Source organism: Pinus tabuliformis, chromosome 4_1 (genome assembly GCF_031772625.1).
Source record: "Pinus tabuliformis cultivar Carrire ecotype Pingquan chromosome 4_1, CPIR1, whole genome shotgun sequence".
NCBI classification, from domain to species: Eukaryota; Viridiplantae; Streptophyta; class Pinopsida; order Pinales; family Pinaceae; genus Pinus; species Pinus tabuliformis.
In genome coordinates, this window is record NC_142303.1 from 697894946 (window position 1) to 697967034 (window position 72089).

Below are 72089 nucleotides of genomic sequence, written 5' to 3' on the forward strand. Positions count from 1 at the left end.
AGTTGCGGGCTTCGGTCTACCCCAACATGAATGTGGTGATAATTGACAGAGAGGAGAATCAGGGAATGATGTATCCCATTGTAAGCAACAATGCACTCATGAGGTGGTGCATAACAATTTTTTTTTGTTTTAATCTAACTTGTTATATATTTTATCATTGTTCTGGAAAGTAGGTCACGCCTCGTTCTGTGAGGGGATGTGTGCATTCTAGGAGAGGCCTGAAACCCAGGAAAGATAACGGTTAAAGCACGTTGGAACCACCCAACGGTTGGAAATCAATAAAAAATCTCAACATTGAAGCAATAGTGGCATATCGAGAGGGGATGGATGTTGGAAAACAAGGAAGCGAGACAAAGGAAGATATGGATAAGTGGAGGACACTTGTTCCGAATCCTGGTAAGACTCGTGGAAGAATCACACAATTCAAGCAAGCGTTGTACTTGTATTGGTTAATGAAGAATTTATCAGGGCAGGCGATGGAGCAGATCTTTGTGGGTATGGTGGTGACACTATAGGGAATGCTAAGCTATATGAAGGACATGGAGAAAAGCTCTTCCCGCTGCATAAATAGAATATTAGGCTAGACAAAATCAACTACATATCACTTTTATACTGGATTTGTATGATTTGACAGGAGCATCCGCCAAGGAGCATCCAGCACCCGTTGCATCTGCCTCAGAGGATCAGAAGGACTAGACTCTTACACATGCATAATTAAGTCTTATGCGGTTATATTTTAATTTCTATGTTGCAAATATCAGTTTTTATAGTTATATAGTGTATGCGCATGAGATAGTGTCATATCTAGCTTGGCTGGAAAGATTAAGACAATATTGTTTTTGGATGGCTTACAATGTCGACCGGTGGCCAACAAACTTGGTCTCCCTTCATGGCAAGTTCAAGCCACCTGGTTAATATGTGTGGTGTAAACTTTCTTATTTTATAATACAAAATGGAATGGACCTGCCAAGCTTAAAGAAAAAACATTAAATAAATAAAATAATTACTTACCTTTTTTAAGGGCAAAAAAAGACTAAATCCAATCTCAATAAATGTTGAGCAACTTCATCTTCAATTTCAAAATAAAATTTTCATTTTTTTTTTAATGTCAATTCAATATTATATTATCATATCTCTCCTAAACAAAATGAAAACCTCCAATGTAATATATAATAAAATATTTGACTTATGAATTGAATTCAAAGCTTCATATGTAAAACAAAAAATGTTACCTCACTTAATTTAACTCATAAAACTATTATTTCTTTAAATTACTAGCCAATTAAAATAGACACTTCATATTTTCCTCAATAATGAAAGAAATAATAATGACCTCACCTCTTTTTGTTCAAACCTCATACTCAAAGTAATAGTAAAAATGATATCTTATATTTTCCTGTTGATTGTTGAGAGCTTTTCTTATTTAAAAATTAACCCAAAAGAGGAAACAATCATTTCCCCTTGAATTGGTAGGATTTAAATATGGGTAACAAAAGAATGAATAACAACAATCTACAGTGTCAGGATTTGAACACGAGTAGTGGAAGAATACAATAGAAATCTATGTTGGCGGGATTTGAAGCTGTTAGTGAAAGAATTAATATCAAACTACACTAAAAATACCAATAAAAATTAATTATATTATGTATGTGTGTGTCAAGATATGTTTCTTTGTTTTAAATTAAATAAAAAACACCCCCCAATTAATGATCATTAGGAACTATTCTGTTGTAGGAATCAAATTAAGTCAACCATTAAACATTTTCGAGAAGTGTAAATATTTGTTTTATTAGTCTGAATGGAACAGAGTGGGTGGATTCTAAAAAACAAACAAGAGAGGGCTATAAGTAAAAGGATGAGAAATTAATGGGAATGAAAAACCTAAGGCATTGACAAGATCCATGATTATGGTAGCATGAGGATTTGAAGGAGTGGACAATGCTAATTGCAACGACTTGATATTAAGGGTATACCCAAGTTAGGGATGACATCAATTTTGTGTGACAAAGGATTTTTTATCAAAACCCTTATCTATCGATCATCACTAAACTGATATAATTTATCACTATTTCATTAGAAAATGATATTTGATATTGTCTCTTGTACTAAATTCCATTTTATATATTTCTATTGCTAGTAAGTATTTGCTGCACAAAACCAATAATGATTGCTTCAAAGAACAAAGTGATGCTTGTCACCTATTTTTATCATGTCTCGAAGGTTCAACGTTGGTTTCAATTTTTTAGCATAACATACACTTTTCTGAGAAGATCAACTATTCCATTGAAAACTTGGTTTTTGTTTGTTCATACCAATTATAGTGTGATTTTTTTCAAAAAATCATTATTCTCACTTACACATTGTGGAATTTGGTTTGATGATTGTGCCTTTGATCTTCATACTTTTACATTGTGTAGCTGATTCCCAAATAAATTTCATTTGTTTACGCAAAAATAAGGATTACATATTTAATGTCACAATGTATATTAAAGAATGTATATTAAACTATTCTAAAAAGTTAGGGAGACTGAATGAATCACACTTTTCACTTCTAGTAAACAATCCATTACAAAGTGAAAGCATAGTCAAAATGGTCAAGGAATGTTATAATTTTCATCTACACTTAAAAGAATAATAATGGATTAATTTCTTAGAAATTATAATTCTCTATATTCTTTAGTTCATTTCTATCATTCAAGACTCTTCATAAATGAAATATCTTGATATAGTGATTTTGAAAGTGAAAGAAAGAAAGAAAGAAATAAATTATTTTAACATCCAAGAGGCTAAAGGTAGCCTATGGGACAGATTGCTTCATCATCTGCTTGATGTATTCAGCCCTTTTCTGTAAAGCTTGAAAATAGATGCTCCCAGCATCACAACAAATCCCTCACTAAATAGGTTATCCCAAGAGCTAGCTTCCAGCATATCTCCATAGCTTTCCATGTTGTCTTTGAAGGCCTCACATTATAAAATGATTTTTTTTCCTGTTTCCACTTTTCCAAAAGAACAAAAAATGCATACCCTTCCCTCACACACTTCCTTTGGCCTTTTCTAGTGCCCTGTTTCACAACCGAGTTGATGAGAATTATTCCCTAGCTAAGCAATAAGAATTTTAGCTCTCCAAGAGATATTGGACTCTATGTATGCTTTTGGTTGATAATTATGAGTGGGATTAAACACTTCAATATAGTCATTTTTCTTTCTTCCTAGCTCCTTATCCCAAGTATGTTTGTAAATCTTTTCCATAAAAAAAGCTTTTATCTCTTTGTTTTTATGGGACGCGCATTCAAGCAAATACCCCATTTACTAAACCATTTGTTATTTGCTGCATCCAAGTTTTTTTTCTCTTGCACAATCTATCATTAAAGACAACCTTAGGCCATCTACCCTCTTCCATTTGCTCAATTTTTTTTAAATACCTTAGGACTTACGGCATAGCAATTGCTTCAATAGGAGAAGTCCATGTTTCACTTAACAAGATATCATAAGGAACTACACTTTTAATCTTAAATTTGTTCATAATTAAACGCCTCTGAATTTTCTCAATTTGTCTCCAATGCATGTCAGAGGTACTACTAGCCCACAACTCACAACCATAGAGAATCACCGAAACCACTAGAAGTCCAAAAAGAGTTTGAGTGGTTTTCGAATCCCATAACTTTGCCTCTCTACACCTATTTTGAAAAGCATAAAACTCTTTCCAACACCTCAAAGTTCTTTTCTTTCTACAACCGTTCCAGCTTAGATTTTTGTTGAAGTCAATTCCAAGGTATTTGTAATCTACAACTTCTTCCAGAGTGTTTCCTTCAAAGTAGAAATTATGTTGGTTATGTTTTCTTTTCTTAGAGAATACCACTACTTTGGTTTTGCTGATATTGAATTGCATCCCCACACTTTATAAAAATCTCAAGGGATAGTAAGTGCTCTTGCAAACCAAGATCCAATTTAGTAATCAGAATAAGGTCATCTGCATACAAAAGAAGCCTTATAACAAACTTGCACAAATAAATACCATCACACCCTTGTGAATTTAACCACTCCTTAAGCTTGTTGATATATAAAATAAAAGGGTAGGAGACAGTAGCCAACCTTTCTTGAACCCGATATCACTTCTAAAATTTTTAGAAATGCCTGTTGAAGTTCTAATTTTGACTTTTACCTCTTCATACATCCTATGCACAATTTCTCTCAAATGTTTAGGAACCCCAAGTTCCTCCATTCTATGCAAAGTTTATCCCTAGGAACTGAGTAAAACACTTTTCTAAAATCAACATGGCAACAAAAGACTTCTTCCTTTTTATCCCAAATTTTTTCAATGATGTGCCTTAAAGTTATGGAATGATCAATTGAGGAATTTTTAGGTCTAAAACCTACTTGCCCTTTAGCACGCTTATCTCTTTCTTCTGCCCACTTGCTAATTTTGTTTTCTAGCATGCTTTTAAATAGCTTTGCAAAAAAAGGGTTTATCATGATGGTCCTATAATTAGAGGGATCATTGACGCCACCATTGTTGAAAATAGGTATTGCCAGACTAGTTGTCCAATATGTGGGGAGCCCTTATTGTATGATGTTGTTGAAGATTTTTGTAATGTGAGGTGCAAGAATCTTTGAGCCCCACTTTAGATATTGTGCTTGGAGTTCAGCTAAGTCTTTTTCTTTTACGACACCCAACTTCTTGAAACCCATATCTACCTCTTGTACCGTGAAGAGTTCAGTATCAGTGCTGACCAAGGGGGGAGGGTCAGCATTGGGAACATGCTCATAGAAATGTCATCCATAGTCAAACCATTTAGAAGTTGTAATATTATTTCCAATTTCTATCTTTTTCAATTGTAGCTCCTTCCAAAATAATTTGGGATTATTTTTCCCAAGGAAGATTAGTTCTTCCCTCCTTGAAACCATGAAATCGACCTTTTTCTTGCTTAATAACTAATTGTAATATTTGAGATTTATGTTATCCTTGTTTGACTCTTTCCACATTCTCCTTTCCTTTTTGCATTCCTTGTCAAACCAAGGATTAATCGAAAAGAAATTTATTTCAGATTTCTTAGTTATTGTTCTTTTGCACTTTGCAAGTGCGCATTGAATTAAATGTGTTAATTCATGACTATGAAGGCTATGAATTGTAATTTTCTTCTTCTTGAAGAGCCTCTCTAGCATCATTATGAAGGTATTACAATTTCTTGGGGTCAAAGGAATTCTGCCCTGTGGGAGATTTTGTTGGACATGCTGAATTTTTTACTTTAATTGTTTCCTTCCAGTCCAATGGAAACATAAATAAATTGGCTTGTGATCTGATTTCAAATCCCACAGTTGATCTCTAACCAAAAATTCTTCCATTTTCTCACACAAACCATGCTAGCAAATTACATAATCTGCCACACTTGCTCCAATGTAAGTATTACAAGTGAAATTATGAAATTGTGGCAAAAAAACTCCTCAATTATCACATAATTTCACTCAATCAATACGCAAATAAAATGAAACAAATCTCAAGGATTTTCACTCAGTCACTGTCGCCTTATGCTTCCCATATATTTCAATTAACATGTCGTATTCCATTAGAGGCTTCAAATATTCTATCAATTTCTTGTTTTGTGATGCTCCATACACTTCACATAATTAAAAATAAAAATGAGACTTAATCTAATGTGTCCAAAATTTTTGGAATTTTCAACATTGTTAATAATAGATAGAAAAAACTTCATAAATTCCTAGAATTTAATCCTCCTGCCATTTTAGCTTCTTAAGTAGAAATGTGGAAAAAAAATCTATGAAAAATGCTTCCTTCAACAAAGATATTACCAAGATTCCAATAACATTTCTTGCAGACATTGCTATGAAAATATAAATGGTAGAGCAATTCCTCTTTAAATTTAATATAATTTAATAAAATTATTGTAATATTCTTTAAGAATGAAACATAACTCACAGCAAATTTTGCTAACCACAATCGTTTGACATACATTATCCTCACTCTATATTGAGCCATTTCATCATCCGACCACATGAGGACCTCCATGTGCTATTAAAGACCTAGCACGTCCCACTCACAACAACATAAAACAAGCCGCAATAAAGTGATGCGACTGACTGAGATTTTAAGCATTGAATGCACTTAGCGAAAGAAGCATAATACAAAGGCATGGGATAGGAAGATCATATCTGATAAATTTTCATAGCAGCATGTAGGAACAAGTGGAGTATTTTCCCATGGACATCAATTCTAATAGGAATAGACTACTGAATTTTTCAGATAACACGAAGAAGGTCTAAAAATTCCAGAACTCGTATTGCAATAGTCACAGAGCTATGTGCCGACCAGGGTGTGGAGTCATTCATGAAGGAAAATAAACCACAAGACATCCCAACTAAGAGGGCCTTCATGTTTTCCATGGTTCCTATCGGATCAACGTGATAGTATGTAATATATAATCAACATTATATCCCTCCAATAATTATCTTGCAGTGCTTACTTCTACCTCATTAAGAGACATCGTTCTCACCCACTGTTGGCAAAAAGAACACACCCCCGCTATACCCCACCTCCCACGCATTCAAGGCAAAGGACACCACGCTCCCTGTCTTGAGCATGTGGGGTGTGGTTGTAATGAACTTGGTTGTACTGACCTCAGGCCTGGCACCTCTGAGACCTTCCCTCATCTCGATCGGGAGTTTTGAATTTATTTTTAATAATGACGTGGAATGTACATTTAAAATTCATAATTAATGCCATATTATTACTCCTCATTTATTTTTTTGAATTTTAATGAGAAGGATATATATTTCACTTCGAATATCATAATGAATGTATTATTCTCTATTTTATATCTAAAAATAAATTGAGTAAAACTATATATTGTTAGATTGTAATTTTTTGTAGAGAATGGTTTTGTTTATGTAAGGATATATCATATGACATTTCGGTATGGGACTTAGGGTTTGATCTTGGTTTCAATGATTTAGGATTAAGATAATGAAGTAATCTTAGGTTTTACAATTTAGACATAAACTAGTATTTAGGGTCTTAGGCTTAAGGTTATCCAAGAATAAGGTTAACTAGTATATCTATTGTTAGGTTAGAATAGTTTATGTTATTTACGGTAGAAAATGTTAGGCTATGGAAGGTTAGGTTAAGGCATGGGAGGATAGGGTTTTGTTAGGCTAGGATGTTTAAGGGTATCTTAGATCAATGTGTGTTAGACTAGGTTAGCATAGGGTAGGATATGTTAATGTAGACTTGGCTTATGTAGGGTGGGATGCACTTGATTAAGTTAGGCAGATTAAGATAGGCTAAGTTATCTTATGGTATTTTAGTGTTAGGTTAGCCTTTGTTAGAATACTTACATTAGTTTAAAAAAAAAACTATGTTGGGTTTAGCTTAGCAAGGAATGGGGAGATTACAGTACTCTACTGAGGATATGATAGGCTAAGCATATGTAGTATAGTGTAGCATATATTATTATAAGAGTAGGATATTGTATTGTAGGGTAGGCTATGTTATGTAAGGCTACAATAGTGTAAATTATGCAAGTGCAGGCTAGGTTTGACTAAGTCAACTTATGATGAGGTAGGCTAGGATAGTTAGGTGAGAATAATTAGTTTAGATTAAGCTAGATTAGGTGAGGTTACAATATGATAAGCTACATTAAAATAGGAAAGTGTGATAATCTTAGGTTTTAGACAATATACCTTCAAATTTGTGTGTTGGACTATTAACAACCCATTTTTGAACTATCTTTTATAACCATTTCTACAAGAAGATAGCAACACTGACAAACACACAAACATTCACTTACTCACACATGAGATCTCTCTCTACCTCTCTCTATCTCTCTCAATTACTCTCTCTCGTAGTCCCCCATTCAAAAAAACAACCCTCGAACTTGGTCTCTATAAAAAACCTCTTTTGACTACTCGAAAATTTAGCCCTTAGGCTCCATTCAATTAAAAAATTCTTCATTTACAATTAAAATTTGACCCTTTCCAAGAGTACATTGAGTATGTCGATATATAATATTTATTACTTATATGAGGTGGATCTATGATGTGGAATTTTTCATCTATATGACATTATGTCAAGAAATCTTTCGTCATACATCATGTAGTTAGCAACATTCTTTGATGACCTCACACAAGCATTAATGAACAATAAATTAAACTTAGGGTAACTAGCATGGCCGCCTGGCTAGGGATCATGATTCTAAATCCAAATGCATAGTCAAATGGTTTAGTGATATACCTGTTTATGTAACTTGAAAAATCAGCTAGACTAGCCCCATAGGATACCATTCTTTGACATGCATGGCATAGAATATATTGAATCATTGATTAAATAATTTAGGGAATTGTCCTCTAATTTGTTTGCATGTACCCACATCTCATGCTATTAGTTATCCCACACCTTAATCTATATATGGCCACCTCATGAAGTTAATTTCATAGAAACATTAATGAGATCATTAATATAAACATCCTGCCATTATCAATTCAAACAAATGCTACCACATTTCTTATGTACAATGGTCACAAGTAAATTCTAATCATAATTAAAAATAGCTCTAGGGCCCAGATAATATAACTACCTACTAAGCCTCTTCTTTTGGAGGTAATAAAATTCTCAAGCATGACTATTTAACCTAACAAGGGATTAGATATACCAATACTACATAAGGTCTACACATTGATCCTTTAACAACCTAAATTAGAATTTCATTTTTATGCCAAAATTGTCACTTGCGACCATATAACATTATCTCATAAATTCCGTGAGCACAGGTAAATCTACTCATCTATAACAGTCACATGTAATACCTTCAATCATTCTAATTGCTAGAAAATTTATACAAATTCTTTCATAAGCTAAATGAGATTAAGACAGAAAGGGAAGAAACATTGTACACACATTCCATGTATCTAGCACCAATTGAATCTCACTTGGAGCGAGGAGCACCACCACCTGGCCATGAATCACCTCTGACTCCCCTCGAGCCGAAGATCTTGCCAAGGATCAGCTGTCCTCAATTGACCAATGCACTGGATATTTAATACCCTCTTTCAAGATTTAGTTACCATTAGCAGTGTCTCGCTTTATGGATTTTTCGATTTGCCTAGGTCTTATTCAGAAAAGCTCATCTTTATCTCCCACGATGATTTTCCACATAAAATCTTGAATTTATCTCACGCAAAGCTTTTATGTCCGATGGATATTTATCTCCCATCCATCCGATGGATATCCAATCCATCCAAGCTTATCTAAAATCACATCTAGAAGCTTATCATGAAAGATTCATCTCTATACCTTTCCTCATGAGATTTGACAATCATCTCCTCTCTTGGTGCTCCACCCTCCAAGTGATTTATTTTATTAATTTATTTAATAATACATTTGCTTTTCAAATTACATATCATGTAGCTTTCCTCATCTTAGGTGTAGAAGAGTTTAACCCACAAAGGAGGGTATCAAACCTAGCTTTCCTCAGCTTAGGTCTACAACCTTCAACACACAAGGGAGGATATCATAACTAGATTTAACTTAGCTTAGGTTTACAATAATGTAGTACACAAGGGAGGTATGTTACGTACTCCCCCCTAAATTTTACACCGTCCTCGGTGTATCACTACATCATATCCTCGCTCACAGCTAGCTGGTTTCTAAATCAACACCTTTCATGGTTCTGCCATCTGATACAAATTTTTCGATGTACATTTGCCATGAGGAGTGCTACTAGCATCTCTCCTTCTATAACTACCTGTCACACATTTTTTTCAAATCATTTGTGAGAATTTATCGATGCAAAGTTTAACTATAATAAATATCATGATTTGTTACTATTAAAGCAACTGTTGCTTATCATTTATTTTATCTGAAGAATGCATGTCCTATTCTTGCATTCTTTCAACCCTTTGTGTTCTTCTCGAACATTTGCTTCTTGCAGTATCTCTACATACAATACATCAGTTAGCATATTTTCCACATTAATATGCCTGCAAGGTCATAGTAGATTATTTCATATCACAATATGTTTTCATATACATATATTCATTGTGATTGTATGTATGCCAAACTGTGATGAACCATAGTTACTTATATCAAACTTACTTTCCTTCTTCAGGGAATCTCCAGGTTTGTTTACCAGGCCAGACATCCATCTAATGACTACTGCATCGCTGCACACAAGGTATGTTATATGCACCAATACACATTTCATTTTTCAAACTTGTAGCATATGTAGTCATATGGTCCTATATGTATTGTTGTTCACTATTCAGCTGAGGTACAACCTATAATACCATCCTCATGGTATCACCTGCATGACATAAAATTTATCCGCATATTTTTCCGCCATGTTAGTATCCTACAAACATTCATTTATCATGGTTCATCTATGTAATTAAGAAAGTTTCATGTCATATGTAAATCAATTCCAGATGTCATATAATAATATAACAGTCATCATGCACACTATAACTCAATCATAACCATAACTTCTAGTTTTGGGATTAAATATGTCACCTGTACTAGGTTTTAACAACAACGAAATGTACTGTAAGGCAGACTATTGACTATGATACTTAGTCTGTCATAGATATTTAAACTCTTGTGATCACCAAAACAAATTTGTCTAGTTCTTAACAATTATTTCACAACTACACAATTTATGTCATAGGACTGACCATTTTCCTTTTTTATACCTCTAGATCTTGTTGGTCATGCATACTTTGGTGTAGGTATGACCTCATTCAATAACAATATGCATGGTGTAGGTGTGACCTCATTCAATAACAATATGCATGGTGTAGATCTTGTTGGTCATGCATACTTTGGTGTAGGTATGACCTCATTCAGTAACAATATTCATCACTTCACACCCTTTAAATTTTTATGCAAGGTGTGACCCAAGGGTATTTACACGTTAGTTCCTTAAATCATCCTTAAACCGAGAGATCAATTTTGAATTCATGGTTTATACAACAATCATTAGGCCACCCTCAATTTTTCTCATGCATCAATCCTGTCATGTTCAATTTCCAAGTATACCTTACTTGGTTACAAAGATGTTGATCATTATTAATGCATGATGTCGTATACAATATATTGTATTACATCTCTGAACCTACTTCACAATCTCATCCCATGAATTGATATGTTCTTTATGCCTATTTCATATATAGGTTAAGATATTAATTTACTTAACTAGAATCCCTGAGGTTCCAACCTATGCGTGATTATTTACTTATGAATAATGAATTGATAAGATTTTGTTTCGTCAAAAAATGTGTAATTACTAAAATAATTCATCTATTGACAAACCATACCAAAAGTAGTTTACATCATTACTTTGCATGTGAGCTGATCAACACAGCGACATTAAATTTGAAAAACAATGTTAAGGTATTTAGTCTTATAAAAGACTTGTCTTTCACATCCTCTATCCCTTCTTGGGATCTTTTAAGCATAACTTAATTTCCTTAAGTTATGTTCTTAACTAGAAACCATACAACTCATCATTTGATTTTGAATATGATTAGAATGAGGTGATGATATTACTAATTTACCTCAATGAATTTGTATTGTATTACCCTTTGTCCTTGCATATCATCCATGCCATCTTCGAACAAATATGAGTAAAATGTTTAACATATCATTAACGTAGGTGTAATGATTACATCTCCACTTTTCCTTTACACATAGGCATCTATTTTAGAGGTTTGTTTAATGATTTTGAAGATAAAAATAATTTACTATTTGACCTCAATTACACCACTTATGAAAGCATATCCATGCAGCTCATTTCATCTCCACAATGAGTTCTATGTATAAGGCATCCATGTATTTGTGTACTTAAATACTCATTTATTTTTGTACATGTATTATTTGTTAACAAGATTTGGTATGTATTAATATAATGGCCATGCTTATCATGGTTGCAATTTTTTAATTATTCTCTATGCATATATGCAATCATCACTTTCCAATCATGACATATAGTTATCGTGCCCTCAAAGGAATGCTCAACTATAGCTTAAGTTTTGAACTTTCACAATATATGATAAAATTTAAGCTCCTTATCTTAGAAAGGGTCTTAATAAAAGTAAATTATTAACCTTAATAACATTTTACTTCTTTACTTCGCAATGTTTTATGCATACCACAATAACTTCTCGTAACCATATACTAGATAGGCTCCCCTTTGGGCATCATTTGATCACTACTTACAGTTGAAACCTATTTGCTATTGCTAAAGAGTCTATATGATAGCAGTGAAATATCAACAATATTATATGTGAGACTCTGTAATTGTCTCAATTCTCATCCTTCCAACTCAGGGCAATCGTCACACATTCTAAACCAACAAATCAGTGATTCTATCCTTTATTACCATGAACATTAAAACATGGTCCTTCATTTTTTTTTTCCAATGAGGTTAGCATGTTTAAAAATTTAAGGACGTGCAATAGAATATTAAATAGCATATTTAATATGATCATACTTTACCTCAGAATTTTGTGAATAGTCACACTCCTTATGTGGGTTTCATCTTCTGAACTAATTGTAAGCAAGATTTTCAAAACTTAATTTCTGACCACTTATATACTAAAATAAACTATTCATCTCTTTAATATGGTGCGCACATATGCACAAAGTCACATAATCTTAGGACATAAGATATGTGTGATTGTGTTCATTTACAAATTACAATACATAAATAAAATGTAGACATAAGGATCCAATTCTTTTTGGAAAATACAATGTTCTCAAAAGAATTGGAAATCATTCAAAACCATTCTCATCATAAATTGTACCCCTGCAATTTGTAATATCAAATACCAAACTTTGTGTTCTTCTGGTCGAAAGAGCTCTCTTTTCTCTGGACATTGTCCTCTTGCTAGGAGTATGTAACAATTTTCTTCAAACAGGTTGTGAAAAAGCAATGCAAAATTTCGACATGGATATAACATTCCGAGCAGTGGGTAGTGACCATCTCGATACCAGTGTTGAGCATCAATTAGGGGTGAAGGAGGGGTGCAATATGTGCTTTGATGATGTGGATGTGAATGTGATGCACGTAAATATGTTTTGCCATCATAGATATTGTTTTTGATGTTTGACTCTATATGTTAAGGCCATGATGGCTCATTATGGTGTTGTGCCTAAATGCCCACATCGCATGTGTAATTCCAAACTCACAATAGATGATTGTGAGAAATTATTTTCATCTAAATGGCTTGACATTTTAATAAAAAAGCCTGAAGAGGAAAAAATTTACAAATTCAGAGAAAGTATATTGCCCATATACTGATTGCAGTTTTTTATGGCTTTATGAGAATTAAATAGGTTCCCACAAGTTCCCTCTCCCTTTTCTTCCTCATCACATTCTTCTCTAACAATAACAACAACAAAATGCCAGAATCGCTACCGATCGTTTTGTATTGAGTGTAAGGTTCCTTGGCACACAGACATGTCTTGTGAAGAACATGCCCCTCAGTTGGGTGTTGTAAATGAAGAGTTGAATTTGCTTATAGAGAACAACAAGTGGAAGTGTTGCCCAAACTGCAAACATACGATTGAAGGCACTGAAGGTTGCATGCACATAATTTGTAGATACACAATATAAGGGGCCCTGCACAGGCATGCCACAACTCTGAATTAAGATTTCTCCTTTCCCCTTTGCCGGATGGGCCAAATTGACAACAACCTCAAAGTTCCTTGTGAGGCTTCCACTACTACAGGCTCTGCTTCTCCATGCCCATCACAATGATGGCGTTCAAGAAGTGCTTCTATGATCTTTCTGTGACACTTCCATTTTTTGGTCTCGTTCATGAAAGAACTAGAAAACCCCCCATCAGGAAAAAGGGCATATCCATCATTCACTCTTTAATTTCTTTAATTTCATTCTACTTACTGGTGAAGTATCATATACTAGTGTAGCACTCACTACCTAAAGTACAATATTATGACCTAGACTTGTTACCTATCAAGTGCGCCCGTAGTTGACAACCATCCCGGTAAAGTCTTAGAATTATACGCACACAATCCACCCATGGCCACCAGCCAGATCATACATGACCGTCCATCGCCCTCCTTTCCCCACTCATATTTTTAAACCAAAATTTCCTCTCTGCCACCATAGCAAAACAACCACAACCTTTATATTATTATTTACTACTGCAATGCGACCCATAACATTCCTTTTTCTCCATCCGCAACTCCACCCATGGCGGTTGCCATTGAATCTTCCACCCCGTAACGTACATACAGTTTAATTGGACCTCAAATTATTGCATCGTTCCTAACATACAGAATTAAAATTACTAATAAATGAAAACAGTAATGGAGATGGTATTGCTTCTCAAACAAAATCCATTACAGTATCAATATTCTGCAATTGCAAAGTTGATAAAGACATACATTTGCACTGGGTGATAGCATGAACCTAGCCATTCTCGCCTTCTACACTTCCTGGATAACCATCATCAAAACAGAAACATCTGAGCCGCGGCTTTACCTTCCACGTCTATGTTTATTGTAGGATAATTTTATAACCCACTATGGTGTGTATGGCTTAGTTAGACAGCCTTACTACTGCTTTCCTTGATTGCTTTATGTAAATGGTTTCAGTTGGCTTTGTTTCCAATTTAGCACCTCTAACCTTTGATAAATATACAAAAAACAGCATTTCAAGAAAACAAGGAAAGAACAGCCTTATCCTTTATTTCAATTATAGAAATACATTATGACACGTTACCTCTTTTTGTAGTGTTTTAATGGATAGCCTCACTCTATTCATAAGCCAAAAAGGTGAGCTTTCAACTCTAGATTACTGGTTGTTTCCGAAATAGGAAGGTGAGACTATTTTTCTTTTACCAGCGTGTGAGTGAAATACATTATTATATCCATAACACAAGTCAGATTTTCGGATCGAATCCCTCCAAATCATTCGATGAGTTCGAACCGTCTACGATGTTTCCCATGATTCAGATGTGCTCGGACCTATCCTAAACACTACGTTTTAACAGTGCATGGGGAATAAAGTATCCCGATGATGAGGACAGCCAACGACTCTAGTGCCCAATCACAAGGAAGGAATACTGATCATCTATTTTATTTATCCTTAACTCTTAACTCTCATGCTAGCCAAGATACACACCACTCCATGAATTTCTAACTGTGAAACTTGGATGCAAACGACTTCATCTTCATCTAGATGTATTTGCATTAAGCCTTTATGAGAGCTTATGCCTCGACTCGATTAGTTCCCAGTATAATATAAGAAATATTAAAGCCGAATAGTTGTTCATGCAGCATCCCTACTGATAGTTCTTGGTGGTTTCTTATTTTCATAACCCTCATTTTCGCACGACTGAGAAAAGTGGAAGGATATTATACCAGGAAAGATACCAGCATAGAGTATTCTAGAAACCACTATATATTTGAAGCCTGCCCTTTGAGTACTAGCAGTGTTGAAATGAATGGGGTTGCGGTCATGGCTAATCTGTGAATAAGTCAACACAGCGTGTCCCATTCCTTTTACTCGGTTATTCAACAAGGCTGAGAGAAAAAAATGCTCGAGTAATTGATATTGTGGTGGTTACGGAAATGCAGAGAGGTGTATTATGAATTAACTTCAAAAGCATCTAGAAGAGCATGATTGATGTACTCTAATGATTTTCTATTTAGATAAATAGATGTGAATTTACAATAGCTTGAATTATCTCATAGCATTATCAATGTCATATAAAGGGATAGTAGCTTGTTCCTCTAGATTCTTAAGTGATCCTTTGACAATTATAAAAAAAAAAAAAAAACTTAATTTTGGGAAATCATTGAGCCAAATTTTACCACTGTAATTTTTACCATAGCAGTGCTTGATTCAATTATTCAGTTATTAGATTTCTGCGAAATGGGAATATCGACAAGGTTGAGAAGAAAAATGAATGATATAGTTTCCCTTAGGCTCCTTCATTTTCACAATTCATATGAAAACATTTTAATATTCAATTCATCCTTAAGGAAATCTAACTTCCTTTAAGAAGTCAATGTGGTACTCACATGTTTTACTTTACTCCACTTATGGTTGTGGGTTATTTTCTTTCCTTATAATTATAACCAACCACATTATGTAATTAGTTTCATGGAAGCTTAAACAAAGAAATTTAAGAGATCTCTCTCTTCATTAAAATATTGTTGTTTAGCTCATAATTTTCCCTTAGTTGTGAGAATCCTTGTAATATTTACATGAAATGGGATTTAGGATGGAGATGGATTGGTCCATAGGCCTTAGTGTTCAAACCTATGCTCTGATACCATTTGGAACGAACCTCTTTTGCCTACCTGGAAATTTCACCCTTAGGCTCCATTCAATTAGCAAATTCTTCATTTACAGTTATAATTCATGTCTTGCTAAGAGTACATTGAGTATGTCGATATATAATCTTTATTAATTATATGAGGTGGATCTATGATGTGGACTTTTTCATCTATAATACATTATGTCAGTCAATCTTTCGTCATACAACATGCAGTTAGCAACACAATTTGACGACCTCACACAAGCATTAATGAACAATAAATTAAACTTAACTTAACTAGCATGGCCGCATGGCTAGGGATCATGATCCTAAATCCACATGCATAGTCAAATGGTTTAGTGATATACCTATTTCTGTAACATGCAAAATCAGCTAGACTAGGCCCATAGGATACCATTCTTTGACATGCATGGCTTAGAACATACTGAATGTTTGATTATATCATTTAGGGCATTGTCCCCTAATTGGTTTGCATGCACCGCCATCTCATACTATTACTTATCCCAAACCTTAATCTATATATGGCCATCTCATGAAGTTAATTTCATGGAGACATTAATGAGATCATTAATATAAACGTCTTGCCATTATCAAATCAAACAAATGTTGCCACATTTCTTATGTACAATGGTCACAAGTAAATTCTAATCATAAGTAAAAATAGCTCCATGGCCCAGGTAATACAACTACCTACTAAGCCTCTTCTTTTGGAGGAAATAAGAGTCTCAAGCATGACTATTTACCTTAACAAGGGATTAGATATACCAATATTACATAAGTTCTACACATTGATCCTTTAACAACCTAACTTAGAATTTCATTTTTATGCCAAAATTTTCACTTGCAACCATATAACATTATCTCATAAATTCTATGACCACAGGTAAATCTACTCATATATAAGAGTCAGATGTAATTCCTTCAATCATTCTAATTGCTAGAATATCTATACAAATTCTTTCATAAGCCAAATGAGATTTAGACAGAAAGGGAAGAAATATTATACACACATTCCACGTATCTATCACCAACTGTATCTCACTTGGAGGGAGGAGCAGCACCACCCAGCCATGAATCACCTCTGACTCCCCCCGAGTCGAAGATCTTTCCATGGATCAACTGTCCTCAAATGACCAATGCATTGGATATTTAATACCCTCTTTCATGATTTAGTTAACATTAGCAGCGTCCCGCTTTATGGATTTTTCCATTTACCTAGGTCTTATGTGGAAATGCTCGTCTCTATCTCCTAAGATGCGTTTCCACATAAAAGCTTGCATTTATCTCGTGCAAAGCATTTATATCTGATGGATCTTTATCTCCCATCCATCTGATGGATATCCAATCCATCCAGGCTTATCTAGAATCACATCTAGAAGCTTATCATGAAAGATTCATCTCTATCCCATTCCTCATGATATTTGGCAGTCGTCTCATCTCTCTTGGTGCTTCGCCCTCCAAGTGATTTATTTTATTAATTTATTTAATAATACATTTTCTTTTCACATTACATATCACCTAGCTTTCCTCAGCATAGTTGTAGAATAGTTTAACCCACAAAGGAGGGTATCAAACCTAGCTTTCCTCAACTTAGGTCTACAACCTTTACACACAAGGGAGGATATCATACCTAGCCTTAACTTAGCTTAGGTTTACAATAATGTAGTACACGAGGGAGGGGTGTTACAATCTCTCCCTTCTTCACTTTGTGACTAATGACTATCTTCATCCTCCTACTTCCACACCTATTTTTCTTGTCTCTATCACTTTTCAACTCTTATTCAATATCTCCCCTCACACACTAACTCATTCTTCCCTAACTCCCAACCCTTGTCTCTATTTATTTCCCTCTTTATCTTTCTTGGCCCCTTTATCCCTATATCTCTCGCCCTCCCATTACCTACCCACCATAATGAAATTTAATTTCCAATGTGTCAAGCAAATAGTTGTAGAAATGCACACAAATTTTTAGAGATACAAATGTGCATTTGATATTAGTGGTAGGAATCTTCATACATTTTTGCGCTAAAAATGTCCATTCATTTTAGTGCCAAAAACATGGAAACATATTTTCAGATTTAAATTTCTCCAGGTGAGAATATTATCTACGTGATGATTTGGATTCATTATATAGACTTATAGGTTGAAAAACACATTTGTATGGGCTACAAATACTTGAAGAAATTTTGTGAAAAGGTGTGTGTGTGTATATATATATATATATATATATATATATATATATATATATATATATATATATATATATATATATATATATAATATTTTCTATAAAAATAATTTCTCTTATTATTTTTTAATACATTTTTCTTGCCAAATATATCAAGATATAAAGACAAACCCCTTGTCTAATTTTGTTATAAATTTTCAAGCATTAATTGTTTGAGAAAAAAATTATAAGGTACACTAAAGGACATTGAGGCCAACAACCTTTAAACAAAAAATGGTTGTTTGATAATGCTAAGACCCATTTATGTTTCTCTAATGAAAGGCCTCATTATTGGAATGATATAATGACATTCATAATTTAAAATTTAAATATAAAAATAAGAACATAGTTTTTGAAAAGGACGTGCCCATAAGAACACTCTACTCTCTAAAACTCTATATGCTTTTTGTAAAAAAAATCCATTATTTAGTTTCCTACAGAGTTTACTAAAGAAAAATTATGTAGTTTAATTTTCATGAAAATCAAACTACCAATGATAGGAAAACCAAATATTCACATAAATAAACGCAATTTCTATATAAAAATTATATTACAAATATGTAGTATAATTTTCTTGAAAATTAAAGTACCAATGATAGGAAATCTAAATATTCACATACATAAACACAATTTCTATATAAATATATATTACCATCCTCAAATGCTTCGTGTCAATACCTCTTATCATCACTACAAGTTACTAGTTTTCTATTTCCTTATCACATACCAATTTTAAGTTACATTAATCCTCCTATTATCTCTAACTTTGGGATTAACATACAATTAAATTTGGGAAAAAATTGTTTTAGAATATATACCAAATCTTTAGACAAATAAACAAAAACAATTCATTCCATAAAAATGTTTTGTGTTAATATTTAGAAAGTGTTGAATGGCCCTCTATTTGAGCCACCCTAGAAGCCTTAGGATTGAAACTCTATTTTATGGAAACTATGAAGATCTTAACTGGAAGATATTGAGTGTTTATAGTAATTATTTTGAAAGCCATAGATTATGTTTAACCAATCTAGTTTAAATATTATATTTATTTGTATGACCTCCCATTATGGTGAACACATGCACTAACCATGATGGACTCTATTTTAGATCGAAATCTTGACCCATTTTTTCTTCACTTAGTTCTATTTGATAAATGGGATGCGAGCAAATTTATAGTCATTCATGTTGAAGAATTTACTTTTGAAATCAACAATATCTAGCAGATATTTTCATATTAAAGGTTTCAACCATCTTAAATTGAGATTAAAATAAATAAATCTATCCTTGTTAAAAATAATATTGGCAAGTCTCAAGCATACCCAAAATTAAATTGAGGTTAAAATAAATAGACCTATCCTTGTTAAAACTAATATTAGAAGCCTCAAACATACCCAAAATGTCTAGACGTTAATTCTTTAGAATTTTCAAATTTTGTATAATATATATATATATATATATATATATATATATAGCAAAACAAAAAATGATTCATAAAGAATGGTGTTGTCTATAGATGTCACAAATTTGGGTGGATGACATTTATCTTGACGTAATCCAGTAATTTTTTTCAAAAAATCTGGAGTGTTTGATTGATTCGTCTTTTTTACGTTGGAAATAGATTCAACACCATCATAAACCCTTGGGGTACCCATAATCCTCATGTTTGATAGCTCTAACCAATATTTAAAAAATTCCTCATAATTGTGGCAGAATCCCCATTATTTTCCAACTAATTCGTGAGTTTTCTAGGTTAAGCTATAAATAAAAATGACCTATCACATTAATAGTTTATCATCAATGTTAGATAAAATTGTACCATAAATGTGAGGTGTGTTTATTTGTGGATGAACATATTATAAAATTTTGTGTAAGAATATGATTGAGGGTTCAAATCTTCATATATAAAGCTTGAAACAAATAAAAAAATTACAATACAAATTCTAAAAATGATTAAATATTATAAAATTTTGTGAAAAAATAATAATATATAATATAAATATTATTGTAAATAAACATAAAAAAAAAAATATATGTATTTAAAATTAACAAACTCAACGACTTTTAACACAATATATTTGAAATCTTCACAAAATGATGGTGACTACAGTAATTGTGACTCAAAAGAATCCATTAACTAAAGCATTTGTGGACCAAAGGGTTTAAAGATTGAAAGAGTCTAATGACTGTGACTGGAAGATATTATAAACTTAATCGTTGATAAAATATGAAGGCATCTAGTGATTGTGACTCAAATCCATTAATTGAAGCATTGATGGACAATTCTTCCAATTATTTTAAAATTTAAAATATAAAGAAAAAAAGGAGGAGAGAGATGGTAACCGAAAATCATAGACAATAGAGAATATATATTAGACGGTCAATATCAACCATTCATCCTACACTAAATATAATAAATTTTTCAAATCAAAATAACAAAAACATTGAAGCCTCACAAGATTGGTGCCCAAAAACTAATAGATAAATAGAATTTTTTAGATAATATATGCCAAAAATGATGTTAATGGAACTTAAAAACAAAATAAAAGCTTTTAAGGATGCTAACTAAGCATATCGTAAATCATTTAACTTTCAATAAAATAAATCACCATTATAATATTTAAAAACAAAATAGCAAAAACATGGAAACCTCACAAAGTTAGTGTCCCAAACAAAATGGAAAAATATAATAAAATTAAGATTACATAATATAATGGAATATAAAATTAAAATATAAATAGCAACCGTTGATAAATATAAAGGAAAAAAGAGCATACTGATCGGTATTGATATACGGTAAGACAGTTTCACGAAAAGCATTATAAACTGACCGTTGAGAAAAAACAAGAATATCAAGAGCATGGAGTAACTGAAGCATCGATGGACGATGGAGAAAAGCGCTTAATGATTCTGACATAAAAGCGATATAATGATTGAAAAAACAAAAGCATCTGGTGATTGTGGGGATTGTGACTGAAATCCATTAACCCATTAATGGACCGTTCTTGTAATTATTTTTAAATTTAATAGACCGTTCTTGCAATTATTTTTAAATTTAATATGAAAATAGAAAACTTCTTGGATTTATTTTAAATTTAAAAGGAAAGTAGAAAAAGCACCATGGAGATTACTTAAAAGCAAATACAGAATGAATCGTTGAGAATATATAACTCTTTCGAGCCCTGTGGAGTTTAAATGACGTCTATGTGTGATAGAGGAGGACGCTCCACTGCATCGGTGGCAAGCAGATCCTCCAGTAGAGAAAGCAACTTTAATAGAAATTTAACGAGCAGTCATTGGTTGTAAAAACTCCAGGAAGTCCAACCTGCTATAGGATTCCCACAAAATGAAACATCAAACATCAAACATTGATATACGGTAAGAGAGTTTCACGAAAAGCATTATAAACTGACCGTTGAAAAAAAACAAGAATATCAAGAGCTGGAGTAACTGAAGCATCGATGGACGATGGAGAAAAGCGGTTAATGATTCTGACATAGAAGTGATATAATGATTGAAAAAACAAAAGCATCTGGTGATTGTGACTGAAATCCGTTAACCCATTAGTGTCTTAATGGACCGTTCTTGCAGTTATTTTTAAATTTAATATAAAAATAGAAAATTTCTTCGATTTATTTTAAATTTAAATTTAATATAAAAATAGAAAATTTCTTGGATTTATTTTAAATTTAAAAGCAAATACAAAATGAACCGTTGAGAATATATAACTCTTTCGAGCCCTGTGGAGTTTAAATGACGTCTATGTGTGATAGAGGAGGACGCTCCACTGCATCGGTGGCAAGCAGATCCTCCAGTAGAGAAAGCAACTTTAATAGAAATTTAACGAGCAGTCATTGGTTGTATAGGATTCCCACAAAATGAAACATCAAACATTGCCCCGCTTCTTCCTCGCTTCCTCATGTTGTGTTTCGTTGGAACGCTTCCTATTTGTGTGTCTCTCTGTTTTGGGCGTCTAGGTCTGAGGTCGTATTTGTCTCTTTGTGTTTTGTATCTATAATTTGATATACGAGGATGGTGGTTTGAAGGAGAATTGGATTTGGGAGCAACAGAGAAAGCTGGATTGGAGGAGAATTGGATTTGGGAGCAACAGAGAAGGCTGCTCTGTACTTACAAGTAAGATAACCTCGACCGAATATCATTATTATGGCCGAAATCTCTTTTACAAGTAAGATAACCTCGACCGAATATCATTATTATGGCCGAAATCTCTTTCTCAATGAACTCCTAGCGTTTTCTTAAAATTATATTGATGGGCTTGGTTTGCAACCATTTACTTTCGTTTTTAATTAGTCTGGAAGAGTCCAATATATATGAAAGGTTTGAATTATAGATTTGAATTCCAGCAAATATAATTCATATTAAATTTTAACGTCTTGCAGAAGCGAAGGAGCCGCTTGTACCATCTTTTGGTGAATAATTAATGAAAGTTCTTTCATCCATTTTCTTATCTGTTGTAGAATACTGTGATTAAATTTCCATTTAGCAAAATATATCATGACTTGGATCCCATTGCGTGAGTCATCTGCCATCGCTCAGACCCTTGCCTTCGCCGAGGGAGCAATGAACATCAAGGGAAGGGCAGACGGAGGCAGTTAGGCTGCTTAAGGCTTTATATTTTTTATGGTTTCATATAATGGTTTCATGGATATCAATGGTTCCTGTATAATGGTTTCCTATATAATGGATATCTGTCTTTTTCTCTCTGTATGAATTAATTTCAGAGTTTCTTATTAAATTTTCTCTGAAGGGTTTAGATTTGAATTTCTTCTGTTCTCCTTGGGGCTTAGCTTTCCTCCATTCTGAAATAAAGCGTAAGGGTTTTTACTTTAAATTATGGACATGAATGTTCCTCATAATGGTATGTATTGCAAGCTTCCCTTAATTTATGTGCCTTTTTCTTTCTCTTTGTGCATTTCTTTCAGAGATCATGATTCAACTATTCTATAATTTTTCTTTGCCTTGCAGGGCTTGGAGTCGACTTTCCTCTGTTTGCCTTGCACAATTTGGGTTCGCTTTCCTGTTTATATAGTGCTTTAAATCCAAACTATTCTATCATTTCAGCCATGTCTTTGCCTTGCAGGGTTTGGAGTTGACTTTCCTCTGTTTTCCTTGGATGATTTGGGTTCGCTTTGCTGCTTTATTCGAATTTTGCTTTAAATTCAGATCCTGACAGCGATAGCACTCAAACGTTTGCTTTAAATCCAAACTATTCTATCATTTCAGCCATGTCTTTGCCTTGCAGGGTTTGGAGTTGACTTTCCTCTGTTTTCCTTGGATGATTTGGGTTCGCTTTGCTGCTTTATTCGAATTTTGCTTTAAATTCAGATCCTGACAGCGATAGCACTCAAACGAAACGCGAATACACGAGAGTTATCAAAGGTTCTGCATGCCCCGATGGCTTCTCTGCACTTACAAGTAAAATATCATCGTTCCAGCTCTCTTTCATCTTTGAAAATTTGGCTGCAACTCTCGTTAATTGTGTTTTTCAGTCTCCAAGGTCCACATTATTCGAATAACCTGCTTACTTTGTTAGAGGGTTTGAAATATGGTTTTCATATTAGTTTAGCTATTTACCTTTTTCTGTGTGCTATTCTATACTCCGCCCTAGTTTCTTTTTTTCCCGCCATAGAATGTTTTGAGTCATGGAAATGGATGTTACATATATAATTTGTATATATTAGAGATTTTTATTGATTTAGAAATCAAATTTGTGCATGTGTTTTTTCTTATATTGTTATTGCTAGGCTAGGTTAGGCTAGGCTAGGTTAGGTTATGCTAGGTTAGGTCAAGCTAGGCCAGGCCAAGCTATGCTAGGCTAGCCTACGGTAAGTCACGTTAGGACAGGCTAGCCCAAGGTAGGCTAGGTTAGTCTAGGCTAGGCTAGGCTAGTTTAGGCTAGGTTAGGTTAGGATAACTTAAGCAAGGCTTGATTAGGCTAGGCTAGGCTAGGCTAAACTAGAGTAGGCGAAGCAGGTCGAGGGTAGTTTAGGCTAGGTTAGGGGAGGTTTGGTTAGGCTAGGCTACTTTAGGCTAGGCTACGTTAGGCTACGCTAGGCTAGGTAAGGTAGGCTAGGCTAGGCTAGGTTATGTTAGGATATTTTAGGATAAGTTAGGTTATGTAGGCTAAGTAGATCTAGTAGGCTAGGCAAGCTAGGTAGGTTCACTAGGCTAGGTAGGCTCGCTAAGCTAGGTAGGCATGGTAAGGTTAAGTTAGGTAGGCTCAGCTAGGCTAGGGTAGGAGAGGCCTGGGTATGCTAGGCTTGGCTAGGCTATGTTAGCTTAGGTTAAGCTAGACTAGCCTAAGCTAGGTTAGGTTAGGTTAGGTAGGTTAGGCTATGTTAGGTAAGGTTGGGGTAAGTTAGGTTAGGTTAGGCTAGTCTATTTAAGCTTAGGGAGGCTAGGTTAGGCTAGGTTAGGGGAGGTCAAGTTAGGCTAGGTTAGGCTAGGCTCTGTTAGGTAAGGTAGGCTAGGCTAGGCTAGGTTATGTTAGGTTATGTTAGGATATGTTAGGTTAGGTAGGCTAGGTAGATCTAGTAGGATAGGCAGGGTAGGTAGGTTCACTAGGCTAGGTAGGCTTGCTAGGCTAGGTAGTCGTGGTAAGGTTAAGTTGGGCAGGCTCATCTAGGCTAGGGTAGGATAGGCTAGGCTATGCTAGGTTTCGCTAGGCTAGGTTAGCATATGTTAAGCTAGACTAGCCTAAGCTAGGTTAGGTTAGGTTAGGTTAGGCTAAGTTTGCCTAGGCTAGGTTAGGCTAGGCTATGTTAGGTAAGGTTGGGGTAAGTTAGGTTAGGTTAGGCTAGTCTATTTAAGCTTAGGCTAGGCTACACTAAGCAAGGCTACCCAAGACTAGGCTACCCTATGTTAGGCTAAGCAATGCTAGGCTACCTTAGTCTAGGCTAGGCAAGCCTAAGCTAAGCGAGGCTAGGCTCGGCTAGTCTAGGCTAGGCTAGGCTAGGTTAGGTTAGGTTACACTAGGCTAGGTTAGGGTATGCTAGGCTAGGTTAGGCTGGGCTACGCTAGGTTCTTCTTGGAAAGGTTAGGTTGGGCTATGTTAGGTTTGGCTCGGTAAGGGTAGATTAGTTTAGGTTCAGATAAGTTAGGATGATTTAGGGTTGGCTAGGCTACCATAGACTAGGTTCGACTAGGCTAGGCTAGCATAGGCTAGAATAGGCTAGGCTTGCTTACACTAGATTAGGCTAGGCCAGGTTAAGCTAGGTTAGGCGAGGGTAGGTTAGGTAGGGTAGTCTAGGTAAAGTTGACTAGTGTAGTCTAGGCTAGGTAGGTTAGGTAGGGTAGTCTAGGTAAAGTTGACTAGTGTAGTCTAGGCTAGGTAGGTTAGGTAGGTTAGGTAAACTAGGTAGGCCAGGTAGGCTACATTAGATTAGGTTAGGCTAGGCTATGCTAGGTTAGCCTAGGTTAGAGGAGGTTAGTATAGGCTAGGCTATGCTAAGTTAGGCTAGGTTAGGGAAGGTTAAGCTAAGATAGGGTAGGCTAGTCTAGGTTATGCTAAGTTAGGCTAGGCTAGTCTAGGTTAGCTTAAGTTGTGTTAGGATAAGTTAGCTTATTTAGGCTAGTTAGGTCCCATAGGCTAGCTCAGCTTGGTTAAGTTAGGTTAGGTAGGCTCGGAAAGCTAGGTATACTAGCTTAGGTTACGTTAGGATAATTTAGGTTAAGTAGCGTAGGCAGGTTATGCGAGGCAAGGCTAGGCTAGGCTAGGATAAGTAAGGTTATGCTGGGTTAGTTTAGTCTAGGATAAACTAGGATAGATTAGGCTAATGTAGGTTGGGCTAAGCTACAGTAGGCTAAGCTAGGCTAGGCTAGGCAAGGTTAACCTAGCATAGGTTAGTTTAGGCTAGGATAGGTTAGGCTAGTCCGGTTTAGGCTAACCTAGGTTAGGCTAGGCTAGGGTAGACTACGGTATGTTATGGTATGCTAGGCTAGGTAGGCTAGGTATTTCTAGGTTATGAAAGCTTGGGAAATCTATGCTAGAGTACGTTGGACTATGCTAGTTTAGTGTGAGATAGACTAAGCTAGGTTAGGTTAGGATAGGTTAGGCTAAGCTAGCTTAGGGTAGCTTATGTTAGGTTAGGGTAGGCTAGGCTAGGCTACGCCAAGCCAATTTAGGCTATGGTAGGTTAGGTTAGGCTAGGTTAGACAAGGCTAGGCTAGGCTAGGCAAGGCTAAACTAACTTAGGCAAGGCTAGGCTAGGGTAGGATATGCTAGCCCAAGGTAGGCTAGGTCAACTTAGGCTAGGCTTAGGTAGGCTAGGTTAGGTTATGTTAGGCTCTATTAGGCTAGGGTTGATTAGGCTAGGGTTGATTAGGCTAGGGTAGATTAGGCTAGGTTAGGGTATGCTAGGGTAATATAGTTTAGGATAGGCTAGGTTAGGCTAAGTTAGGCTAGCATAGGCCAGCTTAAGCTAAGGTAGGCCAAGCTAGGTTAATTTAGGCATGGTTATGTTAGGCTAGGTAAGGCTAGGCTAGGTTAAGGTAGGCTAGGCAAGGTTAACCTAGGCTAGGCTAGGTTAGACCAGGTTAAGGGAGGTTAGACTAGGCTAGGAAAGGTTAGGCTAGGAAAGTAGGCTAGGAAAGGCTAGGTTAGGCTAGGCTAGTCTAGTCTAGGTAAGGCTAGGCTAGGCTGGGTTATGGTATTCTAGGATAAATTAGTTTAGGTAGGTTGTGTAGGTATGGTAGGTTCATTAGGCTAGGTAGGCTAGGTAAGGCTAGGCTAAGACTAGGTTAGGATAGGCTAGGTAAGGGTAGGTGAGGCTAAGCTAGGTTAGGCTAGGCTAGGCTAAGTTAGGTTAGGCTAGGTCTGATAGGTCTAGTAGGCTACTCTAGTCTAGGTAGGCTAGGTAAGGCGAGGCTAAGTCAAGGTTAGGTTAGCCTAGATTAGGTAAGGCTAGGGTAAGTTAGGGCAGCTTAGCCTACACTATTTTAGGTTAGGGTAGGTTAGGTCAGGCTAGGCTACCCTTGGATACGATAGGCAAGGCTAGGCTACCCTAGGCCATGCTAGGTCAGGCTACTCTAGTTTAATCTAGGTTAGGATAGTGTAGGTTAGGCTAGGATAGGATAGGCTATGCTAGGTTAGATTAGTCTAGAATTTGTTAGATTAGGCTCAGTTAGGCTATGGTAGGTTATGTTAGGCTAGGATAGGGTGGGCTTGCTTACGTTAAGTTAGGTAGACTATGTTATGGATTGTTATGTTAGTCTAGGTTAGTCTTGGTAAGGTTAACTTAGGTAGGCTAGGTTAGGCTGGATTAGGCTGGGTTACATTAGGTTATGCTAGGGTAGGCTAGGCTAGGTTAGGGGAGGTTAGGCTAAGCTAAGATAGCCTAGGTTGGGCTAGGTTAGGCTAGGTTAGGTTAGGTTAGGTTAGGTTAGGATAAGGCAGGTTAGTTAGACTAGGTAGGTCGAGTAGGTTAGGTTAAGTTAGGTAGGCTAGGTAAGCTAGGTAGACAAGGCTAGGTTACATTAGGATAGGTTATTTTAGGTAGCCTACGTAGGCTATGCTATGCAAGGCTAGGCAAAGATAGGCTAGGCTAGGTTAGGCTAGGCTAAACTAGGATAGATTAGGGTAACATAGGTTAGGTTAGGCTACGCGAGGTTAGGTTAGGTTAGGCAAGGTTAAGTTAGGCTAGGTTAGTTTGGGATAGTTTAGGTTAAGAAGGGCTATTTTAGGTAGCCTAGGTAAGTTAAGCTATGCAAGGTTAGGCTAAGATAGGCTAGCTTTGGTTAGGCTAGGGTATACTAGGATAGATTAGGGTAACATAGGTTAGGCTAGGCTAGGCTAGGTTTGTCTACGCGAGGTTAAGTTAAGCTAGTCTAGGCTAGGTTTGTCTACGCAAGGTTAAGTTACGCTAGGTTGGTTTTGGATAGTTTATGTTAGGCTCGGCTAGTTTAGGTTAGATTTGGCTAGGCTAGGCTAGGGTTCGCTACGATATGTTAGACTAGGATCAGTTAGACTAGGCTAGACTATAGTAAGCTTTCTTAAGTTATGCTACACTAAGATAGACTATGTTAGGTTAGGATAGGTGAGGCTAGGCTAGCTTAGGGTAGGTTATGTTAGGCTAGGCTAGGCTAAGCTAGGTCGGGCTTTGGTATGCTATGCCAAGCTAGGCTATGTTTGGCTACGTTAGGCTAGGTTAGGCTAGGTTAGGTTAGGTTAGGCTAGGATAGGTTAGGTTAGGTTAGGCTAGGCTAGGTTAGGCTAGGCTAGGTTAGGCTGGGTATGGTAGGCTAGGGTAGGGTAGTGTAGGTTAGGTTATGTTAAGATAAGTTAGGTTAGGTAGGCTAGGAAGGTTTGGTAGGTCTCTTAGGCTAGGTACACTTGCTCGAGTTAGGTTATGCTAGGTTAGGCTAGGGTAGGCTAGCTTAGGGTAGGATAGGCTAGGCTAGGATAGGCTAGGCTAGGGTAGGCTAGCTTAGGGTAGGATAGGCTAGGCTAGGATAGGCTAGGCTAGGTTAGGCTATTTTAGGTTAGGCTAGGCTAGGTAAGGTTAGGCTAATCTAGACTAGGTTATGTTATCTTAGGGTTGGCTAGACTAGGTTAGGCTAGGCTAGAATAGGTAAGGCTAGGCTATCTTAGGTGAGGCTAGGCTATCCTAGGTTAGGCTAGGCTATGCTCCTTTAGGGTAGTATAGGGTAGGCTACCCTAGGGTAGGCAATGTTAGGCTACCCTAGGATAGGCAATATTAGGCTACCCTAGGATAGGCTAGGCAATGTTAGCCTACCCTAGGATAGGCTAGCTTAGGCTAAGCGAGGCTAGGTTATTCTAGGCTAGGTTACAGTATGTTAGGCTAGGTTAGGCTAGGCAAGGCTATGTTCGACTAGGAAGGCTTAGGCTATGTTTAGGAAGGCTTAGGCTATGTTTGACTAGGAAGGCTATGTTTGACTAGGGTAGGCTAGATTAGGCTAGGTTAGGCTAGGGAAGGCTAGAGTAGGTTAGGTATGCTAGGCTAGGGCAGGCTAGGTATGGTAGACTAGGTTAGGTAGGCTAGTTAAACGAGGTAGGCTAGGTTACATTACGTTAGGCTAGCCTAGGCAAGGCTAGGCTAGGTTAGGGGAGGTTAGGCTAACCTAGGCTAGGCTAGGTTAGGGGACATTAGCTTGAGCTAGGCTAGGCTAGGTTGGGCTAGTTTAGGTTAGGTTAGGCTAGGTTAGGTTAGGTTGTGTTAGGATAATTTAGGTTAGGTAGGCTAGGTAGGTTCAGTAGGCTAGGTAGACTTGGTTACGTTAAGTTAGGTAGGCTAGGTAAGCTAGGTAGACAAGGTTAAGTTAGGTTAGGATAGGTTACGTTAGGTAGCCTAGGAAGGTTAAGCTAAGCAAGGCTAGGCTAAGATGGGCTAGGTCAAGTTCGGTTAGGCTAAACTAGGATAGATTAGGCTAATGTAGGTTAGGCTAGGTTAGGCTCAGTTAGGCTAGGCATGGTTATGTTAGGCTAGGTTAGTTTGGGATAGGTTAGGTGAGGTTGGGCTAGCATAGATTAAGCTAGGCTAGGCTAGGCTAGACTAGGAAACAATGAGCTCTGTTAAGCTATTCTACGGTATGCTAGGCTATCCTCGGTTTTTGTAAGATAGACAAGGTTAGGTTAAGATTGGTTAAGCTAGTCTAGTTTAGGGTATGTTATGTTAGGCTAGGGTAGGCTAGGCTAGGCTTTGGTATGGTAGGCCGGGCTAGGCTACATTAGGCTAGGTTAGGCTAGGTTAGGACATGTTAGACTAGGTTAGGCTATGTTAGGTTAGGTTAGGCTAGGTTAGGCTAGGATAGTTAGGTTAGGCTAGGATAGGTTAGCCTAGGATAGGATACGTTAGCTTAGGGTAGGGTAGGTTAGGTTAGGTTATGGTAGGCTAGGCTAGGTTAGGTTAGGGTAGGTTAGGATATGTTATGTTATGCTAAGATAGGTTATGCTAGTCTATGCTAGGCTAGTCTAGGCTAGGTTGGGTTAGGCAAGGCTAGGTTAGGCTTGGCTAGGATAGGCTAGGATACATTATGCTATTTTTGGTTACGCTAGGCTATGTTGGGCTAGGCAAGGCTAGGTTAGGTTAGGTTAGGCTAGAATAGGATATGCTAGGTTAGGCTAGGCTCGGGTAAGCTTGGCTAGATTAGGTTAGGTTAGGTTATGTTAGGCTAGGCAAGGTAAGGAAAGGCTAGGTTAGGCTAGGGTAGGCTAGCATATATTAGGCTAGGTTAGGCTAGGCTACGTTAGGTTAATCTTGGCTAGGGTAGGCTAGGCTACATTAGGTTAGTCTAGGCTAGGCTAGGCTACATTAGGTTAGCCTACGCTAGGGTGGCTAGGTAAGCCTAGGCTAGGTTACTCTAGGCTAGGCAAGGCTATGTTAGTCTTGGCTAGACTGTCTAGATTAGGCTACATTAAGGCTAGTTTAGGCTAGGTTAGGATAAGGTACGCTCGGTTAGGCTAGGGTAGGCTTAGGCTAAAAATATTCCATGTGTAGCTAAATTGATGCATTTGGTAGATTGATGTTGATTTACTTGCGATTCATTGAAATTGAAACTACTCTTGTGAGGTCAATATGAAATCATGGTAGATTGGTCTAAATTCTGCATTTTTTCTTGTGAAATCTTTATAGGTGAATTTAACCATTGTATTTAGTTGGCCTTGGTATCCAAAATTTTGTAGTAGTTATAATTGAACAGAGGGAATTATCCATTATATTGAGGTGGGCTTGGTATCCCCACTTTTGTAGTGGTTAAGATTCAAGGGAGGGAATTTTTATGATGGGTCAATCTATGCCTCATATCAAGAAAAGCATTAAGATAGATTTAGAAGTATTTGTCTCTATGTAACCACATTGTAACATGTGAGCCTTCAATCTCGATTGATATGTAATTGTATTCAATTATCTTAATGATGCTTAGATAGGAAACTAAACACAAATGGGCTAAAATATCCAAATTATCTGGATATGGGGATTCGAGACCTAAAAATGCCCAAAGAGAAGATAAAAATGCATAAAGAACCATTTTATTAAAATAAAGAAAAATGTCCCAGCTACATGGCCTAGACCAATCTACTATTTTACAAAGTGAGGCCCAAATTTATAGCCTTTTTAGTTACAACACATGGGTAACTCAGTGACATGGTCTTTGAGAAAATTCCCTCTTGAGGTAACTTTCCCTCTTGAGAAAATTTTGTTGGAGATGAGCCAATGAATATAAGGGTTTTATGTGGTTGACCCATAACCACAAGTTTCCGGATGACCCATAATCATGATGGATGATGATTCGAGGATAGAGATACCTTGTAATGATTATGAGCCAATCATGATACTTACAATGTGTGGCCTGGAAAATAGACCTCGATGGAAAGAGTTTTGTGTGGTTGATCCATAATTGGAGTTTTTGGATGACCCGTAACAATGATGGATGAAGATTTGAGGATAGAGATACCCTGTAATGCTTGTGGTCCAACTGTGATGTTGATAATATGCAGCCTAGAAAATGGACTTCAGTGACATGGTTTTTGTGTGGTTCGCCCCTAACCATGATGATCTAGTTCACTTTCTGGTCTTCCTGGTAGAAATATGGATGTGCAAAGGCTTCCTCCTATTTCTGAAGTTTTACAGTCGTGATTCCCACTGTTGTGATTTGATACTCCCACCATGACACTACCTTGGCATTAGAAGGGATACGTATCCAAAAGCACACTTCAAGATAGTCAACAACAATATCCCAATCACCATCGACATCCATAACTAATTAATGCATAAATAAAAAGGTAGAATACATATCTCCAACATGCCTGACATAGCTTGCAAATAGATAGTGTATAAATAAGTATGATGCCTAAAGGATGCCAAATGTTGTTGGCTAGCTAAAGGAGAATGATTTAGATGAATGTGAAATATTAATAACCTTTACTTTCGACATCCCAAAAGTACCATATACCTCTTGCATAGAATTTACATTTTTTACATTGCCATCATAAGCATCCAATGACTTATTGTCAAACTTCCAATCCTTAATTTGTTATTTGTTCTTTTCTATAGAAGTAAATTGTCGTAGCTACTACCACCCCCTCCAAAATTTTGTCCATGATTCGACTTTTGAGCCTCCATTTGATTGTAAGAAATTTCATTTCAACTTGTGTCAAGTTTTCTTCTTGAAGTACTAAGTGTCGCAACCACTTTCTCATGATAAAATTGTGACACCTTAACTGTGAATTAAGTCAAACATCTATTGGTCACTCCATGATGAAAACCAGTCCTTGTTAATAATAGCTACACAAATTTGAAAGAAATACTAAGCACTTTTCATAAAACAAGCTACATAATGGCCTAATGATATTGATTGCATACCTTGGTTTGTGAGATTGCACAATCCTATGTTATAGTCAACTGCACAAATTCTTATTAGAGTAAAGTGCACAACCCTTTGTGACAAGAAACTACACCATCAACAAATGGTAGCAAACTGCACACTTCTTTGTCGCAGTGAACTATGCACTCCACTGAGATATCCAAGTGTGCAATATCTTGAGCCATTAGACTGTGTCAGTGTCAGTATTTGCATACTGCCATCGGTGATCAAAAATCCTCGTTTCATATCATATTAGGGTCCCATTCTGAAATGTTTGTCATTCCGAGTATCCATTGTCCATAAATTTAATGACATCATGCCATCACATCAGTCATGTCATCTTGAAATTTAGTCCTTCAAGGTCTCATTAGGTATTTGAGGGTTTTTCAAAGTTTCATTAGGTCATTAGGGTTACCAAGGTTCCAATAAAAATCCATTCCATTGGGTAAGACCAGCAAGTAAAGGGTGATCAAATAACATCTCTTCACCATGTGAAGATGATTTGTAAAGAGAAATGCTTATTTCGTCATGTAATTTTATGTTCATCATATGTAATAAGTATTGTTATTAAGCTGCAAACTCAATCTCTATATGCCAACTTCATTAAATCAAAGTAAAATAACTCATAAACATCATGTCTCCATCATTTTTCAAGAAGTCACTTTGAGGGACAAATCATTTGCTACACATAGGGCCATTTTTTCTTCAAAGTATGTTTCCAACCAACCAGAGATGAAATTGACAAAAGTGAGAGAGGTTTTTGTCCATACTAGGCTAAAGATGAAAACCCTCCTTCAGTTTTTACACAGGTGTTACGGTTTTTGAGAAATGTAAAACATACAGGTACTATCAGAGGTTTTCTGCACTTCTGGAGTGACTTTGGGAAAATCAATATTTCTCTAATCTAGAGTGTCCAAATGACTTGCTTGATGAGTCAAATTCTAGTTAGACAGAAAAATATTTCCAATGAGATATCATGAGCTAAATTTAGAGTTGTGGAAGCCCTCCATAAGTTTCCTGCAAGAGCACACTTCATTTTTTCATCCTCATTCTATAGTTTTTTACCAGTCTTGGAAGAATTGATTTGTGAGGGGCTATAATTGATTATTTTCAGTTCTTGATATGTCCATTGTGTATAAAAGAGAGATATGGTTCCAAAGAGATATCATGGGATAAATTTGGACTTCGTGAAGTCACTCAAACGTTTGTTTTAAGTCAGCGCTACATACACACCAAAGGCGTTGCTCATAGAATAGACAGGTGTCGTGCACGCATCAAAGGCGCTATGCACCTATCAAAATTTCTCTGTAAGCTTTCAAACTTCATGAAAACACTCCAAACCTTTAACACATGGTTTCTTAACCTCCTAGCAAGTAACTAAGGCCCTGTCTATCCCTCCTTACATTTCACAAGTCATCAATTCATGCTATGAAGTTTCTTGTGTGAAATTTGGAATTCTTAAGACTTGCACACCCTAGTTTCATTCCTACACCTCCAAAACTATTCCTGAGACACTACTATCCTTCCCAAATCATAGTAAACCCTATCCCCACCCCTGTGTTGCTAAATCCCTATCCAAAATTTATTCTCCCTGAAACCCTAACTCCTAGGCAACAAATTCCTAGGCAACCGTACTTCATAACTGTAATGAAATACCAATTCCTAAATCCCATAAATATTTCAATCCCCTATCACATCACTTAATTTCCCTTAATCTGAATAAGAAACTGGTATATGATGATCTATCTATCGGCGAAGTCAAAACCCCATATTGTCAAGGCATTTCAGCCCGAGCTGATGGTTATGTCAGGTCCTCTCTCTCATAAGGTTGGTTTCACTTCCAATCAGGAAATTTTTGAAACACCTGAGGCTCATGATCACTAATATGTATGCATTGAAGATCAATTTAACAATCAATTTTTTCTTCCTCCACTCAAATCTTCCCTTCTTTTTCACAAAGAATCAATTAAGGGTAGGGGAGATGTTGGAGGGGCCAGTCGACTTAGTTAACAATCACAAGAAAGTGTAGATTCAATATTGTAAAGTCGACCAACTCTCTCATCGAGTCGATGGTCTAAGTTAAATAGGCTAAATTGGTTTTGACAACTAAATTGTTGTGACTATCTCGAAATAATATATATATATATATATATATATATATATATATATATATATATATATATATATATATATATATATATATATATATATATATATATATATATATATATATATATGGAAATATTGGTGGATCTCTCAATGAATTGTAAAATATTGTAACACATTAGTGAATCATTCATTTAATTATAAAATCTTGTAAATCATCAGTGAATCGGTCATTTATTCATTACATCATCTTATTTACCCTTATGAATTAATTCTCTTATATAAAAACATTGACTTGAAAAATATTGTAAAACATTAGCGAATCATTCACATAATTATAAAATCTAGTAAATTTTTGGCGAATCAGTCATTTAATCATTACATCAAGGTATTTAGCCTTCTTATGCATTAATTATATAACAGAAAAACATTTATTACTTCACTTGAAATAAACCAACATCTTTAGGATTTGGTGGTTCATCACCATCTGTAAGTTTTTCAACTCCTTGGTGTGTAAATATTATAGTAACTATTGTGTTTTCTTCTTCAATCGAAACTCTAATAATTGTTGATTACTACACAATTTTTTGAAAGTACACAATGCTCAACAACATTGACTAAAAGACAAAATATGTAATGAAAGTTAATTTCCTATATGATAAAAAAATCTATTAACACAAACTCATTAAACAATAAAACGAGTATTAGGAGTGTTAAAGTGACTAAGGGAAAAATGGTTCAAATTCTTGCACAAGATATCATATCTAAATGAATTAGTTATCATTTAATTGTAGGCTAATATGTATGTGAAAAGATATGTTCTGGATTCTTGAGAGTCTACCTTTCATTTCCAACAATGGAGGAGAGAGTGAAAATTTAATCTTTGAATTGAAGACATGAATCTTAAATTAACTTGCATATCTCCACCTCCGCCACCACCTCCTCCTCCACCTCCTCTACCTCCACCTCCACCTCAAACTCCACCTTAACCACCTCCTCCACATTATCCTCGTCCTCCTCCTCAACCTCCTCCTCCACATCAACCTCCTCCTCCCCCTGTGCCACCTCCTCCTCCTCCTCCGCCTCCACCTCCTCCTCCTCCACTGCCCCCTCCACCTCCTCTTCCTCCACCTCCACCTCCTCCAACACCTCCGCCTCCTCCACATTCTCCTCCTCCTCTTCCTCAACCTCCTCCTCCAAATCCACCTCCTCCTCATCGTACACCACCTTGTTTGTCTCCACCTCCACCTCCTCCTACTCCAATGCCACCTCCACCTCCTCTATCTCCACCTCCACCTCCTGCAACTCCACCTCCTCCAACACCTTCACCTCTACCTCCTCCTCCTCCTACACCACCTCCTCTTCCTCTTCCTCCTCCTCCTTCACCTCCACCTCCACCACCTCCTCCTCCTCCTCTACCTCTACCTCTACCTCGTCCTCGTCCACCTCCACCTTAATCTCCTCCTCATCATCCACCTCCTCCTCCTCCTTGTCTTCCTCCTCCACATCCACCTCCATCTCTTCCTTCACCACCTCCACCTCTTTAGAAAACATGAAAATAAAATAAAATTAGATATCATTTCATTCTCTTTATCAATATCTACATGATAATATAACAAATAATATGTATAAAAAAATTCCAATATAAATAATTAATTATAAAAACACAATTTAATTGATAAAATTTTGTAAAATTAATATAAATATTATAAAAAAAATGTTGAAATAAATAAAATAAAAAAACCCAATATTTATTCTTAATATCTAGAACTATTTAAAATCAATAAGTTAATTATATAAAATCTTTAAAAAATAAAATTAAAAAAAAACACAATTTGCATAGACATAAATTCTTGAATGCCCCAAATATGAATAACATACCAACACAAAACACAACGAAATTTGCGAAAACCTCCACTCGTCATAAGCGTAAGTACGACGGAACACCACCACGCAGATTCTATAATAATAATATTATTATAATCTGGCATACGTGGTCTCCTAAACATTGTAATTATCCTTGGAGCAATTGTTTTATTTAGATTACTTAATATTACCCTAATTTTAACACTAATTTAATATAAAATTGATAAATTAATTTTTCTTTACACTAAACATTAAATAAATTTAAATAAATTACCACTAGCTGAAATCCTTTTAGCTAAAATCTTTGAAAATCTCATAGGAGGAGTGGATAAAAGTCACTTAAATTTACTTTAAAACCATAATAATACGTGCTTTTGGCAACGGTTAAAATTGTAGTCGGACTCATCTGAAATTTTAACTGAAACCCTTTTAGCTAAAATATTTGAGAGTGGATAAAAGTCACATTAAATTTACTTGAAAACCATAACAATACGTGCTTTTGGCAACGGTTAAAATTGTATTCTGGCTCATAAAGAAATGCAAATACAATGTTGAGAAATGAAAGAAGATATTGGAGAGCATGAGTGGACCCCTGAGAAATCCTTTGACGACTTTAGTTTACGTTCAAATTGATTAACTTCACAGAAACTAGTGGAAAATTTCCAACAAATGATGATCCATAGAAGTTTGCGATTATGATCGGCTGGATAATTCCAGCGATATCATATCTAACAAAGCTTCGACTGAAAACTTCGAAAGTAACAGATGCCAAATGTTAATAAATCTCTAGCCGTAACCTAATCCTCAACAACACATATATCTTACTCTGGTTTACTGGAGCGAAGAAGGCTTGAACCAAGGACCTAAACCCGACTTAGAACCATTCCCAATGACTTGGCTGAAAATATCTTTAATGTTTCTATAAGGTAAGCTATTAGTGGACAATTATGTTCCTACATGTGATTTTTGTTGCAACCAACACAAATTTGAAAGGCTACAGAGAAATGAAACCTAAATCGAACATCATAAACTAATTATTAAAATCAAGAAGGAAGGAGCCAGGTTTGAAGAGACTAAACTAAGGAGAGGGAGGTTAATCTAGTTAAAGAAAATGAAATAGAAACAACAAAATTATATTAACAATAAATTACCTTAAATTACAGAGAGGAAATAAACAGAGTACCTGAAACGAATTTGGAGTAGCGGAACAGCTGCAACAAGAGCGCATGGGAAGATACAACTCTCCCCTTCGCGGTTCCTGTGCATGAAATCATAACAAAGAAATAGCAAAATCAAGAAATAGCATTGATCTCAATCATTTGGATGCAGCAGAGGATCTTCTGGAACAGTCAAATTTACAAAGAGACAAAAAATAGGGTTGATCTCAATCATTTGGATGCAGCAGAGGATCTCCTGGAACAGTCAGATTTACAAAGAGATATGTAAATGAATAACAAAATCAAGAAATAGGGTTTATCTCAATCGATTGGATGTAACAGGGGATCATCAGTAGAAAGAGAATTCAACAATTACATCCAACAGAGAATCCCCTCGAACAGGTCCAGATCCATTGCTGTCCTCCTGTGTCAACCTACAAATTTTGGACATTAAGTTTTACCGAGAGTGTCTGATTTGGAACAAAGACACAGACACCAAAATCGCGCTTCCGGGCATGAGAACGAAAGAGGGCGCAGATTTGAAATTTATAGGTGCTTCGGCCTTTTTTTTTAAAGAGCTTTTTACAGATCAACCCCTATATTTAGGCACCTCTTTCATTCCAACTTCTCAGGCTTTCTTGCCAAGTCATCCATCATAAGTATTCCGGCTCCCACTTCTACCAACAGAATCTTTTTCCGCCCACTAATCTTTATTATAAATTAATTGATCTGTTGGTTTAATATTTCACGAAGGAACTTATAATTTGTGTTCGAGTTTCTAAGCTAAGAAAATTAAGTCACTATTAATTTCTTTCACATTTGAATTTCCATTATTTTGGAGTTTTTTTTCAATCATTATTATTAATATGGCTTCATTACATCGTAAGATTTTTAAGACATTAAGTGTAAAATAAGAATTTTAAAGTAAAATAATATTTTAAAATTAAGAATTATAAATTAAAATATATTTCAAAAAGAATATATTGAAAAGTTAAAAAAAAGCAGATAAAATAAAAATTTATTAAAATTTTATATGTTAGAAAAATATTTATAATTTAAAATAAGGGAAAAATATATCGTAATTGTGTTTACATTTCATACATAGTTGTCAAAAAATTTAATGATCAGATTTACATAATTTTATGATAACATTTTATCTTCTAGAGACATCATGATTGTATATTCACAAAAATAAGGAAATGAAAGCATTGCATTTCAATTTTACATCTTAAATATGCTAAAATTTAAAGATATGTGTAAATATTCTATATTAACAACATGATATTTATTTTTATATTTAAATTATTTTTTTTAACAAAATAAAAATTTTGATATGATTTTATTAATATTAAAAATGATAAATTATAACCAAGTTTGAAATATATATTTAATATTGAATAGTGAATTATTATTTTCTTTTACAAAATAAAAATACACTAAAAATAGTTGTATGAATTAAAATTTACTTATATTTAGTTTCTTTTATACACAAAAATCATAATAAAACAATTTTTTTATAAAATTTTTAATTTTAGTGTTTTTATTTTATATAAAACACTTTTTGTAATTTAACAATATAGGACAATAATTAAAACTTAACATATAATATTTAAGAAATATTAGCAATAATAAAATCATATTTTAATGATAATTATAAGCAAACTATGCATCCTTACTAACCACGATTAATGTAATTACAGGTGATATGGATTTTCATGAATAATGATGAGTAAATATGAATTAAGAGATAGAAGTATTAAGAGATAGCAATTTGTGATGGTTGTCCCCAACCTTTGTTTAACAACTAAAATATGATAAGGTTTCCCACTATTTGAAAAAACTTTAAATAAAATATTTTAGTGTTCACTTTTAATAATGTAATTTGATGTAGAAGAAAACAAAATATCAAAACCCAAAAAAATTGTTTCATTCATAACTATTGTATGTCTTCCAATATAAACAAAATGTACAATTGTTTTTTTACTTTGATATAAAGTTGACACTTAACACATTGATTATTTTCTTTTTAATGATAACCATAAATAAAAAATGTAATTTTGTATATATATATATATATATATATATATATATATATATATATATATAGGTCTTTATAAAATTAAAGATGAGATATCTTCATAATAATAATCATAAAAATAAAAAGTTGTATAATATTATGCCATTATATTATGAGATATTAATATTATTTTCAGTATCGAAGACATTAAGTTAATATTTATAATAGTGATTCCATTATTTAATATAACGTTTGGAAGTATGTCTATTTTAATAATAATCCTTTTTATAGTTTACTTTTATCATACTTATATATATATTAAAACATTTTATAAATTAATTTAGATTATAATTTGTTTTTGTATATATATATATTTTTAAATCAGATCATATATTAGATCATATATTCTTAAGTAAGATTGAGATTTATTGTATTTCAAAATGAATGTTTGAACATATAAATGAATTAAAACCCTCACTATTCTATAAAATCTCAATTATATTTCAAGCAAAATTGATTAAAAAAATGCTAGAAAAAAGAGGAAAACATGTTTTCATCCAATTACAATTGATTTTGAATATGTTAATGGATAATATATTCCCATATAAATAGTTATTTATTACATCAATAGCAAATTGATGGTTGGCCGATGAAATTTATCACAATAAACTTCAGGCTATTCCTAACATAATCTACCAAATAAAATTTATTTTTCTTTAATCAGTGCTCTACACTTTGGATATATGTTGCGGCTTAACATTAGATTGAAAAATAATAAAATTGTTTACATTAAAAAGAATAAAATTTATAAGTATAATAAAAAATTGAAATGCTTTTTACTTCTTTAGTACAACGACATTTAAATTGATAATCATACTAAATAATAAGTAAGTAAACAAAATGTTTTAAGTTCCATAATAATTAACATAATTTTATTTCAATTTAAGAGCTATAAAATAATTTAAGAAAAAATTGTTTCCTTTCTTCTTTTCAATATTATTATAAGTTTATAATATAGTATATATTAAGTTGTAGCTTACTGTGTATATTAAGCACATCTAATAATGTGGTTTTGCTGGTTGTCGACACTAACAATTACTCATTTATAATTGTACAATAAAGGGTGGATCAATACATGGAACTGATTCTATTATTTTTACAATAATCTGTAATTTATTATTTCTATTATTGACCATATTAAAATTATTGCTACATTAAAATTTTTGAATTTAAGAAATTGTTTAATATGATTCTATATCTACCTTCAATTTCTTCAAATACATTGCAATTTGTTGTAATACATATTTATTGTCTTTTAATATATTGTAATACTATATTAGAAATTTAATTTATTATAAAGAAATATTTTTTAATATATTCTAATAATTTAAATTTAAAATAATTTTCCTAACATAATTTAATTACACTATAATTTTTTTTGGCCATCTCAATTTTATCATGATGATAATTACCATTAATTCTTACTATGAGTAATAATATTAATGTTTACTCTTATCAATACTTACAAATTTAAACTTATATTAGTTAACTAACATAACTACATTAATAAATGTGTTTCATATTATGTTAGCTTATTTGAGTGTATTGTGACACATATTATAATTATTAGGGGTGATATTATAGTAATACTTTGTTCACCTAATTAATAAACAACATCATTTTAAATTCTCTAGTACTAAAAAAATGCAAACATAATTCTTGAAACTATATGAAACTTTTTATTTTTTATTTTTTTCCATGAGAAAAAAACTGAACATTCTTACATTAATCATAAAATGTCTTACATGATCTTAGTTCATGATCTAGTCAATATGCTTGTCTGTTGTCCAACAACATACTTCTCATTTTCTCTTAATTAACTACATTGGATATCTCATCAAATTTGAAAGAGAAAAATTTAATTTTAAATGTTTCTACAAACTTTCACATGTTACAATTTAACTAATTTGTGTTATACTTTGGATCACATAACTTATAGTTGTTTCAATTTCCAATAGAATTGAATCATACACATTATAAGTGAGAAAAACAAATTAATATAGTTCTTGGCCCTATACAGTTGCAGCTAAAGAATATGAATACAAATTACTTGTTCTTATGTCTTATGAATGCTACTCAATATTATATTGAAATAACTATTTTCCACTCAATTTATGCACAAATTCGTAGGCTTACTAGTTTTTGTTTCTTGTAAATCTCACTTAATATTATACTCGTGAAAGGTTTCTACTCAAATTATTTGCAATTTTGCGGATTTCGTATTATATTGAAAGGTTTACTCAAATTATGTGCAATTGTACGAGCCTCCTCGAATATGAATACACTATGATTTTCTTCTCGCACTAGTGAATCACATGTGTAGCCTGTCAAGATGTAAGCTAGGTCCCTGAGGTGCCTCATTAGTGAACTAATATTAGTTTTGCATTCGTGGAGATGAAAGATATCCTGTCACAATGTAAGCTAGGTTCTTGAGATTCCTCATTAGTGAACTGATAGTAGAGCCTCCTCGAATATGAATACACTATGATTTTCTTCTCGCACTAGTGAATCACATGTGTAGCCTCTCAAGATGTAAGCTAGGTCCCTCAGGTGCCTCATTAGTGAACTAATATTAGTTTTTCATTCATGGATGTCACATACCTAGCTCTTGCATTAAAACATATATCAAAAAAAAAAAAATTTGATAAGGTAATTATATCATATTCAAACTTACCTATGTGAATAAAAGGTAGGTCTCCACCCTTTAACTATATATATATATTCTATCGAATATGTGGCATGAATATTCATAACAGATATACCGCATGATTGGTACATTCAACTCACGGTTATATAACATGATTAATACAATCGAAGGTATAGCATAATTGATACGGATCTCTCACAGTTTTCAAGGTTTTATGTTTGTCTTACCAGCTCTACATATGGCTAACCCTACTCGACTATGGTAACGAATAGTTCTTATATTTATTTTCAAGTGTTAAACCCCCAACTGCCCTTAGGCATGCTGGCGACCCCTCCTCATTACACCTGGACCCGCATTCAATGTCTGTCTGCCTAATCACGTGATCGGTCATGGCTCCATAGGCTGGATCCTTCCCGCCTTTGGCACATTGGCAATACCGCCAAGATCTACGACAGAGAGAAGTTGATAATATCCAATGCTGGAGATTTCTCCACGTCGCAGGGTTATGGGTTAATGTTTATAAAGTCAAGTTCCGCGATCATCGGGGTTTTGCTGTTTCCATTTGGCGCTTTCGAGCTTGGAATAACGCTCTGCTACCACTGGGCGCTCGCTCCACCATTCCTGCTCCGGTCTTCTCAGCTATCTCAACAATGCATGCAATCTCGACAGGGCATAGTCGCTCCAAACCAGGTAATGTTACAGTTGTTTACTGGTTTTACGTTATTTGTCCAGAGTCCTAACCTCAGCTGCACAGTATAACGACCTCCATGCTTTAATGACAGGTACAGACGTGCTCGCAGCTGTGGCTTCTACAGCGGCATAAGCTGCCCTCTGTTGCCATTAACTAGACATGCACAAGTACCCTTGTCGACATGAATTCCTTCCTCATAATGCAAACTATTAGTTAAGATTTTGTTTAAGTTTGCCGGAGGGTTTATGCTCTTTCATTTTAATTTCTCCGCCACCTTTCTTCGGTTGGCGCAGATGGATCTTTACTGCCTGCTTGTTTCAGGCCATACCCTTTGGGTTTGAGTATATGAAGTCCGCCATATGTTCCCATCGTCTTCAGCAGTTTTTAAGTTGAACTCTCGGTTATTATTCCAGCTACCCAGTGGCTATCTTTGTAGTGAATTCTGGGAACATTGGTTTATTTGTATAAGTGCTATCTGGACGAACTTTGCAGCTTCGACTGGTGATTGTATTTGGGCTTAGCCCACATAATTTCTTTTTAAACTATCTCGACTAATACAGAATGTGAATATCTTGTGGATTGCATTGATATCTCGGTTCTATTGTTTACTTGTAACACACTGTTATTTTTCCGGATATTTCTTTCGTCTTTCTTTATTGTTATTCCCCGTAAGGGTTTAGAGCGCAACATTATTTCTTATTTGATTAAGCACATTCTCTAGAATTCTTTCTTTGCTGTATATGATGTTGACGGGGGTTTGGAAGACGGCATACGCCGCTCTTCAATCCACCCTGAGAGCCCAGCCAGTGCTCACGCCTGCATCTAACCTCATAGATGTCTGGCAAACTCGGCGAGGGTTAAGAAAGTGACTTGCGGTCACACAGATTTAAGTATTCATTATATGATGTTCTGTTATTGTTCGGTCATGGACTCTGTCTGTCATTTACAGCTTATTCGCAATTATTTATTACCAATTATTTGGAAGTTGACTGTATACGATTCTAAGATGAATGTGAGAATGCCTATACGTTTATTTCATCGTCGTAACAACATTTCTCTTTACTTGTTAAATGAAGGTTATTATCTTTCAGCACAGATGCTATTGCATGCGGCTCTAAGCTAGAGATTATTTGTTTACTGCTAAATTTATAAATGTTCTAAGCTCGACAATGTTAGTAGAACTGTTCATTTACATCTACAGCAGCTCCTATATTATTTTCCTTTCTTAGGATAGGTTCGAGCATGAGCCTAGGCTTACTATCTATCTTTTCGGTGGCCGTGAGGACCGCAACAGTGGTCTCAGGCCTCTGCCGACCGTAAAGATTTCTCCAGTCACAGCTTGTTTTGCTTTGGTCTTAACCTTCACGGCCGTACCCTGGCATTCATCAGGTCTTTATAAACTAAAGTCTCGATGGCTCTTTTCAGGTTACGCGTTACTTATAACGCAATTATTAAGGCTACAGAAGCCCTTCGAATATTATAATAGATGTTTAGAATTATTAATACTATTCCCTCAAGTTGTGTCCTTCGCCGAGTATTCGGCCCTGCATAACAAACCCCAGCCCTTCGATTATCTCATTCTATTTTTACAAGAAGTCTTTCATGCCATGGTATGCCGAGTTGAGTAATTGTCCTATTTGTCTTATTGGCATACATTATTATATCAACTTCCTGTTTGCAGTTATTCTATTGCTTTAAATGTAGCTGCGGGGTTTCCATTTTCTACTAATATTACACAGTACTTATAAGTATTCTAATGTAACCCTTTGCTACAAACAATCGTAGAGTATTAAGGTTTCAGCTACTTACCTGGTTATCGCTTATTGAGATAGCTCTTCAGTACTCCTGCAAAATTGCTGTGTCAAGCTCGTTATCCTCCCAGCCTCGAGACTTGTCCTTCGGGACCTGAGTCTTCCCCCGAGCTTATGCTTACCGGATCCCAATCCTCAGTAAGACAACACCTTATGTTTTGACTATCTAGTCTCTACCAGACTTAGTCCAAAACCAGGTATGTTTCTTGTTTCTTTCTTTTGTTTTCTTTCTCCTTGTCTGTCACTACAGCACAACTTGAAAGAAAACTCTTCACCCTTTCCTTTTTCCTGGAAATCCTTCCAGTTAAGGAAGGTGGTTATTTTCAGTTCCATTTACTGTTTTCCCTTTTGGGAAACTCAATGCTCTCCTGAGTAATTCTTTAATCATTGCTTTAATGCATCATTCAAATTAACAAATTATTTCTTTAAAGAAAATAAGTTCTCAATGTCATTCAGTTTTACTACAGTAAACTTTCAATAATTACATTTACGGGGTCATCACATCTTCCCCCCTGAGTTTGGACATCGTCCCGATGTCCAATGCTCTCAAACAGCTCCGGATAAGCTTTTCGAAAAAGCTCTTCATCTTCCCAAGTGGCCTCCTCCGGCCCATAGTGCTGCCACTGCACTTTAATTTGGGTAATAACTCGCTTCCGCAGCTGTACTTCTCTCCGGTCGAGAATGTTCAGCGGTTCGACCGAGACCTCTCCTTCCGGTTCGACCTGCAAACAATACCAGTGTCAGTTTTCTATCTCTTGACACTTCTTCAATTAGTTCAATTGAAAATAACTCTTACCCGTATATCCTGCCACTTAATCACATGCTCTGGACCATAAATATACTTTTTAAGCATGGAGACATGGAAGACATTATGAATTCTAATGTGGCTTGGTAAGGTTAGCTGATATGCTACTAGCCTAACTCTTGCCAAGATCTGGAAAGGTCCAAAATAACGAGGCGCGAGTTTGGCACAACTGCTCCATTGCAAGGTACTCTTCCTCGCTTGTATTCTTATGTAAACGTGGTCACCCACCTGATACTCTTTGAACCTTCTTTTTCGATCTGCAAAATTCTTTTGCCGATCCTGAGCGGCCTTCAGGTTAGCTCGCACCTTTTTAACCATGTCCTCCATTTCTTTGAGCATTTCAGGTCCCAATCTTAACTTATCTTCCGGGCCACTCCAATTTGAGGGCGTCCGACATTTGCGTCCATACAAGACTTCAAATGGAGACATTTGAATTGATGTGTGATAACCATTGTTATAGGCGAATTCCACCAGGTGCAGATAATCCTCCCACTGAGTCGGTTTTTGCATTACACATGCTCTCAGCATGTCTTCCAACACCTGATTCACTCTCTCCGTCTGCCCGTCAGTCTGGGGATGGTATGCTGTACTAAAATTCAGCTGTGTACCCAGTTCTGCAAATAATGCTTTCCAAAAGGCGGATGTAAACTTTACATCCCGGTCTGATATTATAGTCTTCGGAAGCCCGTGAAGTCTGAACACATTCTGCATAAATATGTGTGCAATTTGGACTGCCCTATAAGTCGATTGCACTGGGATAAAATGGGCTGCTTTACTCAGTTTATCGACTACCACAATAATAGAGTCATTATTTCTCTTTGTTCTATGCAACCCAGTGATAAAATCCATGGATATAATTTCCCATTTCCATTCTGAAATTGGTAGGGGCTGCAATAACCCAGCCGGATGCTGATGCTCTGACTTGATCTGCTGGCATTCTAGACATCGTGCCAAATATTCAGCTACATGTCTTTTCATTCCTGGCCAGTAGTACTCCTTCCGAAGTGCAGCAAGCATTTTCTGATATCCAGGATGGCCTGCATAATGACTGGTATGAAATTCACTCAGAATTAGATCTCTAAGATTGTTGTCATTTGGTACAAACAGTCTCTTTTTATAAAACAACATTCCATCTTTGTTCACTTCATAACCTTGCTGGTTTTCCTGGCTGGATAGTGACTTTTGCTGCTTCATTCGCTGATATTCGGCATCCAAGTTTGCTGCTGTTTTTATCTTTTCTTGCAAGGAGTTCTCCCACTTGCTGAGAGTAACTTCATATAAACAATGTACCTTTCGGCTTAGAGCGTCTGCTACGCGATTTTCTTTTCCTTTCAGATGCTTGATATCAAAATCGAATCCGCTTAAGAAATCTGCCCAACGGGCTTGCCTTTCATTCAGGGTAGGTTGACTGAAATAATTTGTCAAGCTATGATGGTCTGTTAATAGCAGAAATTTCTTACCCAAAAGATAATGTCGCCACATTTTGAGGGCATGTATAACAGCTGCCAACTCTAAATCGTAGGCAGAGTACTTCTGCTCATGTTCCTTCAGCTTTCTTGACTCATAGGCGATCACTCTTCCTTCTTGCATTAACACACCTCCAACGCCTTCTCGACTAGCGTCGGTGCATACTACATAATCCTTATTAGGATCAGCTATGCTCAAAACGGGGGCCGTAGTGAGTAAGTGTTTAAGTCGTTCAAAACTTTGCTGACATTCCAAAGTCCATTTGAATGCCCTTCCTTTCTTTTGTAGAGAGGTGATAGGATATGCCACTCTCGAAAACCCCTCCACAAATCTCCTGTAGTACCCTGCTAACCCCATGAAAGATTTGATGTCTGCCACGTCCTTGGGCACAGGCCAATTCATTATGGTTTTAATTTTCTCAGGATCCACTACAATCCCTTCCTTGGTGATCACATGGCCTAAGTATTGAATCTCTTCTTTGTAGAAGTCGCACTTGCTGAATTTAGCATACAGCTAATGCTCTCGCAAGGTTTGCAGCACTATCCGGAGGTGCTCCTCGTGTTCCTCCCTGGAACGAGAGTAGATCAGAATATCATCAATGAATATTAGTACAAACTTGTCTAAAAACTGATGGAACACACTATTCATCAAACACATGAATGTGGCAGGTGCATTAGTCAATCCGAAAGGTAACACTACAAATTCGTAGTGTCCATATCGGGTTCTGAATGCGGTTTTTGCAATATCTTCTTCTTTAATTCTGATCTGATGATAACCAGATCGCAGATCAATTTTGGAGAATACCGTCGCCCCCTTGACTTGGTCAAAAAGCTCATCAATTCGAGGTAAGGGGTATTTGTTTTTGATTGTGAGTTTGTTTAGCTGCCGGTAATCGATACACATTCGAAAGGTTCCATCTTTCTTCTTGACAAACAACACCGGTGCTCCCTATGGAGATACGCTGGGATGGATATAATTTTTATCCAATAATTCTTGTAATTGCATTTTCAGCTTAGTCAACTCAAGTACACTCATCCTATAAGGTGTTCGCGACACTGGGGCAGCACCTGGTATTAACTCAATGGTGAAGTCAATATCCCGTTTCGGAGGTAATCCAGGAATTTCCTCTGGAAACACATCCGCGAATTCCTTTATTACTGGAAGATGGTCTAGCGGACCCCCTTTATCTTTGGTTTCTGCATAATTTATCTGAATGGCATACACTTGACATCTTTTCCGAATGCATTTCACTAACTGAGATGCAGTGATAGGCCGGACCTGCACTGGTCGTTTAATTCCCTGCATCTCCTGTTCCAATCCCAGGTCATCTTTGAATCGTATAGCTTTTGTTTTGCAGTTTACTAAAGCCCAATGCTTTTCTAACCAATCCATTCCAATCAGGACATCATAGGACCCAAGTGGAAGCATATTCAAATCTGCTACCACCGGCTGTCCTGCCACCGTTATGGAGCAGTTCCTAATTTTTGCCATTACCCGCCTCTTAGCCCCTGTAGCTAGCTGTACCAGCCATGGGTTCTTAAATTTTTCAGGCTGCAATTTACATTGTTCAACTATCTTGGGACTTATATAACTTAAAGTAGCTCCTGGGTCAATCAGAACAGTGATAGAAAGGTCTGAGATTTTACCTTCGAATTCCACCATGGTGGGCTGATATTCTGCCTGGCGGTCGTCCAAAGCTGCATTAATTTTGTGCACACTTCGTCCCACGTCGCCCATGGTTGATGCCTCATGAATCTGAGAGATCTGGTCAGCTCCCTTCCGCTGCGGACAGTTCTTGACATAGTGGGGACCACCACAGCCCCAGCACTGTACTGAGGGTCTGTTTACTCCCTCCTTGTCCAATTTAATGGATGGCTCTCCCATTCTAGTTTCATTACCAGGCTTGGGTCTGAATGAACTCCTTGGTGCTGCTTTGCCACTCTGACCTTTGACACTTCCTTTAGCTCCACCAACCCAGCCACCTCTATTGTTTCCCACAACTTTACTACCCTTTTTCTCATTCCATTTCCTGTTGGTACTGTCCCCTTTTTGTTTGCTCTGCTGGTAGCACATTCTTGCTTTACGGATGGCTTCGTCCACGGTTCTGGGATTGTCAAATTCAATCCTTTCTCTCATATACATGGGCAAACTGCTAACGAACCTTTGCACCTTTGCTTTTTCTTCTTTAAGGTACGGTACGTAACGGAGCATGGAGGTGAATCGATTGATGAACTCATCCATAGTCTGCTGTCCCAAAAGCAGATCATGAAATTCCTTTGCTTTTTCATCATAGAAGCACTCTGTCAAATACCTTTCTTTAAAGCATTTTTGGAATTTTTCCCATGTTATGGTTCGCTCGCTTACCCCCTTAACAATTTTAACTTCTTCCCACCACAATGTTGCCTTTCCTTGCAACTGAAAAATGGCCAACCTCGCCTTCAGGTTATGGTCATACTCATATAGCTGGAAATATTTATTCATGTTAATCAACCATGCTTCAGCCGCTTCTTCCTGCTCTCCATCGTAGTGTGGGGGTTTGATTTTCCGGAATTCACCCTGCAATTCCACCTTCTGCCGCTTTGAAGTCTGTTGTTCTGAGGCGTTATCAGATTGGTCTTTTCCATCTTCTGGAATCTCAGATTCTGCTTGGTATTGCTGCTCTTCTGTCGTTCTCTGTGGTTCTACGCTTGGGTTGGTCAGTGGCGGATTTTGTTTGTCAGACAAGCTTTTTAGTATCCTTTCCTGCTCCATTGTCAAACGTGTGTTGTCTTCACGCAAGCGAGCCATTTCATTCTTCAGCTCTTGGACCGTTTCTAGTATAGCCAGATTTGTACTGCGGGTCTCCTCACCCAACTGCACCCACACTTCTGAGTTGTTTCTTGGATTCATTTTTCTTCTTGTTCTGATCTGGTCTAATCATACAACAGTCAATCTTGTGAGCCTTGGTGCATAATTTAGTACCCCAGTGGAAGAAATAACAATATCAATGCTGTAAAATTTTTGTTTAACGAGGAAGGAAATCTATAACACATATTTCTCATACCCAGAGGCCACAATATGGGCAACCTGGGCTCTGATACCATATTGTCACATACCTAGCTCTTGCATTAAAACATATATCGAATTTTTTTTTTTTGATAAGGTAATTATATCATATTCAAACTTACCTATGTGAATAAAAGGTAGGTCTCCACCCTTTAACTATATATATATTCTATCGAATATGTGGCATGAATATTCATAACAGATATAACGCATGATTGGTACATTCAACTCACGGTTATATAACATGATTAATACAATCGAAGGTATAGCATAATTGATACGGATCTCTCACAGTTTTCAAGGTTTGATGTTTGTCTTACCAGCTCTACATATGGCTAACCCTACTCGACTATGGTAACGAATAGTTCTTATATTTATTTGCAAGTGTTAAACCCCCAACTGCCCTTAGGCATGCTGGCGACCCCTCCTCATTACACCTGGACCCGCATTCAATGTTTGTCTGCCTGATCACGTGATCGGCCATGGCTCCACAGGCTGGATCCTTCCCGCCTTTGGCACATTAGCAATACCGCCAAGATCTACGGCAGAGAGAAGTTGATAATATCCAATGATAAGATCTACGGTTTAGAGCGCAACATTATTTCTTATTTGATTAAGCACATTCTCTAGAATTCTTTCTTTGCTGTATATGATGTTGATGGGGGTTTGGAAGACGGCATACGCCGCTCTTCAATCCACCCTGAGAGCCCAGCCAGTGCTCACGCCTCCATCTAACCTCATAGATGTCTGGCAGACTCGGTGAGGGTTAAGAAAGTGACTTGCGGTCACACAGATTTAAAGTTTCATTATATGATGTTCTGTTATTGTTCGGTCATGGACTCTGTCTGTCATTTACAGCTTATTCACAATTATTTATTACCAATTATTTGGAAGTTGAATGCATATGATTCTAAGATGAATGTGAGAATGCCTATACGTTTATTTCATCGTCGTAACAGCATTTCTCTTTACTTGTTAAGTGAAGGTTATTATCTTTCAGCACAGATGCTATTGCATGCGGCTCTAAGCTAGAGATTATTTGTTTACTGCTAAATTTATAAATGTTCTAAGCTCGACAATGTTAGTAGAACTATTCATTTACATCTACAGCAGCTCCTATATTATTTTCCTTTCTTAGGATAGGTTCGAGCATGAGCCTAGGCTTCTATCTATCTCTTCGGTGGCCGTGAGGACCGCAACAGTGGCCTCAGGCCTCTGCCGACCGTAAAGATTTCTCCAGTCACAGCTTGTTTTGCTTTGGTCTTAACCTTCACGGCCGTACCCTGGCATTCATCAGGTCTTTATAAACTAAAGTCTCGACGGCTCTTTTCAGGTTACGCGTTACTTATAACGCAATTATTAAGGCTACAGAATCCCTTCGAATATTATAATAGATGTTTAGAACTATTAATACTATTCCCTCAAGTAGTGTCCTTCGCCGAGTATTCGGCCCTGCATAACAAACCCCAGCCCTTCGGTTATCTCATTCTATTTTTACAAGAAGTCTTTCATGCCACGATATGCCGAGTTGAGTAATTGTCCTATTTGTCTTATTGGCATACATTATTATATCAACTTCCTGTTTGCAGTTATTCTATTGCTTTAAATGTAGCTGCGGGGTTTCCATTTTCTACTGATATTACACAGTACTTATAAGTATTCTAATGTAACCCTTTGGTACAAACAATCGTAGAGTATTAAGGTTTCAGCTACTTACCTGGTTATCGCTTATTGAGACAGCTCTTCAGTACTCCGGCAAAATTCCTGTGTCAAGCTCGTTATCCTCCCAGCCTCGAGACTTGTCCTTCGGGGCCTGAGTCTCCCCCCGAGCTTATGCTTACCGGATCCCAATCCTCAGTAAGACAACACCTTATGTTTTGACTATCTGGTCTCTACCAGACTTAGTCCAAAACCAGGTACGTTTCTTGTTTCTTTCTTTTGTTTTCTTTCTCCTTGTCTGTCACTACAGCACAACCTGAAAGAAAACTCTTAACCCTTTCCTTTTTCCTGGAAATCCTTCCAGTTAAGGAAGGTGGTTATTTTCAGTTCCAGTAACTGTTTTCCCTTTTGGGAAACTCAATGCTCTCCTGAGTAATTCTTTAATCATTGCTTTAATACATCATTCAAATTAACAAATTATTTCTTTAAAGAAAATAAGTTCTCAATGTCATTCAGTTTTACCACAGTAAACTTTCAATAATTACATTTACGGGGTCATCACAATGGAGATGAAAGATATCCTGTCACAATGTAAGCTAGGTTCTTGAGATTCCTCATTAGTGAACTGATAGTAGTTGTGCATCCGCGGAGATGAAAGATCTCCACTTAGACCTCACACATTTCAAGTTCACTCTCCTCGATAAAATATTGAAAGATCTCCACTTAGACCTCACACATTCCAAGTTCACTCTCCTCGATAAAATATTGTATTTAAGAAATATCAAAATTCCACATTAAATTCAAATTAAAATTGAACCACATTCCAAAAGCATAGAACCAGAAAAGGCATGTGCCAAGATTATTTCATAAAATACATACTATTTACCGCTTACCATTTACCAAATAAAAAGAATCTCAATGTTTTACCCAAATGCTTTGCACAAGAATTTCAAGAAAACCATCTCAGGCTTTTTCGTTATATACGTTGATCCGCTCTCTTGGAAAGAATCTCAATGTTTTATCCAACTACTTTGCAGGAGAATTTCAAGAAAAGCATCTCACGCTTTTCCGTTATATACGTTGATCTGCTACTTTAACGATCACAACTTTTTTGAAATACACGAGGGATGGCCTAGAAATAGATGAAGTTGTTAGTGAAGGTAAAGAAATAAATACCGTCAATTATATTGAATGCGTGAACAACAAAAGCAGAAGAGCTGCGCCAGGATTACGTTACGTACTATCAAAGATACAGTCTTAAATTCAAATTCAATTTGAAGGCTGAACATTCTAATTTTGCGCCGATGTAGATAGATGACTTGGTTTCCAATTTTGTCCCAACGTGGATAGATGTCTTCTGTAAAAGAATCTCAAATAAAATTTCAAGAAACGCATCTCAGGCTTTTCCGTTTAGACGTTGATCCGCTCCTTTAACGGATCACAGCTTTTTTGAAATACACTAGGGATGGCCTGGGATCCGCTCCTTCGACGGATCACAACTTTTTTGCAGTACACGAGGGATGGCCTGGGATTTTCTCTTTAACTCTCGGTTGGTTCTTATGTTTCTGTCTAAATTGTGTCTGTGTTGTGTGTCTGTACGCTGTAGCATTTCATGGAGAAGAGCCTAGATGTTTCATCATTTGCATTTTCATTAAAAAGCCTCGTCGTTTTGATATTTGATTGTATTTGAAGTGGAAATTCTTCTTGTTGTTGATGTATAATTCTGTGACTCTATGCTTGTGGGTCTGTCCTCCTTTTCTTTGTCAGAACTGATGTTATTTAAATCTGAATTCGACCACGAATATCAGCGAATGAAAGCCGACCCAGGGACGCATGGAGTCGATGTCTCTAGTAAATAAACACTCTAATGGATAGCAAAGGCAAGTGGAATACACGCGTATATCCTCTTTCTCTCTTCCTTTTCATTGTCTTTTGCATTGATTGCTTCTTTCATATGTCTGTGGGTCTGTCCTTCTGTTTTTCAGAAAGGATGTTATTTAAATCTGAAGTCGACCAAGAAGATCAGCGAATAATGAATGCAAGTCGATGTCATGAATGAATGAAAGTCGACCCAAGGATGAATGGAGGTATTCACGATGATTGAAAGGTATGTTCTATTTATTTTATATTCATAATTATATTCATGACTTATTCTCATGTTTTAGTTGCATAGATTAAAGCAAATTTTCCAATTTTCATGTCTTTTGTTTTTATTACAATTTCTCCTTCACTACCTGTGTGGCCCAATGTTTTCAAATATGCTCCCTATCTCATTAATCTCTTATGTATTTGTCCTTTAATCTTAATTGTTATTCAACAATCACATTAATTTCTCTTAATTTTTTTTGTTTTCTTTCCATCTTCTAAATTTGTTCTTGGTCCCTAATCCTTTAATCTTAATTGTTATTCAGCAATCCCATTAATTCCTCTTAATTTTTTGTTTTCTTTCCTTTTTCTAGATTTGTTCTCCGTACTTAATGACATTAATTACTTATTAATAATCTAATGTTATTATTAGATTTTTTTCTTAGTCTTGATAAGCAATTCCATTAATCTTATTGCAATGTTCTTTGTTATAAAGCCTCACTCGCTCCTTCTCCCACAATATCCGTGAAAAGCTTCTCATTGTTTGAGTCTTCTTCGTGGAAATCTTGTAGTGGGAAATTTAAAAAATCCTTCTATTCTAAGCATTTTGGCATATTTCTAGTCCAATCCTCGGAAACAGAGACCGCGATCAAAGTCTCTCTCAACTTCTTTGCTGATACATAACAGTTGGCAAGCGAAATTAAAACCTGATATAAAACATTGAAAATCCAATGGAATATAAATAGGGTTTTAAAATTATCTCTATTTATTGCCTCGCACATGTAAGTTAAGTTGCATGCATATAGAACCAATGTGATTGATTATTAACCGGTTTCAATTTATGAATTTATTACATAATTATTGCTCTCTTTTATTTTATTTCGTAGCAGTCTATCCCAGCGTCACTATTTTATTTTAGTGATTTATTTAAAACAAATTTATTTTTAAAATATGTTTGTGTTTATTATATCCATATATAGAGTGTAATGTGCATTAAATTTTTGTATGAAAATTATGCAACTAAGAAGTTTAGTTTAGATTAGTGAAATTATTAATTCAGTAATATATATATAATATATATATATATATATATATATATTATTTTAAGTTTTACAATTTATTATATATATATAAATGAATTTTTTTATTTAAATTAGGTTGTGATTTTAGATTTATTAAATATTAGCATTTATGTAATTTTAATTTTCTGTTTATTAAAAATATTTTCTTAAATTTTACAATTAATGAAATATTTGTATTTTTAAAAATTTGAACAATTTAGATGTTTGGGAAAATAGAAGTTGACACGAATTTTCTGGACTCCTCCACATATCTTGACTATCTTCTTCAAGTGGTTACAAAGTAATTGCTTCTCACTATCATCATCCACTGCTTTCTTAAAAAGAGCCAATGCCTCTTCTTCCATAAGATTTTCAATAGCCTAGGTTTTACTTCACTTATATTTTTAGGGAAGATTTCCATTAGGGTAAAGTAAATATTTAACTTATTCAATATTAAATTATTTATTTTTTACAAATTTGATGATCTAAAATAATTTATTTATGAGTAGAATTGTTTTATTTTTATTTCACATGTTAAATGTATGTGTTTGTTTATTTAAATGTGAAAAGAGGCTTAAAAAAACATTTTTTTAACTGAAAACATTTTTTGTTTGTTTATGTGATATGATGGTTGTGTTTTTGCTAATTAGATAATATGTGTAGATATTTTTTGCAAGTTTATTTGTATAAAATTATGTATGTATTTGTTTTATTATTTCTTAGATGATATAATGATTGTGTTTTTTAAATAATATGATGACTATTCATTTCCAATTCATAAGATCTTTTTGTTTGCTACATGATGTGGATTATATATGTTAAATGATAGGATTGAGATACCCATGATTATGTTTTTGTTTGTTAAATGACATCCTAAATTAGGTTGTTTGATGATATGATGGTGATAATGAGAGCGAGAGAGATAATGAGAGTAAGCAGTGGGAGAGAGAGGGGGACGGAGTGATAGAGGGAGAAAGATAGAGAGAGAGGAGGGGAGGGGGAGAGAGAGTGAGACAGAGAGAGAGAGAGAGAGAGAGAGAGAGAGAGAGAGAGGGGGAGATAGGGAGATAGTGGGAGGGATAGAGAGAGAGGGAGAGCAAGGGCGAGAGAGGGAGGGAGGTGGAGAGAGAAGGGGTGGCAGATTGATGGAGAGAGGATGCAGTGAGGGAGAGGGGGAGGTAGAGATAGGTGGGGGGAGAGAGGGGGAGGGGAACAGAGAGTGAGATGAGGAGAGGGAGAGAGAGGGTGAGAGAGGGAGAGGGAGAGAGAGCAGAAGAGGGAAAGCGGTAGGGGAAGAGAGTGGGAGAGGGAGAGGTAGATAGAGAGGGAGAGGTAGAGGGGGAGATAGGTAGAGGGAGAGAGAGATGGGGGAGATAGGAGGAGAGAGAGATGGGGGAGAGAGGAGGATAGGATCAGGGATAGGGGAAGGGGGAGAGAGAGAGAGGAAGGGAGATGGAGAGGGGGAGACATGGAGATAGTGGGAGAGCTAGAGAGAGGGAGAGGGAGAGGGAGAGAGAGAGGGAGGGAGGTGGAGAGAGAAGGGGTGGTAGGGGAAGTGTTGGGAGGGGGAGAGAAGGAGTGGGTGATAGGGGAAAAATGAGGATAGGGTGAGGGAGAGGGGGAGGTAGTGATAGGTTGGGGGAGAGATAGGGAAAGGAATAGAGAGGGGAGGGGGAGAGGGAGATAGGAAGGGAGGGAGAGACAAATGGGGGGATGGGGAGATAGAGGGAGAGAGAGATGGGGAGGGAGGGGGAGAGAGAAGGGGTGGTATGGAAGGGAGGTAGGGAGAGAGAGAGGAGGATAGAGGGATGGGGGAGAGAGGAGGATAAGTTCAGGGAGAGGGGAACGGAGAGAGAGGGAGGAAGGAGGGAAGGGAGTGAAGGAGAGAGAGGGAGGGAGGAGGGAAGGGAGAGAAGGAGAGAGAGAGAGATGCAGAGGGGGAGATAGGTAGATAGTGAGAGAGATAGAGAGAGGGAGAGGGAGAGAGAGAGAGAGAGAGAGAGGGAGGGAGGCGGAGGTAGAAGGGGTGGTACGAGGAGTGATGGGAGGGGGAGAGAAGGCGTGGGAGATTTGGGAGAGAGGAGGATAGGGTGAGGTAGAGGGGGAGGTAGAGATATGTGGGGGGAGAGAAGGGGAGGTGGAGGGGGAGAGAGAGTGAGAGGGGGAGAGGGAGAGAAAGCGGAATAGGGATAGGGGGAGGGGAACAGAATGGGAGAGAGAGAGGTAGAGAGAGAGAGTGGGAGGGGCAAGGGAGGAGGAGATGGAGGGAGAGGGAGAAGGAGAGAGGAAGGGAGAGAGAGAAAAAGAGGGAGAGATGGGGAGAGAGAGGGAGAGGGGGATAGAGATATTGAGGGACACAGAGAGAGAAGGGGTGGTATGGGTTGTGATGGGAGGGGGAGAGAAGGGGTGGGAGATGGGGAAGAGAGGAGGATAGGATGAGGGAGAGGGGGAGGTAGGGATAGGTGGGGGGAGAGATGGGGAGGGAGAGGGATAGAGAGAGGGATGGAGGTAGAGAGAGAAGGGGTGCTAGGGGAAGTGATGGTAGGGAAAGAAGGAGTGGGTGAGGAGGCGTTGCTCATAGAGTAGACAGGTGTCGCACACGCATCAAAGGTGCTATGCACCTATCAAAATTTCTTTGTAAGCTTTCAAACTTCATGAAAACACTCCAAACCTTTAAGACATGGTTTCTTAACCTCATAGCAAGTAACCAAGGCCATGTCTATCCCTCCTTCCATTTCACATGTCATCAATTCATGCTATGAAGTTTCTTGTGTGAAATTTTGAATTCTTAAGACTTGCACACCGTAGCTTCATTCTTGCACCTCCAAAATTGTTCCTGAGACACTACTATCCTTCCCAAATCATAGTAAACCCTATCCCTTCCCCTGTGTTGCTAAATCACTATCCAAAATTTATTCTCCCTGAAACCCTAACTCCTAGGCAACCATACTGCATAACTGTAATAAAATACCAATTCCTAAATCCCATAAATATTTCAATCCCCTATCACATCGCTTAAGTTCCCTTAATCTGAATAAGAAACTGGTATATGATGATCTATCTATGGACAAAGTCAAAACCCCCATGTTTTCAAGGAATTTCAGCCCGAGCTTATGGTTATGTCAGGTCCTCTCTCTCATAAGGTTGGTTTCACTTCCAATCAGGAAATTTTTGAAACACCTGAGGCTCTTTATCACTTAATTATAAAATCTTGTAAATCATCAGTGAATCAGTCGTTTAATCATTACATCATCTTATTTACCCTTATGCATTAATTCTCTTATAGAAAAACATTGACTTGAAAAATATTGTAAAACATTAGCGAATCATTCACGTAATTATAAAATCTAGTAATTTTTTGGCGAAACAGTCATTTAATCATTACATCAAGGTATTTAGCCTTCTTATGCATTAATTCTATAATAGAAAAACATTTATTACTTCACTTGAAATAAACCAACATCTTTAGGATTTGGTGGTTCATCACTATATGTGAGTTTTTCAACTCCTTGGTGTGTAAATATTATAGTAACTATTGTGTTTTCTTCTTCAATCGAAACTCTAATAATTGATGATTACTACATAATTCTTTGAAATTACGTAAAATGCGCAACAACATTGACTAAAAGACAAAATATGTAATGAAAGTTAATTTCCTATATGATAAAAAAATCTATTAACACAAACTCATTAAACAATAGAACGAGTATTAGGAGTGTTAAAGTGACTAAGGGAAAAATGGTTCAAATTCTTGCACAAGATATCATATATAAATGAATTAGTTATCATTTAATCGTAGGATAATATGTATGTGAAAAGATATGTTTTGTATTGTTTGGAGTCTACCTTTCATTTCAAACAATGGAGGAGAGAGTGAAAATTTAATCTTTGAATTGAAGACATGAATCTTAAATTAACTTGCATATCTCCACCTCCACCACCACCTCCTCCTCCACCTCGTCTACCTCCACCTCCACCTCCACCTCCTCTACCTCCATCTCCACCTCCAACTCCACCTTAACAACCTCCTCCACATTATCCTCATCCTCCTCCTCAACCTCCTCCTCCACATCAACCTCCTCCTCCCCCTGCGCCACCTCCTCCTCCTCCTCTGCCTCCACCTCCTCCTCCTCCACTGCCCCCTCCACCTCCTCTTCCTCCACCTCCACCACCACCTCCTCCACCACCTCCACCTCCTCCACATTCTCCTCCTCCTCTTCCTCAACCTCCTCCTCCAAATCCACCTCCTCCTGATCATACACCACCTCGTTTGTCTCCACCTCCACCTCCTCCTGCTCCAACGCCACCTCCACCTCCTCTATCTCCACCTCCACCTCCTGCAACTCCACCTCCTCCAACACCTTCACCTCTACCTCCTCCTCCTACACCACCTCCTCTTCCTCTTCCTCCTCCTCCACCTCCTCCTATTCCTCCTCCTCCTCTACCTCCACTTCCACCCGCTCCTAATCCTCCTCCTCCTCCTCCTCCACATCGATGTACACGTACATGTACACCTCCTCCTCCAAGTCCTCAACCACTACCTCCACCTCCTCCCTCTCCACCTCCACCTCACCAGCCACCACCTCCTCCTCATCCTCCTCCTCCTTGACCACCTCCTCCTCGTCCTTCACCAACACCTCCACAACCACTTTGATCTCCACCTAAACCTCCACCTCCACCATGTGAGCATCTACCCCCTCCTCCACCTCCACCTCCACCTCCACCTCCACCTACTCCTCCTCCACTACCACAACCACCACCACCACCCCCTCCTCCTCCTTCTCCTCCTTAGTGTCCACCTTCTCCACCTACACCTCCACCTCCATCACCACCTTCTCCAACTCCTTCTACTCCTGCTCTTCCTCCACCTCCTCCTCCTCCACCACCTTCTCTTCCTCAACCTCCAACTCCACCTCCTACAACACCTTTGCCTATGCCTCCTCCTCTTCCACCACCTCCTCTTCCTCAACTACCACATCCTCCATCTCCAGTTCCTACTCCTCCTCCTCCACCACCACCTCCACCCCCTACACCTCCTCCTCCACCTTCACCTCCACCTCCTCCACCAGCACCACCTCCTCCTCGAACACCTCCTTCAGCTGCATCTCCACCTCCTCCACCTTGAGCACATCCACCTCCTCCACCCCCACCCTACACCTCCTTCTCCTCATGCTCCTACACCTCCACCTCCTCCTCCACCACCTCTCCCACCTCATTTTCCTCGACCTCCACCTCCTCCAACACATTTTCCTCCTCCTCCTCCTCCACCACCACCTCCACCTCCACCACCTAAGCCTCTTCCTTCGACTCCTCTGAGTCCTCCTCCACCACCTCCACCTCTACCTTCACATCCTCTTCCTCTTCCTTCTCCACCACCACCTCCTCCACCTCCATCACTACCTTCGTATCCTCCTCCTCGTCCTCCTCGACCACCACCTCCTCCACCTGCACCACTACCTCCTCCACAGCCACCACCACCTCCACCTCCTCCTCCTCCTGGACCACCACCTCATCCTCCTCCTCCACCTCCACTCCCTACACCTTCTCCTCCACCTCCACCTCCACCTTCGCCTCCTCCTCCTCCACCACCTCCTCTACCTCCACCTCCTTCTGCTACTCCTCCTCCACCATCTTCCCCACCTCCCCTTCCTTGACCTCAACCTCCACCCCCTCCAACACCTATGCAGCGCCTCCACCTCCTCCTCTTCCTCCACCTCCACATCCACTTACACCTCCACCTCCTCCTCCTCCACCACCACCCCTTGCACCCCTTGCACCTCCACCTCCACCACCAAAGCCTCGGCTTGTGACTCCTCCTCTAATTCCTCCTTCACCTCTACCTTTGCCTCCTCCTCCTCCTCCTTCTCTTCCACTGTCACCTCCTCCACCTCGACCACCTCCACCACTACCTCCTCCACAACCACGTCCACCACCACCTCCTCCTCGACCTCCACCTCGACCACCTCCTCCTCCTCCTCCTCCTCCACCTCTACCTCTACCTCTACCTTGTCCTCATCCTCGTCCTCGTCCTCATCCTCCTCCACCTCCACCTTAATCTCCTCCTCATCATCCACCTCCTCCTCCTCCTTGTCTTCCTCCTCCACATCCACCTCCACCTCTTTAGAAAAAATGAAAATAAAATAAAATTGGATATAATTTCATTCTCTTTATGAATATCTACATGATAATATAACAAATAATATGTATAAAAAAATTCCAAAATAAATAATTAATTATAAAAACACAATTTAATTGATAAAATTTTGTAAAATTAATATAAATATTATCAAAATATGTTGAAGTAAATGAGAAAAAACTCAATATTTATTCTTAATATCTAGAACTATTTAAAATCAATAATTATATAAAAGCTTTAAAAAATAAAATAAACAAAAAAAAAACCATTTTCATAGACATAAATTCTTGAATGCCCCAAATATGAATAACATAAGAACACAAAACACAACGAAATTTGCGAAAAACTCCACTCGTCATAAGTGTAAGTATGACGGAACACCACCACGCAAATTCTATAATAATAACACTAGCATTTGCACCAGATGTTGCAAAGGAAACGTCGTAAGGCATAAAGTGTGGAAGAATAACGACATGTGAATGGAAATTGTTGAAAACAAGGGTGGATGACAACGAGATATAGTTGCAATTATTAGTTGTGTATTCTGAATATGGTTTTTTTGTAAATAATAGTAGTGTCATGTAGAGATTATCCATTATCTATGGAGTAGTTGTTGTTTATGTGAACATGTTTCGATTTTTTTTTTTGAGACAAAATATTGTATAAGATATGATATTTTTCTTCAGGGATGTAATTTTTCCATATGCGACCTAGTCATGGCATTGCTTTTTGATATATGGGGGAATTGAGGATTAATCATAATTTGATCTTCAGTGATGATTTCTTAAGATTCTATAGAGAAATACTATTAGATTTTAATGGAAGAGGTTAAAAAAGCAATATGACATTGTGAACAACATCATGGTTGTCATTCCATATTTGAAAATGCATCAAAACTTGTTGGAGTCAAGAAGTAAAAGTTTTATGCAATTTTGTTTATGTACATCCTATCTTTTTTTATCATATGTTATGTTTTTCTTTATTGAATAATTGAAATATAATTGGACCAATAATTGAAATATAATTTGACTTCAATTATAAAATTTCAAACCCAATAATTAAAATATAATTAGACTTCAATTACACTCAAGAAAACACTATGTTAGGACTCAATCTACACAAATTAGCTACCTCCATTGTGTAAATTTGAATTTTACTCAAATGAGGTAGGATCAAAACTCAAATATGTAATAAAGCATCAGAAATCATAATCAACGAAATGACATGCAAAACCCAAAAAAATATAATCTAATCTATAATCACTCAGGTATGGTGGTAGGTGGCTTAATCGCTACACAACTTAATCTTCTTGAAAACTTAGTATAAAGACCTAGTAATGTGTTGTGTGAACTTTTGTGGAAATTGGCCATCAAACATTTCATGAACATTGAAAACAAACATAGGTAAATAAAAAAATAGGTTGCAAAAGCCCTATTTCCAAAGAAATGCATCACCATATGAAATTACTTACTTGAGTTGCTCTTCATTGTAACGTGCATAAAATTGAAGATATTTGTTCCATGGTGCACACTTATAGATGACACATTGAGATTGCAATAGCAACCAACTTAGATGGAGGATACTTGAACATCTCATACTTAGCAAGGGAAAATTGGCTTAAGAAGTATGCCATATGTCTTATCTAATCAACCAAGAGGTTTTAATTTAGCGATTTTCTCAAAACAATTCATAAGAAAAGTGCTATCAATAAGAAATAAGAACAAGAATCTCAAGGTTTGATCAAATTAAATAGCAAACCAAAAAATTAAATGTGTGTATTTTTACCAATGTTTCTACACCACATACTTTTAGAAACATATTTATGAAATTAAATTGCAAACCAAAAGTATATTGTAGAACATCTTACATTGTTGCTTCCTACAATTGTTCAACCATGAGGTCTCAAATTGAGATAGAAATATATCATTCAACTATTATGGATGGTTCTGACCAGTCATTATGTATCAATAATCGATTAAGAATACAAGGATAGAGCATTAATACATTTAGTGCAACCACATGCCAGTATCAATAATCGATTAAGAATACAAGGATAGAGCATTAATACATTTAGTGCAACCACATGCCAAACGCAAAGCTATTTCATAATTTATGTAAAATTATTTGTATGAAAATAAAAAAGAAATAAATTGAAGTCACACATCCTTAAACTTAGAAATTTATATGGAAATTTAACGTAAGAGATTATAATTAACAATTTATAACAAAATTTAACATATAGGTATTATAATTGTATCAATTAAATGTGAACAAATAAATATACGAATATTATAATGGTACTAGGTAAATATTATTTTTGTAAGTTTGATAGGACTATATATTTATCATGTAAGAGCACAAAGATCACCATCTATCCAAGACTTGATGGACATACTAATAGTGTACAACCAATCCATAATTTTTAAAAATAATTGTTAAAAATAGATTCTTTTACATGACAATAATAGTTATTTGAATGCAATAAGTTGGTGAGAAGAAGACATAATGAATGATAATATTAGAATAGAGTTTCATAGTGGATGGTTAAAAAAAAGAGAGTATGAAACAATTTAAAAACCAGTGGAAGACAATTATTCCTTATAAAACTTTAGAAAAGCTATTGCTTGCAAACACTTGAGAAAAGAAGTTTAAATAATTATTTAATGATGTATACTTTTCTAGATGGTAAATGGTACAAGTCACAAGATTATATGAACTACTTTCAAAATTGTAGTGGATATATTTGTGAATTTATTTTATACTTTGAACTAAGTGAATAGAGTGGGAATTTCATTATTTGTTTATTGTCATTAACTAAATATCAATGCAACTAATTAGACTACTCTTATAAATATAAAAATTACAAAAAAAATTGATCTATTATGATCAGAAATAATATTTTTTTTACATTATTCAAGAACTCACTATATCATCTATATCATCTAGCAATTATAATAATATAAATTTTTCTCAAAAGTACAATTATTGAATATTATATTCTTTCCATAAAATTTATAAAATTACTACAATTGTGGCAAATCTACTTTCATAATAAATATTTTTTTCCATTTTTCAAGAATTCTACATATCATGTATTAATCATAATAATATCTCTGTGTCTCAAAATCACAATTTTTCAATTTTATATTCTTTCCAAGGAATTTATAATTTATAATATTATTAGCAAATAAGGGATATTTGGCTTAAGAAGCATGCCATATCTCTTATCTAATGAACCACGAAGTTTTAATTTCGCAGTCTTCTAAAAAAAAATCATAAGAAAAGTGCTATCTATAAGAAATAAGAACAAGAATCTCAAGGTTTGATCAAATTAAATAGCGAACCACAACATCAAGTGTGTGTATTGTTACCAATGTTTCTACACCACACACATTTAAAAAAATATTTAGGAAATTAAATTGAATTAAGAAACCAAAAGTATATGGTAGAAAATCTTTTATTGTTGCTTCCTACCATTGTTCAACCATGAGGTCAATAAAATTGAGATATAAATATATGGTTCAACCATTTCCTACAATTGTTCAACCATGAGGTTAATAAAATTGAGATATAAATATATCCATTATGGATGGTTCTCGCAGGTGGCTATGTATCAATAATCCATTAGGAATGCAAGCATAGAGCATTAATACAAACAATTAGCGCAACCACATGCCAAACAGAAATATATTTCATAGTTTATGTAAAATTATTTGTATGAAAATAAAAAAGAAATAAATCCAAGTCACACGGGCTTAAATTTAGAAATTTATATAAAAATTTAACATAAGAGATTATAATTAATAATTTATAACAAAATTTAATATATAGATATTATAATTGTATTATATTTTTTTACATTATTCAAGAACTTACTAATAATTATAATAATATAAAATTTTCTCAAAATTACAATCATTGAATCTTATATTCTTCACATAAAATTTATAAAATTACTAACAAATACAATTCTGGCAATATACTTTCATAATAAATATTTTTTTTTCTTTCCATTTTTCAAGTATTCAACATATCATCTATTAATCATAATAATATCTATGTGTCTGAAAATCAAAATCACAATCTTTCAATTTTATATTTGTTCCCAAGAATTTATAATTTATAATATTATTAGTAAATAAGATTGTGAAAATCAAAATCACAATCTTTCAATTTTATATTTGTTCCCAAGAATTTATAATTTATAATATTATTAGTAAATAAGATTGTGGCCATGTACTATTCTTGTATGGAAGTTGGCGTATTGAAAGCAGGTAATAAGAATAAGAAAGTTATAGATTAAACTTAAATTAAACTGTGTAAACATGGTTACGATCATAAAATTAATGTTTTGAAGTCAATTTTAAAATGGTCACATTATTATCTAAGTTGAAATTGCAGCAAAATGGTCAAATTATTATCGAAGTTGAAATTATATGTTCTACTTTATTTTCCATTCTCGAATGAATTCTCCAACTATTGATATTTTTCCTGAAAACTAAAGAATATATTGAGCAGTGACACCAAAATGCAGTACATATAGATAGTAAGAGATAAATATGTATTAATATTTATTTAGGAAGAAAAACGCTATAAAAATAATATAAAACCCTAACCATTATATATATATAGAGGTAAGCAAGAAAAAATATGCATTCTTATTTATAGGAAGAAAAATCATTTCTTTATTACTGTTAATACATTACACCTAACAAACTCTAAAACCTAATATAAAAACATAGATATATTTATATGGAAAGGAACATAAATCATTTCCCTATTGCGGTTAACAATATCCAAATAGTGTTATTTAAAATTCTAAAATAATCTCCAAATAGTGTTATTTAAAATTCTATAGGCTTATGATAGAACAAGGTCACTCTCACCACTTTTTTTTATTTTAACATAGTACACCATGGTAGTTATAGTATCATGCTATTGTATATAGATGCCTTGTTTTTTCAAGCACATAACATGTAGGATTAAAAAACAATTAGCTAATCATTTGCAATGAATATGAGAATAACAAAAGATAGGAAAAATATTGAATTAACATTATCTACAATGGTGAGTACATAAAGAAGGTATTGGAAAGATTTAAAACATAGGATGCAATGCTAGTTAGTACATGTTTGGAAAGCTATTTCAGAATGAATAAGGAGATGTGTCCAAGACATAAGAGGAGGTACACTCCATGTCCAAATTTCTACACATTTACATGTTGATCTATAAGGTGTGCACAAGGTAAGATATTTCACATGAGTTGAACAATCCATGTAAAGAGCATTAGTAGACAATAAAGTGGATTCTCATGTATTTGAGAGATATGAATACTTGACTTTATTTTTTTGAGTTTCAAATATTTTTTTGTATATGAGTATTTAGACATCGTATGCAATATATAGTATCGTAAAATAAGGATGTGGTTTTACTAGAAATTACAAAAGAAAATAAACAAATTTCTGCAGGAGTTAGGAAATAAGAAATAAAATGGTAGGTTGTATAGTGACAATGAGAGTTCAATTCATCTTGTAAGTAAATGAGCCTTCCATTATAAAAAAAAAATGAAAAAGATACATACTACCTAGAATATTGTAGACATGTTAACAAAGGGAGTAACTTTGGGGCAATTGTTGCCATGCCCTCCAACCGTGATGGCCAAGATGAAAAAATTTCTAGGTCCAAATTTGAAGCATAATATATTAGGTGCACTATCTATGGAATTGCTTTTATTAGTGTTCAATAGGATAAGATATTTTTGGTTGTGAAACTTGATTATCCTATCTTTTTCTCAAACTTAAAGAGTAAAGGATAACTATCTCACGTCAATTAAAAAGAAATCTTAAGTTAAATCTATTTGTGTAAACAATTAGTGTTGTTAAATTAAATGTATTTTTTATTAAATAAGTGGTATTTATAAAACTTCGTGTAATTAAACCTTTAAAAAACATATTTCATTATGAAAGAGTCATTAGAAAAACAAAAAACATAATGATTAATATGGATTGGAAGCCACTCACGAGAAATCATGCTATTGCAAAAGTGATTAATGACTTCATAATATTTACAAATCGAAATTATAAAAAGCACATACGAAGACCGGGTAGCATAACAAAAATGTGAGCTTCACTAATATGTAAGCTCTAATCATTCCATTCAAATTGCACTGATTATACGAGAAAAGTGTGACTCGGCCTAACTCGTTCAGAAACATAAATAAACATGATTCAAATTAAAATAATTAAAAATATTTTTTTAAGAAGTATAAGATATTTAGACCATTAATTCCACCATAAGAGTTCAAATTCCATTGTTAGTTTCAGAATTTACCTTGGAAAGATATAAAGTTTATGATCCAAACGCTATATGATTGGAATTCTATATGATCGGAATTGCATACTACTATCATAATGGAACATATTGATTGTCACAATTACATGGAGATAGACCAGGCATACTTGCAAATTATATTAGATGAAGGAAATTATATTAGATGAAGTCTCAGCTACCCTAAATAATTACATTTCAATAATAACATTAGTATTTTAAGGACGAATCTTTGTGAAATCTAGCCTTTTTTTCCCTTCCAGCTTGTTAGAGAGATAATTGTGATTGTAGTCTGCATGTTTATACGATCTGTAGAGGCGTGGGCGAGCTTCATCTATAAGCTGAGGCAAAGGAACAATTTCCACATTGTAACTTGGAGCATGGAACATGACTATAGACAATCTTTCTTTATTCCTATTCGTCAGCGCCCTGTGCTTTATACCCTTGTATTTCCCATTTGTTAGGACCTGTATGTAACATTTCCAAATAAGATTCATACGCCACTCAAAAGAAAAAGTGGAAACAGTTCCAACAGTATTAACTTTGCTAAGGATATTCAAATGGCAACAGAGACAGAATTTACCTTGTAAAAATATAAAGTTCACGATCCAAATGCTGTATGATTGGATTTCTATATGATCAGAATGCATTGCATTGACATAAGAAAACCTCTGCATGGACTGTTGCAGACCCTAAAGGAGGGAAATTCAAGCATATGGAATCCACACCATGGGAATGACGGATATACTTCATGAATTTCTTCATAGAGGAACTGGGTGTGTGACCTGACAACATTACAACAACAACATTGCCATATTACTTTTCATCTTCAGACTTGCTTGTACATGTGGTCAGTCCAAACTATAGGAAGTAATTGGTTTGGAGTATTCAAATTTGTTGCCTTAAGTACAGAATCTCTTCCCAAATGTTATTTTCAAATGGGATTTTTTTAAAGAACTCTAGGATCATTAAAAAATTATTTGATGATAGGACTTCTTCTGTTCATTTCATGAAAATTTCTTTTCTGTAGCTATTCCCTTACCCTTTTTGTGTCTGGGCAATGCTTATGGTCACATGCTTAAAACCGTAGACCATTAATTCCACCATAAGAGTTCAAATTCCATTGTTAGTTTCGAAATTTACCTTGGAAAAATATAAAGTTTATGATCCAAACGTTGTATGATTGGAATTCTATATGATCGGAATCGTATACTACTATCATAATGGAACATATTGATTGTCACAATTACATGGAGATAGACCAGGCATACTTGCAAATTATATTAGATGAAGTCTCAGCTACCCTGAATAATTACATTTCAATAATGACATTAGTATTTTAAGGATGAATCTTTGTGAAACCTAGTGTTTTTTTCCCTTCCATCTTGTTGGAGAGATAATGGCGATTGTAGTCTGCGTGTTTATACGATCTGTAGAGGCGTGGGTGAGCTTCATCTATAAGCTGAGGCAAAGGACCAATTTCCACATTGTAACTTGGAGCATGGAACATGACTACAGACAATCTTTCTTTATTCCTTCCTATTCGTCAGTGTCCTGTGCTCTATACTCTTGTATTTCCCATTCGTTAGGACCTGTATGTAACATTTCCAAATAAAATTCATACGCCAATCAAAAGAAAAAGTGGAAACAGTTCCAACAGTATTAACTTTGCTAAGGATAATCAAATGGCAATAGAGACATAATTTACCTTGCAAAAATATAAAGTTTATGATCCAAACGCTGTATGATTGGATTTCTATATGATCGGAATACATTGCATTGACATAAGAAAACCTCTGCATGGACTGTTGCAGACCCTAAAGGAGGGAAATTCAAGCATATGAAATCCACACCATGGGAATGGAGGATATACTTCATGAATTTCTTCATAGAGGAACTGGTTGTGTGACCTGACAACATTACAACAACAACATTGCCATATTACTTTTCATCTTCAGACTTGCTTGTACATGTGGTCAGTCCAAACTATAGGAAGTAATTGGTTTGGAGTATTCAAATTTGTTGCCTTAAGTACAGAATCTCTTCCCAGATGTTATTTTCAAATGGGATTTTTTTAAAGAACTCTAGTATCATTAAAAAATTATTTGATGATAGGACTTCTTCAGTTCATTTCATGAAAATTTCTTTTCTGTAGTTATTCCCTTACCCTTTTCATGTCTGGGCAATGCTTATGGTCACATGCTTAAAACCATAGACCATTAATTCCACCATAAGAGTTCAAATTCCATTGTTAGTTTCGGAATTTACCTTGGAAAAATATAATGTTTATGATCCAAACGCTGTATGATTGGAATTCTATATGATCGGAATCGTATACTACTATCATAATGGAACATACTGATTGTCACAATTACATGGATCACATCCTTGAATGAAAAGCCTTTGAAGATGAAGGCACTCCAATGCCCACTGCTCCATGCAAGGGCAGTAACAAAAAGACAGTAGTGTCCTCCCATATATTGCAGTTGATCAATATACGAAGGTCATCAAGATGTTTACTGCCAAGAAAAATGCACTGCTGATCTATTGGAATCCACTGAATGAGCTCTAAGTAATCAACGGACCACATATTAACCTTGTGAGTTCATCAGTGTCGGATGTTTTGGGCACTGTATTCAACAAGAGGAGAGGATATGTGAGCTATGCCATCTACAAATGGTAAGGAAAATTTCATCTTCGGGGGAACCATCTAGCATGAGATCTAGGGCAGATATTTTTGCCCATTTTGCGAGTGAAGAGCATCCATTTCCACTTTCATCTAATATCCTAACCACTGGCGTCTGGTTGTTTACACATATCATACACGATGAGGTGAGAGTCGAGACCAGGTATAACTTCTCCCTCTAGGGCCAGTGAAGTCATTCCCATGAGGTTTCAGGAGAACCTATTCTCGTCATGGACCAAATTGGTATTCTAATCTATTCTAACCCTATATCATGAGGCTCTTTCCTTCGGACTCAAGTATTGGGAGTCTCTACTTATAGCTCCCATCCTCCTCCCAAGTCACCTGTCCAAGGCCTCTCTACCCTGGGTTCTCTCCAAACAACATCTTCAAATAATGCATTAGTACCTGCTTAGGTACCAACATGTGGCAACAAATACTTATTCCTCCTTGCTCTCTACCTCCTCATCTCACATCTAATACTTACACTTTCTTTTCTTTCTTTCCTTGATGTATTACTTTTATTTCATGTATTTCTTTTATTACACTAGGATGTTCCTAAAACTTAGTATCATTGTTTTACTTCCTAATCCCATTGAACTATCTTTCTGATCATATGCTAGACAATAAAATTATCTTATCTCATCTTAAAGAGAGTTCTAGATTGATGATAAACACTACTAAGGAAATATTGATCCTTACGATACACAATTGTTCACCCATTGACCTATCTTTTTGGTCAATTTTTGGAGATTTGTAAAATTCTCTTATCTTAAAGAGAGCTCTAGATGATAAATGTTACTGAAGAAATGTTGACCCTTAGGATACACAATTGACCACAATAAGAAATAATAATTTATTTAAAAAATCCTAACATGATGAACTTGAAGGTAATTTTTGTCACAAGAATCATCCCATTTTAAGTACTATTGCAGGCATGACTGAATAGCAGAACCCTAATATGGATGTCAATCACTGGAATAGTAACATACCTCAGTTTTCCTACATAAGCATTGCTTCCTTGGGACAGATCATCAGCGTCAAGAGAGATTATGTATTCAGTACTAGTTGGATGCCTGAACCTCCTTGCAGCCAATAGAAATTTCCCATTTTCCATAAACGCTACAAATCGAGTTGTGGATGAGCTTGATAATGAGATCAGTAAAAAACATAAAGAGGTAGAGGAAAAGATAAAATAATAGGAAAAATAGAACAAATAAGATTGCAAAATCTACAGAAAAACATGGCATGCAAATTGAATGGAAAATGAACAATACAACTCTACTCAATTAGCATAATTAGAGGACTATAAAACTAGATGATATTGCTCAGAGAATTTCTTAAACATGGCCAAAAATGAGACATGTGGGAGCAATTTAAGCTTTAGTCTGCAAATTAGAAGGGTTACAATGTTCAAAAAGGTGTCTACTGATTCTGATTTTGAAAATTACACATTTTGCTTTCAGTTGTCAAACATCTTTCATTTATGTCATCAATCCTCTTCCTTCAATGGAGGTTGATTTCAACAGAATGTTCACATGAATTGAATCTACCTTGCCTTTCCAAGACTCCACTAAGTTTCTGA